At 44.6% G+C, this 70,374-nt stretch overlaps 3 protein-coding genes, 1 long non-coding RNA gene and 1 pseudogene across 13 annotated transcripts in view; 3 read left to right on the top strand and 2 right to left on the bottom strand.

Moving 5' to 3' along the window:
* Nucleotides 1-2,097: 2,097 nt before the first annotated feature.
* LOC148125374 (uncharacterized) lies at nucleotides 2,098-10,429 on the bottom strand (annotated as a pseudogene).
* LOC113454708 (uncharacterized) lies at nucleotides 8,192-37,976 on the top strand. 3 transcript variants are annotated; one of them, XM_087935696.1, is made up of 9 exons: nucleotides 8,210-8,660; nucleotides 8,698-8,885; nucleotides 19,734-19,880; nucleotides 25,820-25,899; nucleotides 27,854-28,089; nucleotides 29,384-29,555; nucleotides 31,784-32,024; nucleotides 35,352-36,338; nucleotides 36,917-37,976. In XM_087935696.1, the coding sequence occupies exons 3-9, from the start codon at nucleotides 19,778-19,780 to the stop codon at nucleotides 37,048-37,050; spliced, it is 1,953 nt and encodes a 650-aa protein (XP_087791822.1). In that variant the 5' UTR covers nucleotides 8,210-8,660; nucleotides 8,698-8,885; nucleotides 19,734-19,777; the 3' UTR covers nucleotides 37,051-37,976. The 3 variants fall into 3 exon arrangements, 2 of the variants coding, with proteins under 2 accessions (XP_087791822.1, XP_087791821.1); XR_015744023.1 differs by having other exon boundaries at nucleotides 8,192-8,885; nucleotides 31,784-31,993; XM_087935695.1 differs by having other exon boundaries at nucleotides 8,210-8,885.
* A 15,980-nt stretch (nucleotides 37,977-53,956) lies between these two features.
* On the top strand, nucleotides 53,957-61,738 carry LOC113454744 (PC-esterase domain-containing protein 1A-like). The gene is made up of 6 exons (XM_087936729.1): nucleotides 53,957-54,044; nucleotides 55,493-55,572; nucleotides 56,334-56,566; nucleotides 58,276-58,426; nucleotides 59,359-59,605; nucleotides 61,545-61,738. Exons 1-6 carry the CDS (start codon nucleotides 53,972-53,974, stop codon nucleotides 61,736-61,738), a joined length of 978 nt encoding a protein of 325 aa, XP_087792855.1. The 5' UTR covers nucleotides 53,957-53,971.
* A 553-nt stretch (nucleotides 61,739-62,291) lies between these two features.
* Nucleotides 62,292-64,287, top strand: LOC113453796 (uncharacterized). Its single transcript, XR_003376319.2, has 2 exons — nucleotides 62,292-62,462; nucleotides 64,047-64,287. It is a non-coding gene; the product is annotated as an uncharacterized LOC113453796 (long non-coding RNA).
* Nucleotides 64,288-67,580: 3,293 nt separating this feature from the next.
* NAT8 (N-acetyltransferase 8 (putative)) overlaps nucleotides 67,581-70,374 on the bottom strand; it is a 5,924-nt gene continuing 3,130 nt past the window's right edge. For all 8 annotated transcript variants that reach the window (XM_087935700.1, XM_087935703.1, XM_087935706.1 and 5 more), the window contains exon 3: nucleotides 67,581-68,714. In XM_087935700.1, coding sequence (XP_087791826.1) covers nucleotides 68,020-68,714 — 695 coding nt within the window. In that variant the 3' untranslated portion in view covers nucleotides 67,581-68,019. The remainder of the gene's footprint in view (nucleotides 68,715-70,374) is intronic.

Raw genomic sequence — 70,374 nt, forward strand, 5'->3', positions numbered from 1 at the left:
CTGCCTTTTTTCTTTTTCACATTTCCTAAAAGATTTCATTCTTTTAAGAGGGGCGGGTGCTACCTTTCTGCAGACTGGACAGCCATTGGTCTAGGATGGTATATATAAAAGGTTTCTTGCTTGAGCAGGGGGTTGGACTAGATGGCCTTCCAAGTTCCCTTCCGGCTCTGTAATTCTGTACCGGTGTAGAGTTGTAATTGCAGGAATGTTCCAATCTCGGATGGCAAACCTCAGATAAAGAATGTTTCCAAGCAAATACAACTCAGGCAAACAAAGTCACTAATCTATGGATAAAGGAGGATTAGAGAGAGGAAGTAAACATATATTAGACTTTAACTAGAGATCATTAATTGTGTGGATTACTGTACTAAAGAGTAATGGAAGTTAAGCAGTAACCAAAGTTAACCAATGATGGAGGATAACTAAAAATGTATATAAATGCAAGACTAGGCTCCAATAATTCAGTTGTTCATGATCAAACAACTCGACTGCCTCCACATTACAACATACGGGGACTAAGGGTGACAGGATAGCGGGGAGCAAACCCTTCTGCCCCGTGGCAGAGTTTCTTCCTGGGAGGGCCGGGTTTGCAATCTGCTGCTGCTGCTGCTGCTGTGTGGGTGGACGGTGTTGTCTTGAAAACTTCCTTCCAATGTTAGCCAGTCAAGGCTACACATGCGTGGGACTTTCTCCAAGTTAACTGGAGGCGGGGAAGGGAATTGGAGGCTGAAGAAGAAGAAGAAGAGGGGGGGTGGGGAAGAGAAGGAAGAAATGGACAGGAGAGAAAGAGGGGGGGGATTTAGGAATGAATCAGTAAACTTGGTGGAAGGACCTTTAAAGGGAGGTCAGAGGAGTGGAAAAGAGCGGCGTAGAGCAGAAATGCTGCAGTATTATTATTATTGTTGTTGTTGTTATTTATCTCTGTTATTTTTCACTTCTCCCTCTTATTTATTTTATTTATTTATTTGATTTGATTTGTCAATTGTTTACAAGATAATAAGTATAAGTGTATACATAGTTATGAATACATGAAATGGGTACATATAAGAAAAGTAAAAGAAAAATAAAAGAAACAATAGGACAGGGACGGTAGGCACGTTGGTGCGCTTATGCACGCCCCTTATCCTCCCCTCCTCCTTCTCCTCCTTCCTCTTCCTCCTCTCCTTCCTCCCTATCCTCTTCCTCCCCCTCCTCTTCTTTCTTTCCCCCTTTCTCCTTCTCCCCTCTTCTTCCTCCCCTTCCTCCCCCTCATCCTCCCTCCCTCCTCTTCCTTCACTGCTCCTCCTCCTTCACCCTCTCCTTTCTCCTCCACCTTTTCCTCCCCTTCCTCCTCTTCCTCCCCTCCTCCTTCTCCCTCTCCTCCTTCTCCCTCTCCTCTCCCCTCCTCCTTTTCCTCATCCACTTTTTCCTCCTCTTCCTCCTCCCTCTCCCCTCCCCTCCGCTCCTCCTCCCCTTTTTCCTCCCCTTCCTCCTCTTCCTCCCTCTCCCTCTCCTCCTTCTCCCCCTCCTCCTTTTCCTCCTCCCCTTTTTCTTCCTCTTCCTCCCCCTCCTCCTTCTCCCTCTCCTCCTTCTCCCTCTCCTCTCCCCTCCTCCTTTTCCTCATCCACTTTTTCCTTCTCTTCCTCCTCCCTCTCCCTTCCCCCTCCTCTGCTTCTCCCCTTTTTCCTCCCCTTCCTCCTCCCCCCTCCTCCCCTCCTCTTCTGTTGCTTTGCAAGGACACCGGTTGCTTCTGTACAGGAGAGGAATTCCACACATGGCCAAATAAATAAAGTACAGAATATTACAACAGAAAAAAAAAAAAAAAGAGCCAGCCGCAGATAAAAAAAAAAAAGAATCAAAGATAAAGGGATTGGATTAAAACAAGTATGAATCTTGGCCATTTTGCCCCCACGCTTAATATTATTATTTCCATGGTCAGAGACAGAAACAGAGACAGAAAAGGTTTCGGCTCTGTCTTTAGAAGTGACACCAACATTCAGGAAACAAGAACTAAGAAGAAGAAGAAGAAAGAATTGGTTTTTTTAAAAGGAGCTAAACAAAAGAGCTGGCTCAGCAGAAAACTGAAAACAGAGCGGGGGTTCTTCTGTTTCCAAGGTGTCAAAAATTCATATGGCTGCAAGGTGGGGTGGGGGCTGGCTTGCAAGGATTATCTTCATCATCATCATCATCAAAAACAACAGCGTACATAGCAGACAAGATAACCATGCTGGGTTTCGTATCACAAATCACTAGTCGAACCCTTCCCAAGCATTGGCAGATTATGGGAGCAGATCCCAGTAAGGTGGCCTTCTGCAGCTGACCAGTGGTGATCTTGTCAGTGCCAATTGTTTTCAAGTGCTTGCATAGGTCTTTAGGCCCAGCACCCAGTGTGCCCAGTACCACTGGAACCACCTGCACTGGTTTGTGCCAGAGTCTCTGCAGTTCGATTCTCAAGTCCTGATATCTGGTGATTTTTTTTTCAAGTTGTTTCTCGTCGCTTCTGCTGTCGCCAGGTATGGCAATGTCGACGATCCACACTTTTTTCTTCTCCACAATCGTGATATCTGGGGTATTGTGTTCCAAAACTTTGTCAGTCTGTATTCAGAAGTCCCACAGTAGTTTTGCATGCTCATTTTTGAGCGCTTTCTTAGGCTTATGATCTCACCAGCTCTTTGCTACAGGAAGATGGTAGTTGTGACACAAGTTCCGGCGGACCATCTGAGCGACTGTGTTGTGCCGTTGTTTGTAGTCAGTCTGAGCTATTGTCTTGCAACAGCTCAGTATGTGATCAGTGGTTTCATCCGCTTCTTTGCAGAGTCTGCATTTGGGGTCATCAGCAGATTTTTCTATTCTGGCTTTGATTGCATTTATTCTGATGGGCTTTTGGGCTGCAAGAATCAGGCCTTCTGTCTTTCTATATTATTATTAATTTTATTATTGTTGTTGTTGTTATTATTATTATTATACACAAAAATGACAGTATACACAGCAAACAAGATAACTATGCTGGGATTATTATTATTATTGTTGTTATTATTATTATTATTATCAATGCCTCCTCCTCCTCTTCCTCCTCCTCCTCTTCCTCCTCCTCCTCCTCCTTTCCACAAACCCTACTCTCTTCTAGCACTGATGATGTTAAATAGTGGGGCCATAAAATGTGTGCAAGAAAATAACCAAGCACAGAGAGCACCAAGGACCCCCATAGTCTTCCTCCTCTTCCTCCTGCTCCTCCCCCTCTCTGCAAGCCCCCCTCCCCTCTAGCACTGGGGATGTTATCTAATGGCGTAACGAACCTTCAGCCACAAAACCACGAAGCTCAGAGAGCACCAAGGGGCCCTCAGAGAGACACTCTGTGTGGGAAGCGTCTTGCCCTCTGCACCTGTCAAATAAGAGAACCACAGCTTTCCACTGACTTGCTCTGGGTCTGACCGACTTCCTCTTGAAGCCGAGCCACCCTAACCAGGAATCGAAACTAGACGGAGTGTCTTATTTCTTAAGGAGGCAAATATTGCAATGCTGTTCACCTAGCAGACTCCAGCTATGCTGAGATGCCAAAATTATAGCGCCTTCATCTCTTCCACTCTTGCCAAAAAAAAAAAAAAAACCCTCCTGGTTCCTCTTCGCGGTGCTTCATTTCCCCTTACAGATCTCCCTCGGGGGTCTGGGTTCAAATCCGGCCTGTTGCTCCGCCGACTCTTCTCCTGGCCCCCAGTCCTCTCTCTCTCTCCAGCTCACCTGCGGAATGGGACTGGCTTAGCAAGCCAACCTCCTTTTATTTTATTTTATTTTATTTTATTTTATTTTGTATTTTTCATTTTGTCACCGTGTGGTGAGATGGACGGGCAACAAATTTAAGACATCATAATAAAATCAAGCAATAAAATAAAATTAAAGTAATAAAATAAATAATAAAATAATTTGTAATTACTAATCAAGCTTTGGGTAACTTAATAGGGAGATGGACAGCATAAACGTTTAAAAAATAATTAAGAAAAGTAAATGCATCTATCTATCTATCATCTATCTATATCTATCCATCATCCAACCATCTATCTATCTATCCATCATCCATCATCCATCATCTATCTATCTGTCTGTCTGTCTGTCTGTCTGTTGTCTGTCTGTCTGTCTATTTATCTATCATCTATCTATCATCTATCTATATCTACCCATCATCCACCCATCCATCCATTTGTGTTGCAAAGCATTTTTTTAAAATAAAAACAATAACTGGGAATTTCATTGCACACCTGGACATTTCGGGGGAGGGGTGCTTGGTGTTCACATCCCATTGCAGAATTAGGCAAATGAGCTTCGTAAGAACAGTCTTGATTTTTTTTGAGGAACCGAGAGACTTCATAAAAGTCTGAGTTAGTGGGAAAATATTTCCCTATTTGGGCCAAAGGCCACTGTTGAGTATGCTTGCAAAGTGGCTTTTGTTAGGGCTAAAATTATCTTGGTTCACATTTTACCAATCTCTGCACACATTGTTCCAGTAAAGTAAGAGTGTGTGTGTGTGTGTGTGTGTGTGTGTGTGTGTGTGTGTGTATAGCTGTGTATTCAGCTTTGTTCGGGTATTTTCCCATGTCATTATAGTTGTGCTTTTAAAGTTGTAGCAACATTTCGGCAGAATCTCATCTGCCATCATCAGGCTTCTGTATTGGGTTCGGCTGTGAGTCACAATACACAATACAGAAGCCTGATGGCAGATGAGATATATATATATATACATACATACATACATACATACATACATATTTTCTTAAGTTTTCGCGGGTACTTACATGTATGGTATTACATGTATGGGATAGATAGATAGATAGATAGATAGATAGATAGATAGATAGATAGATAGATAGATCGATCGCGCAATTGGTGTCAATGGAGGGTCAGGACAGAAAGCATGAATAAAGGAATAAAACCTTTAAACCTGTGGCCTTCAAACTTGACAGCTTTCAGACTTGTGGGTTTCAACTCCCAGAATTCCCCCTCCAGTCTTGTCCACTCCAGGAATTCTGGGAGTTGAAGTCCACAAGTCTTAAACTTGCCAAGTTGGAAGACCCTTGCCCGAATCAATTCTGTTTGGGTGTATACTTTGAACACTTTCTGCATTCCTCTTTTATCTATCTGTCAGAGTCTCTCCCAACTTAGAAGAGTTTTTCAAACCTGGCCACTTTAAGAAGTCTGGATTTCAACTCCCAGAATCCCCCAGCCAGCTAAGCAAAAAGGGAGGGGAATTCAAGGGAAGAGGAGCAAGAAGGAAGATAAAAAGAGAATATTTGCAGTTGAGGATTGAACTGTGGGGGTCCTTGGTGCTCTCTGAGCTGGGTGGTTTTCTTGCAGACGTTTCATGACCCAACTAGATAATATCATCAGTGCTAGAAGGGAGTGGGGTTTGCAGGGAGAAGGAGGAGGAGGACTGTGGGGTTCTTGGTACTCTATGAGATTAGTTTTTTCTTGCAGACTTTTCATTACCCAACTAGGTAACATCATCAATGCTAGAAAGGAGGAGGGTTTATGGAGAGGAGGAGGAGGAGGGCTGTGAGGTCCTAGGTGTTCTCTGGGTTTAGTTGCTGTGACATGTAAAATTATATATTGAGGATTTTACCCGTGAAAATAATAATACATAAGTAATGCCCTATTTATCCTACCAATGACCTATGGCAATATTACTTGAATATTATTGGAATATGAAGTAACGATTATATAAATGTATTAATCATGAAAACAAGGTTGTTTTGTACTCTGGGACATGCCAAATTTATGGCGGGTCACAGACCTGGCAGTACACCCTGTTTAATGTGTTACTGTATGCTAAAATTAAGCAATGCTGATGTTGATACCACTATCCTAGAGTAGACAATCTGCCAAACAGGATAGGGGATACGCTAAAAGGCATGGAAATGAGATAAGTGAATGAGTGGTGGTTAATGGAAAAGTACCCAGTAGATCTAGGGAGTTACCCAGGAAAACAGGAAAAGGTGATATTTAACAGAATCTTGTGGGCAGAAGTGTTTAAAAATCTCCAACGTGTCTGTGGCGGGGATCTCCTCTCTCTCTCATTTGAGGGAGAAGGGGGTCTGGCCTTTGCAAAGGCTACATAAACAAGCTCTTTATTGTTCCTGGTCTCCGTTTGCTTTTTATCATAGTCGCTTTCTTGCAGACGCTTCAATTACCCAACTAGGGAATATTATCAGCGCTACACGGGAGTGGGATTTTCAGTGAGGAGGAAAAGGAGGGTGGAGAGGAGGAGGAGGAGGAGCAGGAGGAGGAGCAGGAGGACTGTGGGGTCCTTGGCGCAGTCTGAGTTTGGCTGTTTCCTTGCAGACATCTCACTATCTTACTAAGTAACATCACCAATGCTAGAAGTGAATGGGGTTTTGCGGAGAGGAGGAGGGGAAGGAGGAGAGGAAGGAGGAGGAGGAGGAGGAGGGGGAAAGAAGGAGGAGGACTGTGGGGTCCTTGATGCTCTCTGAGCTTGGTCGTTTCCTTGCAGACATCTCACTATCTTACTAAGTAACATCATCAGTGCTACAAGTGAATGGGGTTTTGTGGAGAAGAGGAGGAAGAGGAGGAGCAGGAGGAGAGGGAGGAGGAGGGGAGAAAGAGGGGAAAGAAGGAGGAGGACTGTGGGGTCCTTGATTCTCTGTGAGCTTGGTTATTTTCTTGCAGGCTTTTCATGACCCAACTAGGTAACACCATCAGTGCTAGAAGGGAATGCATTTTGCTCTCTGTTTATGCACAGGCAGCTTTCTCCATCCGTGTTGGTGGGCGTGTAAACAAGCAGTAAACAACAGCCTACTCCAGGAAACCCACCCTAAGTACCCTCCCTCAACACTGACACACACAATCTATATCAGGGGTTCCCAACCTGGGGTGTTCGCACCCCCTGGGGGTGCAAGACGATATCCCAGGGGGTGCGAGAAAAGTCCAGGTAAATAATAGGATATTGGCTATACGTTGGCCTTTTTATTTATTATGCAGTGGATTAACTTCGTTTTCATTTTAGAGTTAAGTATCGTTATTTAGTGGCCGTCACGTACATAGCTGAAAAGATTCAATCCTACCATATATTTAACGCGTTCAGTCGTTCCTAAAGTCTAAATTTCAGGGGGTGCGAGGTTTGAGTGAAATTTCTTTAGGGGTGCGGGACGAAAAAAAGGGTTGGGAACCACTGATCTAGAGTGTGCAGAAATGGATAGATTAACGTTAAAGATGAAGGATAAAGAAGATACGCAATCTTTTCTAACATGAAACTTGTTATTATCAATGGCTTGTAATAGAGGCAGAGATTAGGAATCGTATAAATTTATTTATTATTATTATTATTATTATTATTATTATTATTATAGCAAATTGACCCAGACGATACACTGTTCACAAAGCACTTAGGTATGTAAAAGAAAAATGTATACATAAACTATTAAAAAACCCCACTGAAATGTGTTTAATCAGAATAGAGGTGGAAGGGGCCTTAGAGGTCTTCTAGTCCAACCCCTGCTCAATCAGGAGAGTCTGTCCCATTCCAGACAGGTGGCTGTCCAGTCTCTTCTTAAAAATCCTCCAGTGATGGGGCACCCACAGCTTCTGGTGGCAAGCTGTTCCACTGGTTAATTGTCCTCCCTGTCAGGAAATTCCTCCTTAATTCCAAGTTGCTTCTCTCCTGGGTTAGTTTCCATCCCTTGCTTCTTGTCCTGCCTTCGGGTGCTTTGCAAAATAAGTGGACCCCCCCCCCTCTCCTTTGGGGGCAGCCCCTCAAATATAGGTTGCCCGAGCAAAAACACCGATGCCTGACCTCTGGCTACAAACCATGGTTTAATCTAATCGAGAAAGCGGTTAAGCCAACTTCCAGCCTCCCCAGACCGCTGTGCAGAAAAATACCAACCATTTCAAGAAGGAAAGGATTTTGGGCACACGTCCCCCTGGGTCGTCCTAGGCTGCGTCATCCGGAAGGTACAATATAAACAGAGGTCACAGAATAGGAGAGTTGGAAGGGACCTTTGGAGGTCTTCTAGCCCAACCCCCAAAGAGCAAACCTCCTTTGTGGGGGGGGAAGTGGAGAGTGGGAGGAAAACAGAGATTACCGCCCCTTCCTCACCGCCTTTTTAGCCCCAGAGACACCCCGCCCCACCTACACACCCGCACCCCGCCTCTTCCTAAAACAACTCATTGTTTTCACCCTTTCCCAGGCAAAAAAGAAAGCAAAACTTCCACTCGACCCCCCGGGACACGTCAAGGCAGATCTCCCGGCAGCCGCTTCCTGACTTACAGATGAAAGAGTTGGAAGGGACCTTGTAGGTCATCTAGTCCAACCCCCCCCCCTCCAAGCTGGCTTTTGGAACCGGAGCGCCTTGTTTTCACTTTCGCTTTCTACTCGGGTGGGTGGGGGATTTCCTGGTGGCCTCTTTTTTTTTTTCCCCGAACCCTTTTCATCATCAGCCCGGCGGTCCCTTCGACCTCGTCCGGATAAAAGGGGGCGCGGGGGAGGGGTGGGGGTTGGGAACACGGCTCGGTAGGACAAAACCCACTTCGCCCCCCCTTTCCAAAATCCCGCCCCTCCCTCCCCCTCCAACCTCCTGGCTCCACCTGGTCCTGCCCAGCCCTGTCCGGCTCTTTCTCCGCCTCCGGCCGGGCTCAATTGGTCCTTCTGCACCTTCGGCCGTTTCGGAGCTCCGGGAGTTTCTTCTGCACTTCGGCCGTTTCGGAGCTCGGGAGGTTTCTTCTGCCTTGGCCGTTTCGGAGCTCCGGGGTTTTCTTTTAACACCGGCCAATTTCAGAGCTCCGGGAGTTTCTTCTGCACTTCGGCCGTTTCGGAGCTCCGGGAGTTTCTTCTGCACTTCGGCCGTTTCGGAGCTCCCCACCGAATCCTCCCGACAGAGACGCGCCGGCCGGGCTCCTGCAAGGTATGTTTCGACCCCTTTCCGCGTTCGTTGGAGGACGGGACGGGACGGGACGGGACGGGACAGGAGGGCTTCTACCGGTTGAATTTCTGCCTAGCCCCTTGTGTCAAAGGAGAGAGATCCGGATCGCGCCTTCTCAGCTTGCTGGGAAGGCTGCTGCGGAGCTACAGAATTGCTAGGGCTGTGGAAAGGGACTTTAGAGGTCTTCTAGTCCACCCCCTACCCCAGGCAGGAGTCTTCGGACCATTATCCCGGGTAACTGGACAAAAAAAAACCCTCCACCCCCGCAACTGTGCTACTGACCTGGGTATAGGACACATGTGAAGACAACCCAGGAAGTTTTGGGCAAGACTTGGGAGTTGAAACAGGCAAAAAGAGCAGGTAACTTTAAGACTTGGGGACTTCAACTCCCAGAATTCTCCAGCCAGCATAAGGAGAACTAATGGCTGGAGAATTCTGGGACTTGGAAGTCCACAAGTCTTAAAGTTGCCGAGTTTGGAGACCGCTGGGTAAGAGACTAGACGAGACTAGGAGTAGAGTAGAGGCAGAGGCAGAGTTTAGAAGTTTAGATCAGGGGGTCTTCCAACTCGGCACCTTGAAGACTTGTGGGCTTCAACTCCCAGAATTCCTCCTCCTCCAGGCTTGTCCACTCCAGGAATTCCGGGAGTTGAAGTCCACAAGTCTTAAACTGGCCAAGTTGGAAGACCCTTGGTTTAGCTTAACAGAGTCGGAAGGGACCTTGTAGGTCATCTAGCCCAAACTCCCGCACAAAAGCAGGAGACCCTACACCATTTCTGACAAATGGCAGTCTAATCTCTAGCAGAGTACAGTAGAATAGAATAGAACAGAACAGAATAGAACATAAAATATATGGAAATAGAATAGAATAGAATTCAGGAATAGAATAGAACAGAGGGATAGGATAGGATAAAATAGGATAGGATAGAATAGAATAGAATTCAGGAATAGAATAGAATAGAATTCAGTAATAGAATAGAATAGAATAGAATAGAATAGAACAGTAAATAGAATAGAACAGAATTCAGGAATAGAATAGAATTCAAGAATAGAATAGAATAGAAATACAGAATAGAATAGAATTCAGGAATAGAATAGAACAGAGGAATAGAATAAGAATAGAATAGAATAGAACAGAAAATAGAATAGAATAGAATTCAGGAATAGAATAGAATTCAGAAAATAGAATAGAATAGAAATAGAAAATAGAATAGAATAGAAAGAATAGAATAGAATAGAATAGAATAGAAAATAGAATAGAATAGAATAGAAATACAGAATAGAATAGAAATTAGGATAGGATAGGATATGATATAGAGCTGGAAGGGATTTTGGAGGTCTTATACCGCTTTGGTTTTATTGTCCAATTGGTCAATAAACCCCTTTTTGTCCATTCACACATACCTTCCTGAAAATATAAATCACCAAGTAATTCAGGCAAAGCAAAAAAAATTAAAAGGGTTGGGAAGGTTGAAGTCTTTTTTTAGGGCACAGATATAAATCATGCACACTTTTAATGTCTGTGACATATCAGGAAGGAAGTGGTCAAGCCACAAAAAGGCATTCGTTGCAGGTAGTCCTCGACTTACGACCACAATGGAGCCCCCCCCAAATGCCTGCCACTAAGCAAGATGCTTTTTAAGCGACTTTTATCCTGTTTTACAACCTTTTTCGCCACAGTTGCTTAAGCTAATCCTTGCTCACACGGTTGTTAAATTAATCTGGCGTCACTCGTTGTCTTGACTTGGGATACTACGACTGTCATAAATATGAGTCAGTTGTCGACACTCACTTAGCAAGTGACCATGGGGCTGTTTGCAATGGTCGTAAGTGTGAAAAAAACAGTCGTAACTCCCCTTTTTTTCCCCTGTGCTTTTGTAACTTTGGTCACTAAATGAACCATCATAACTCAAGGACACGTGAGATTTGAACAGTAGCAAACCTGACTCCCAGATCGCATGCCACAAGTGGCAAATTTGTGTTATTTCTTTCCAAGAATAATCTCTTTCTTTCTTAAAACATTCCCAAATATCTCAGCGCTTTCAGAAAAATGCTCTCTATTGTTTAGTGCTGAAATCCTCGCCTATCAAGAAAAATGGCCTTGGCTAAAAAAAATATTTTAAAAACCCGCCCCATATTTTACCATATGTGGTGGCTATGCCCCGAGACCAGGACATTCTGGATCCAAATTAAAAACTGGGTACAGGAGATCACCGCTTACCAGATTGAGCTCAGACCAGAAACCTAGGAATGAATAAAGATTGAATCCCAAACGAAGTAAAATATCTAATGTTACATATCTCAATACCCGCCAGAATAGGTTTTGCACAAGTATGGAAAACTCCTAATATCCCCAATGAAGAATTAATATTACAAAAAATAATAGAAAATGCTGAAATGAGTATGCTAACTCTGAAACTGAAAGAAAGAGACTCTGAATATTTTTTGTAATTTGGAATAAATGGTACGATTGGGTAACAAACAGAAATAAGAAATAAGACAAGAAATCTAACTGTAAGAGACCTCAATAAAGTCAAAGGTAAATATGTAAAATATATAAGAATATAAAAACAATAATTATGGTTAAAGCTATCAATTACTGCTAGATGAAAGTAAATATAATGTATTAAGATATTTAAGATAAGAACCTGTATAGATGTCAAAAAGACTGTTGAAATAACGATGTTTTATGTTGTAATAACAGAAATTTAATAAAACTTATTAAAACAAAAACAAAAACCAACCAACCCAACATGTTTTTCGGAAGTTAGAAAAGAGGCCTTCAATCAATCAATCAATCAGAACAGAGCTGGAAGGGACCTTGGAGGTCATCTAGTCCAACCCCTTACTCGACCAGGAGATCCTATACCATTTCAGACAAGTGGCTCTTCAGTCTCTTCTTAAAGAAACTGGCCCCATTATTTCTGGTGGCAAGCAGTTCCACTGGTTAAACATCCTCCCCGTTAGGGAGTTTCTCCTCAATTCCAGGTTGCTTCTCTCCTGGATGACTTTCCATCCAACATTTCTTTTCTTGTCTTCTGGTGCTTTGGAAAATAAATGGCTAAAAAAAAAACCTTTTTCCGTTTTCTAAGGAAGAAATCCCTTCAGCGAGTGTTTTTGCCCCGTTGTTACGACTTTCGATCACTGTCGTGGTAAAATTAGTCACCCCGTCGTTAAGTGAATCTGGCTCCCCCTCCTTAACTTGGCTTATCGGAAGGACGCAAAAGCGAATCTGATCAGATTCGCTTCACAATTGTGTTTCTCACTTTGCGATGGCGGCTATTCCCTTAACCCACCATGGCCTTGACCGCTGTCTCTCTTAGCGACTGAAATTTGGGGCTTGAAAGTCGAGGACCACCCCGGACTAAGAAAAAATCTGGCCGTTCTAGAGCCAGCCTGTTTGTTTTTCGCTCTCTCGCTTGATAAAAACATGAGAAGGGGAGATATTTTCAACCCAACTTCAAGGGTTTTGAATATCTCAGATATTCAAGTTTCCTTCCCAGAGCGATGTGCCAGCCAGCCAGTCAAGGTAGGTCTAGCACAGCAAGGCTGCCAGGTGGTGATAAAAACTGGTTTGTGTGTGTGTGTGTTGTTGTTGTTGTGGTTGTGCTTGTGACAGGTAGTCCTTCACTTACGACCGCAACCAAGCCCCCAAATCTCCGTTGTTCAGTGGTTAAGTGACATTCACCTGATTTTATGCGCTTGCTTCCCACAGTTGCTAAGGGCATTCATTGAAGTTGTTCGCTTAGTGACACCATTGTTAAGTGAATCTGGCTGGTCAGGAGGTTGCCACAGGGGATCTCGTGACCTCCGGGACACACGCTGACCGTCGTAAATGCAAATTAGGACTTCCGGTACCGTTTCCATCAACGACGGCTCAGAGATCGTGATTGTGCGCGGCTTTGATCTGTGTTTCCCTTGTTGGAAGGGTCCACATGGGTCCGGAGTCATCTGACCCACCTAGGACGGGTGGGACTGGAGGGAGAGACCACCAGCTGGGTCGAGGGGAGCCGCATCTCACCTCTCTAGCTAGGTATTACTCCGCTGGAAGACAGGGAGAAACGACAGTCTAAAATGGCTGCCCTGAAGATGGAAAGCTGCCGGCACCATAAGTTTTGTGCTGGAGCGGTGAAGTGGTGAGCGCCATGTAACCAGATAAAAGAACTGAATTTTTCGTGCAAGAGTATCACAGTGGCGAACAGAAAATAAGAGGAAAATACAAGGTAAACAAAATTGGAGTATAAAATGTTACAGTGAAATTAGAGACTAAATTTGGAATAATATAAATTGGCATTAGTTAGGTATTGGATAAATGCTGGACTTGCCTGGAATTGGTTATTATTAAGAAAATTAATTGTGGAAATGGTTGGAAATTAATGTTTAACATAATTAAAAGAGAAAAGAAAAGAACTTTGAAAAGTGGAAAGTGATACAGAGCGCCATTCTAATGGTCAAAGACTTTTTTCCCCTATAAAATCTTATGGAAATTTATTGGATTCAGAACTATTATGAAACAAAAGATAAATTAAATCATAAGAACCCCAGAAATTAAAAAAAAAAAAGAGGGAGAAACTCTACTAAGAGGATATGCAAAAGTAATTTCCTGGGACTGTTGGTCGTTGATTGTGAAAGAGAAAGAAGAATTAAAAAGAGAAACAAAGAGAGACTTTTGGCAAGGATTGCAATAAAAGACATCACATCAGAAAACTCAGGAAATTACACCACAAGAACTCAAGAAGTTGCAACACAGCAAATGACCCAGGATATCACAGCGCAAGACCAAGGATATCACAGCAATAAATCTCACAAGGTCATCACCTAACCCATTACCGAAGCTGTTACTACACAGGAGGCCAATGGAAAAGAGATCAAAACACAAATGACCCAGGAGATTACAACGCAGGACCCAGGATACCACAACAAAAGAACTCGCAAGCCCATCACACAACCCATTACCCAAGCCGTTAAAAACACTAGAGGCTAATGGAAAAAAGATCACTACAAAACAAATGACCCAGGAGATTACAGCACAAGATCCAGGATATCTCCACAACAAAACTCACAAGGCCATCACACAGCCCATTATACCAACATCAACTCCATCAACCAATCAAGAGGCAGCAGCGCAGCCAACCAGTCCAGCACACCAGCCCCCACCACCAGTATTTATAGAGAGACGGCAGCTCCGATCACACACTGCTTGCACTGGCAGGAAGCTGAAAGCACCAGCCTGAGGATGGCGAGTGGGACCTCGCCGAAACGTCGCCAAGATACTCTTAATCTTACACGGGAAAAGACCCGAACACACCTAGACCTGCATATAGATATACATACATACATGTATGTATGGTATTTAGGTTTCTTCGGGTATTTTCCCACGTCTTAATATTTGTGCTTTTATTATAGCGACATTTCGGCAGAATCTCATCTGCCATCCTCAGGCTTGTGTATTGGGTTCTTTTTAATCTCGTGTGTCAGGCTTGGCAACCCTAACAAAAAAATGGCTGCCAAGCCTGACACACGAGATTAAAAAGAACCCAATACACAAGCCTGAGGATGGCAGATGAGATTCTGCTGAAATGTCGATATAATATGGAAATTGTCGGAAGAAATATCCTTCTGGGTTCAGTTCCAAGTGGGGAAAAAGACGCTGGAAACATGGAGGCTGTTTGGAAGGTTTAATGGTGGACAGGACCACGTGGCCTGGAGCTCCAAATTGAAAAGGAAGGATGATCACATGCTTCAAGGTGAAGGAAGAGATCAAGAAAAGGGGCTGAGAGTGCCTGGGTTTTATACCCTCCGTTGGGATTTGAATTGGAGCTTGTATTCTGATTGGTTGTCAGACTCCCATGGGGCCGTGCACATGGGGCAGCTCTGTAGGCTGTCCTGAGTCCCAGGCTTGGTTGAGCCTTGCTGGATGATGATGATGCACTGAAAAGGGCTTTTGGCAATTGCTATAGCTTTACCTGGAGATCTTTGTTATGTAAAGTATTCTGGCCCAGGCCTTAATGGCCCACCCATTAACAAAGGTGCGGGTGAGCTTCTGCTTCTGAGGTGAGTTTCTACTTCTGAGTTTCTACTCCTTTTAGAGGAAATATTCTGCCTTTTTAATATTTCCTAGGATACTTCATTTTTCTAGGAGAGGGAAGGGTGCTAACTTCCTACAAAATGAATTAAAAATATGATTATTAATGATTATAAGTAAAGTGAAGATAAAATGAGAGATATTAAGAAGTTATTGTAGTGATTTACTGGAGAGGATATATGCAGTTGACTATATATACAGTTGATTATTTAATGGATATTAGAATTGTACAACGAGAATATTTTATTATGATTATAGTAGGGGAATGGAAAATACCATGTGGATCCTAAATATATTGGTTTTATTATATTTTTACTCTTTTTAGATTGTTTATTATATATCGGCTTAGAGAAAATTAAGGACAATAATGATGTGTAATGTAAAATAAAATAGGTGGTAAGCTGAAAATGGAAATAATAGGGGAGAAAGAATTGAAAACTTATGTATGGATGAAATGACATTGATATTAAATTAATGAATTGAAATATGAATTGCAAATTTATTTAAAGATGAGTGAAATGGGTAATAATATGAATTAATATTATATAAGATTGATGGAAATGAAAATATGACTATGTGTTATAATCTGGAAACATTTTGCTCACGTAAAAAGATGTATAAAATTTAAAAAATAAAAAACTTTTTACAAAAAAGAAGTAAATGCGAATCAGCTTCCAAGCTTGTCTGAATTGGATCCCGTGACTGTGGAGATCTTGTAATGGTTTGTAAGTGTGAAACATGGTCGTAAGTGCTGGAGGTAGATGCCACCTGTAAAACATCTTATACAAATTCTCTTTATATGCTGTTGACATTGTTATTTTATAGTTTTGAGTCCATAATTTCTGCCATTGTTCTAAATCTATCCTATATCCAAAATTTTTCCCAAATCAGATTAGAAAGGTCACTTCCAATTTCTGTTATTCTGTTATTATATGTTCTATGTGTTTTCAACCTCAGCAACATTAAACTGGCTGGACCAACTCCCAGAATGCCCTAGCCAGACATGGTAGCTAGGGAATTCTGGGAGTTGAAGTCCACCCAGCTTAAAGTTTCTGTGAATGGATGGAAGGAGGGGGAATTCTGGGAGTTGAAGTCCATCTTTCTTAACTGTAGAGTTGTAATTGCAGGAATGTTCCAATCTCGGATGGCAAACCTCAGATAAAGAATGTTTCCAAGCAAATACAACTCAGGTAAACAAAGTCACTCATCTAAAGGAGGATTAGAGAGAGGAAGTAAACATATGTTAGACTTTAATTAGAGATAATTAATTGTATGGATTACTGTACTAAACAGTAACCAAAGTTAAGCAGTAACCAAAGTTAACCAGTGATGGAGGATAACTAAAAATGTGTATAAATGCAAGACTAGACTCCAATAAAGATCATCATGATTCAGTTGTTCATGATCAAACAACTCGACTGCCTCGTCATTACAACACTTAACACTGCTGAGGGTGGCTGGCTGGGGAATTCTGGGAGTTGAAGTCCATCCAGCTTAACATTGCTGAATATGGCTGGCTGGGGAATTCTGGGAGTTGAAGCCCACTTATCTTAACATTGCTATGGTTGACAAACTCTGGTTTGTTTTGCGATTGTGCAATGCTGGAGGAACAAGGTTGCCCTTTTCAGTCGTTACAACAAGCCATTTGGTGCTTTGTATGAGGCTGTTTTCTTTAGCCATAAGATAGCCATCATGGGTGCCCATCTAGACTCGTGGGACAGCTCTATGGTTAAGAAACTGTTCCAAATGACTGAGTTGGCCACTTCAACACAACCCCAACCATAGCCACAACCCAATCAACGGAGCATCCACACAGGTGAGTTAGGTTAACCCCAGGAAGGAGCAATCATTTATTGATCTGGGCAGAATAGAGAAATTGAATTGAATTGAGCAGCCTGGCTTTCTTCGTGAGAGAAATTCTGCCATTGTGCGTGTCCGTCACAGCTGAGCACAATTTTACCAAACCTGGTTTGTAGCCATTCATTCACGACTGAAACCACGATACACAGGTAGCCCTCGACTTCCAATGGTTCATTTAGTGACCGCTCAAAGTTACAACAGCCCTGAAGAAAAGGGACTTATGACCATGTTTCACACTTACAAACCACTGCAGTATTGTTGTGGTTCGCTGGCAGCCTGTGGTATAAATAGGCATAACTGTTCATGTATTTATGTATAAATATGTAAATAACTATGTAAATATAGGAAAATATGACAAACGTAAAATAATTGTAATAATATTTAGTAATATTCTATATACTTAAGAATATGTCAAAGTGAGTGAACACTACTACAAATATGCTCCAATGAATGGAGATATGTTTTTAATTGGTTTTTTTAATTGTCGAATTTGTTTAATAAAGTTTTTTTTTTAAAATTAAAATAAATGAAATGGACTATGTGGTTGATCTGGAATCTATTCCCATGTTTTCTTTAGTTTTGGGTTGGGATAAAGCGTTGCCAACATCTCTACAGCCAGCGTAGTAACTCAGTTGTGTAACTCACTCACACACCAGGCTAACAACCCCACACACCTTCCCCCCTCCACCATTCCTGGACAACAAGACCCCAACCCTTAAAGAAGCATCCGAGCCATAAAAAAAAAATGCTGGCCTTAGATCTTTTATGGCCTTTGAGTTCCTGCTTCTCCCCCCACCACGCATAATAGGAGTTAACAGGAATCTACAATTATAGCTTGTTTTCTGTTTATCTCCATTGGAGGGAAATTGGGCTTTTGTTCTGACAATTTGCATTTCAGCTCCTGTTGCTTTAAGCAGTGGTGTTTTTTTTTCCCATGCATTTTTTAAAAAACTATCTGTCACCTTCTGGTAACTTCAATCTATTATTTGCAGCTATTTGCTCGAGATTGTTGTCTCTCTGTCTCTCTCTCTCTCTCTACCTCTCTCTCTGTCTCTGGGTCTCTTACTACCTATCTCTCTACCTCTCTCTCTTCTCTCTCTCTCTTTCTCTCTTCTATCTCTCTCTCTCTCTCCCTTCTCTGTCTGTCTCTTCTCTGTCTATCTTTCCCTTTCTCTATCTCTCTTTCTGTCTTTCTTTCTCTTTTCTTTCTCTTTCTCTCTCTTCTCTCTGCCTCTCTCTCTCTCTCTCCTCCCTCCCTCCCTCTCTCTCTCTCATAAGCTAGTTGCATGCAGGGCTGAGAAACACATCATGTCTTAAATATTTAGCTTATCAGTCCCTCTGTGGTAGGTAAAGTCAAGGGTGTTGACCAGCTGCATGGGAAAAATGTGAAAGCGCTAAAGAAACGAGGAATTAGCTCTAGGTTTTAGCCCACGATTTCCTGACAATTAAGAATACCTTGTCTCTCCAGAAGTTGTGGGTGCTTCAACACTGGAGGTTTTCAAGAAGACACCGGACAACCATTTGTCTGGAATGGGAGGGAGGTTTCTTGCCTAAGCAGGGGGTTGGACTAGAAGACCTCCGAGGTCCCTTCCAAACCTGTCAGTCTGTATTCTGTAAAAATTCAAAAGAGAAGGACTAGGGTCTTGAGGGGCTGCCCCAAAGAAGAGTGGGCTCCACCTATTCTCCAAAGCCCCTGAAGGCAGGACAAGAAGCAACAGGTGGAAACTAATCAAGGAGAGAAGCAACCTGGGATTAAGGAGAAACTTCCTAGCAGTGGAGACAATTAACCAGTGGAACTACTTGCCACCAGAAGTTGTGGGTAGTTCATCACTGGAGATTTTTAAGAAGAGATTGGACAGAGATTGTCTGGAGATGGTATAGGGCAGGGTCTCCTGCCTCAGCAGGGGGCTGGACTAGAAGACCTCTAAGGCCCCTTCCAACTCTGTCATTCTGTTATCTCTTGGGGGGTTTTTTTGGTTTTTGTTTTACTCTCTTGTAGGTAACCGCCAACAATACGCAATGCTGACGTTGGCTGGAGATTCTGACCTTTCTCTGTTCTATTAAAAGGTTTTTCCACTCAGATTCTGATCTGTGCTATTTTAGAGTAAAGATTTTTCCTCAGGAAACTAAGAACGCATTCAATTGTATGCTTGACCTATAACCCACCTGCATGCTTTAGAAGCTTAGTTGTACTAGTCAATTACCGCATTGTTACTAGGCTGCTATCCATTTTTTTTAAACAACCGGTTCTGTGGGCGTGGCTTAGTTGGTGGGCGTGGCTTGTGTGGTCATGTGACTGGCTGGGCGTGGGCAACTCAACATCACTCACATCGAGGCACACATCTCCTCGCCTGGCCTCTCGTGACTGTGGGGATGCTGTAACAGTCGTAAGTGTGAAAAATGGTCATAGGTCACTTTGTTCAGTGCCATTGTAACTTTGAGTGGTCACTCCACACAAGCAAAGTGCCAGCAAAGGAGGGGAAAATACCTCCAGAGAAGTTCCTGAGACAGGAAGTCCAGTCCTGCCAAGAATGTAACAAGGGTAAATGGAGAGGCAGTTTCTGTAAGCAACACCAGAATGTTTCCTTCCTGCCTTCCTTACAGGATTAGACCAGTAATTTCTTCTAACAACCGGTTCTCCGAACTGCTTAGAAGGTTAACAACCGGTTCTAGTGAATAGGTGTGAACTGGTAGAATCCCACCCCTGCTGCTAACCCTGGGATAAACCAATCATTGGACTTGTATGTATAAGTAAACTCCTACATTTAGAGTATAAGAATAAACACAGTTGACTGGGAATAGAAGAACTTCTTGACTTGGGAGATGCTTGACTCAGGAATCATGTGTACGTGTCCTTGATTGCAACACTCTTCTGTGTTTTCCTGCAGGACGGAATCCCGGAGACAGGAAGGAACCTGAGTCCGGTTTCACCATGAAAAAAATCAGCTTCCTCTTGGCAGAGATCCATGATTTTACTTCCGAGGAGGCTCAGCAGCTGCTGCACAACAAATTTGTGGTTGTGATAGGAGACTCTAGTAAGTGTTGCTAGGGAATTTGTGGGGCGAAAGAGAGATCGCCAACTCTGGAGTACCCAGGTAATCCTCAACTTACAACCATTTGTTTAGTGACGGCGTTTGAAATTACAGGGTCCCTGAGAAAAGGGCCTTACGACCGTTTTTCACACTTACGACCATTGCCCCATTCCCTGTGGTCGTGCAATCACTGAACCAGCTGTTACACCGGCAGCATCCCACCCACCGGTCGTAAGTCACTTTTTTTTTGAGTGCCTGTCATGCCCCTGTTGTAGTCTGAATCTGAGGAGGAAGACAAACAGCTGACAGGGAACGGGAGTATGGCTCTGTTGGCTGGGGAGGAAACTGAGGAAGGGCAAAGTCCAGCTGGGCAGAGCAGGGGATAGGTAGAACAAGGGAGAGGGAGTTCAGAGGAAGACCCAGGCCCACCCCCTCTTCATCCTAGGGCACACAGGGAGGAACGGAGAAGGGAGCAATGTGGGTGGTGTGGCTTACAGGGGAGGAAAGAGCCCTGATTCCCTTCATTAGCCACAGCTGGGAATGAGAGTTTTAAAGGGATGCAGCAGCTTTTGGGAGCAAACGTGAATTTATCTTGTGTTGCCTTATTTTATCTGTGTTCCTGGCATCTTCCCAACTGGGTTGAGTTACTGCCGGTCCTTCATGTCTGGAATTCTTGCTCCTGCCCTGCCGGACTAATGACCTCATTTTGCCTTGATTGGACTTATAGTTACAGTTTCTGTTGACCATCTTTTGGACTTGACTCCCTGCAGCCAAAGGCTGTTCCTGGGAGAGTTTTTCTCCAGCCCAGAAGGTAACCAGGACATTGAGGGCAAAGTTGGAGCTAATAAAGGGACACCTATTGATTGTGACTCTGACTGTGTTACCTTTGTGCCACACCCCTTTGGGTCATCACAGTGCTGTTGTAACTTCGGACATTAAACAAACTGTTGTAAGTTGAGGACTACGCAAATCTACTTCAGGGAAAGCTTCCTCCCCCTCTTTTACTCCTAGGAGCAGATATCTCCATAAATTGATTTGGAACGATCCAAGAAACATTTTTTTTTCCCGGTTCCTCGGTTGTTGCTTTTTGTGTGTGCATTGAAATGGGGCCAGGTGCAGAGATGGGTCATGTTGACCTGGCCTTCGATACGCCGACGTTAGGTCTCATGTTAGCAAGGCCAGACCAGGCAGTGAAGAATTTGGGCAAAAATATAGCAGAATTGCCGCCCCCTCTTTACTAAGTTAGCCGCTGTTTTGCTTGGCACAAAAAACCCCCCAAACATTGACAGCTGGAAGCTAAGAACAGGAGGCTGAGTAACCTTGAATCCTTCCCAAATTCAGCGCAGCCCTAAAAATAGAATAAAATAAGATAAAATGAAAATAAAATAAAAAGGTACTGTCTCTAATCAAGTAAAGTGAAGCCAAGTGAAGACATAAAATCACAGTACTATCTCGTCAAGTAAACTGAAGTACAGTGAAGAAAGGAAAGGAAAGGAAAAGTACTGTCTCTAAACAAGTAAAATGAAATGAAGAAATGAAATGTAATAATAAAATAAAATGAAACGGTACTGCCTCTAAACAGGTGAAGTGAAGAAATAAAATGAAATAATAAATAAAATGAAATGGTACTGCCTCTAAACAGGTGAAGTGAAGAAATAAAATGAAATGAAATAATAAAATAAAATGAAACGGTACTGCCTTCTAAACAGGTGAAGAAATGAAATGAAATAATAAAATAAAATGAAAAATGAAATAAAAAATGAAATGAAATAATAAAATAAAATGAAACAGTACTGCCTCTAAACAGGTGAAGTGAAGAAATGAATTGAAATAATAAAATAAAATGAAAAATGAAATAAAAATTGAAATGAAATAAAATAAAACAAAATAGTACTGCCTCTAAACAGGTGAAGCGAAGAAATAAAATGAAATGAAATAATAAAATTTATTATTTATTATTTCAATTCATTTCTTCACTTCACCTGTTAAGAGGCAGTACCGTTTCATTTTATTTTATTATTTCATTTCATTTTTTATTTCATTTTATTTTATTATTTCATTTCATTTTTTATTTTATTTTATTTTATTTTATTATTTCATTTCATTTTATTTCTTCACTTCACCTGTATAGAGGCAGTACTATATTCCAGTAAACAAGGGTGGATATGGAAAATAACAGATGGTGTAAGATAAAATGAGTAATTAAATGTACCTCTTCTTTTTGGTATATATGTTAATTTCCTTTTTTGGTATAGTTTAATAAAAGTAACGCCCCCGGCTAAGCTGAGGTCATAAAATGTATAAAAGTGACGCTTCAGGAAGAGCCAGGGGGTTCAGAATTTGCCATGCTAATGCTCTGAACCTTGTGCACAAATAAAAAACCTGTATTCTCCAACCTTTCGTGGTCTTGTGTCCTGATTTGGAACCAAGATTTGCTGCTACAAAATAAAATGAAAAATAAAATGCTAAAATAAAATAAAACAGTACTGCCTCTAAACAGGTGAAGTGAAGAAATGAAATGAAATAATAAAATAAAACGAAAAGGTTCTGTCTCTAATCAAGCAAAGTGAAGTGAAGAAATAAAACAAAATAAAAGGGTACTCTCTAAACAAGGTGAAGTGAAGTTGAGAAATGAAATGAAATAAAATAAAATATGACATCATTTTCTAAGCATCTGAATTTTGATCAAATGGCCCTGGGGACGAGGCAACAGCTGTAAGCATGAAAAACAGTCATCAGCCGCTTTTTTCAGTGTTGTCATCATTTCAGGTGGTTACTAAATGAACGGGTTGTAAGTTGAGGGATACCTGTACAGAATGCCTTCTCTGAGCACCCTGCAATTACTTTCTTTTTAAAAAAAGATCAACCACCTTAAGCAGAATAATTGGTGTGTGTGTGTGTGTGTGTGTTAATTTTTTGGTATTGTTGGAAGGAGAAATGGCCAGATGGGGATATTCTCCAGATTAGGTTAGATTAACAGAGTTGGAAGGGACCTCGTAGGTCATCTAGTCCAGGGGTCGCCAACCTTTTGGACCTCAGGGACCACCAAACTCATAGTTTTAAATCCCAGGGACCACTAACCGGTTCTGTGGGCGTGGCCTGATTTGTGGGTGTGGCTTGGTGGTCATGTGACTGGCTGGGCGTGGCTTGTATGTAAATATTCTAAATATTTACATAAATATTGGACTTTTTATTAAAAAAAGAACAACTTTTACCCCAAATCAGGCAAAGCAGGCAGGCAGATTGAGTTGCTCACAGAATCACAGATTCATTCAGAGATCTATCTATCTGCCATCGGCTAGCTCAGTCTGTCACATAAAATCGCTTGCCGTGAGTCTGCACTGAACAACTGAACCTTCAGTCCTAAGGGAGGTTCGGCTGTGCTTAAAAGCAGAGCCAAAGATCGAAAGACTACCTAGAAAGCATGAAATCCAACCATTTCCTGCTTCCTAGCTAATCTAAATCTCCTGGCAAGCAGAACAGCTGATGGTTGGAAAAATAGCAATTTAGCAGGCAAGTTTGCCGGGTAAGGAGCGAGTGGGCGGGGAGGGTTCCCGCGGACCATGTGGGCAGCGCAGCCTCGTGCTTCTGCGCAGCCTGGATTAATTGCTTTGGGGGGGGCGTGTTCTGGGGGTGAGATTTCTCTGCGGCCCACCAAAATTTTCTTGCGGCCCACCGGTTGGCAACCACTGATCTAGTCCAACCCCACCCCCCACCCCTCCCCAAGCAGGAGACCCTACATCACTTCTGACAGGTGGCTGTCCAGTCACTTCTTGAAAGCCTCCAGTGATGAAGCTCTCACAACTTCCGAGGGCAACTTCTGTTCCATGGGTTGATTCTCACTGTCAGAAAGTTTTCTCCTTAGTTCCAGGTTGAATCTCTCCTTGTTCAGTTTCCATCCATTATTCCTTGTCTGGCCTTCTGGTGCTGTAGAAAACAGCTTGACCCCCTTCCTTCTCTCTGTGGCAGCTCCTCAAATATTGGAAGATGCTCTCCTGTCTCCCCTGGTCCTTCTCTTCCCTAGACTAGCCAAGCCCAGTTCCTGCAACCATTCGTTGTATATTTTAGCCTCCAGTCCCCTAATCATCCTGGTTGCTCTTCTCTGCACTTTTTCTAGTGTCTCAACATCATTTTTATAATGTGGTGACCAAAACTGGATGCAGTACTCTAGGTGTGGCCTTACTAAGGCTTTATAGAGTAGTATTAGTCTTTATAGAGTAGGTCTTTTATAGAGAAAAGTAAAGTTCTACACTTAGGCAAGAAAAACCAAAAGGACCCATGTAGACTGGGTGAAACCAGGCTCAATAGCAGGAACTGGGAGGGGGATCTTGGAGTCTGAGTGGACAACCAGCTAAATAGGAGCCAGCCGTGTGCAGCAGCAGCCCAAAAAGCCAATGCAATCCTAAATTGCATCAACAGAGGGATACAATCGAGATCAAAGGAGGTACTAATACCATTCTATAAAGCCTAAGTAAGACCACACCTAGAGTCCTGCATCCAGTTTTGGTCACCATACTGTAAAAAAGATGTTGAGACTCTAGAAAAAGTGCAGAGAAGAGCAACCAGGATGATTAGGGGACTGGAGGCTAAAACATATGATAAACAGTTGCAGGAACTGGGCCTGGCTAGTCTAGGGTAGAGAAGGACCAGGGGAGACAGGAGAGCAGTCTTCCAATATTTGAGGGGCTGCCACAGAGAGGAGGAGGGGGTCAAGCTATTTTCTAAAGCATCTGAAGGCCAGACAAGGAATAATGGATGGAAACTGAACAAGGAGAGATTCAACCTGGAAATAAGGAGAAACTTTCTGACCGTGAAAACAATCAACCAATGGAACAGAAGTTGCCCTCGGAAGTTGTGGGAGCGCCATCACTTGAGACTTTCAAGAAGAGACTTTCAAGAAGAGTCTGTCAGAAATGGTGTAGGGTCTCCTGCTTGGGTGGGGGGGTTAGACTAGATGACCTACAAGGTCCCTTCCAACTCTGATTATCTGTTAAATCTATTAGATGATGACCACTTGACTCGATGATCAACGGAAGGGGAAGAAAAGTGGAGGCTTGCTAGAATGGTTCCCTATAGCTGGTGTTGAGCCAAAAAACAGTTCCAGAATTTGCACTCGGGGCCTGAATCCAGCTTGCCTTCAAGCAATGTTTTTTTTCAAACTTGGCTCCTTTAAGAGCGGTGGACTTCAACGCCCAGAATTCCCCAGCCAGCCTTCTGGGCGTTGAAGTCCATGCCTCTTAAAGCAGTCGAGTTTGGAGGGGGGATAATGTCTTCAGGAATATCCAGATCTGGTGGCTGGCTCGAATCAATAATCAGAGAGGACAATTTCGAATTAATAAACTAAGAATTGAGAAAATTGCAAACATGACAGAAAAAGGTAAAATGGGAAATGAATGTAGAAATGAGATGAAAGCTTCAAATAACATTGTAAATTAAGATATGAGAATATTCTAAGGAAAATGAAATAAGTTATCATATGAATTAGAATTGGATAACTTTAATATTTAATATTAATAACAAAATGAATAAGTAAACATGGTCATGTTTGTATTGAGATGTGAAACCTGGAACCATAGTGCTTGCCAAATAAGAATTTTTTATTTTTTAAAAAAAATTGAGGAGGAAATTGAATAATGAAATTACTCTGTATGTCTAACTGATATGGTGGTTGGCAACTAGGAGAGAGTATTGAAATGTTGAAAATAAGCAAGGAAGGATTTTGATTTAATGTTGAATATGGGTAATAAATGATTGTATTATTAAGCTTTTCTGTACTAAAATGTATGATATATTGATGCTACGCAGTTAGTGTATTGTTGTGTATGCGTAGACTGAAATAAAAAAGAATTGTAAGAATATCCAGATCTACACACACACACACACACACACATATTGCATCTTGGTTTACTTTTGTTTGTTTATTTCTTTTCCCCACATTGCAGACTACCGTGCAATATATAAAGATTTGGTCTATTTTCTGCAGACAGATGAATTTGTCCCTACTGCAAAACTGAAGGACAAGGTACTGCCTCTAATCAAGGAGAACATTTGTGGGTTGAAAGGAAGGGTCCCTGATGGTCCCTCAGCTTGTGGGGGTGGGGGAGCGGTTTTCCTTCTAGATGTTTCATGACCCAACTAGGTAACATCATCAGCGCTAGAAGGGAGTGGGGTTTGCAAGAGGAGGAGGAGGAGTTGGACTGTGGGGTCCTTGATTCTGAGTTCCCGTGTTTTCTTGCATACATTTCATTACCCGGGTCTCATGACATGACGCCTCATCATCAGTGCTATAAGGAGGTTGGATAATAGTGATGATGTGACCTAGTTGGGTCATGAAACGTCTGCAAGAAAACCACCAAGCTCAGAGAACACCAAGAACCCCACAGTCGTTGTCCTCCGCCTCCTCCTCCTCCTCCTCTCTATAAATTTCCCTCTCTTCTACAACTGATGATATTGCCTAGATGTATCGTGCAATATCTCCAAAAATAACCACCAAGCATCAAGGACCACATAGTCATAGTCATTGTCTTCTTCTCCTTCTTCTATTTCCTCCTCCTCCTCCTCCTTCCTTCTTCCTGTTTCTTGTTGTTGTTTCTTCTTCTTCTTCTTCTTCTTCTTCTTCTTCTTCTTCTTCTTCTTCTTCTTCTTCTTCTTCTTCTTCTTCTTCTTCTTCTTCTTCTTCTTCTCCTCCTCCTCCTCCTCCTCCTCCTCCTCCTCCTCCTCCTCCTCCTCCTCCTCCTTCCTTCTTTCTTGTTTCTTCTTCTTCTTCTTCTTCTTCTTCTTCTTCTTCTTCTTCTTCTTCTTCTTCTTCTTCTTCTTCTTCTTCTTCTTCTTCTTCTTCTTCTTCTTCTTCTTCTTCTTCTCCTTCTCCTTCTCCTTCTCCTTCTCCTTCTCCTTCCCCTCCTCCTCCTCCTTCCTTCTTTCTCATTGCTTCTTCTTCTTCTCCTTCTTCTCCCCCCTCCTCCTCCTCCTCCCTCCTCCTCCCTCCTCTTACTTCTCCTCTCTGCTAACCCCACTCCCTTCTAACCCTGTTGATATTACCTAGTTGGGTAGCGAAACGTCTGCCAAAAAAAAAAAAAAAAAACCACCTCACCAAGCTCAGAGAACTGCAAGGACCCCATAGTTCAACCCCGAGCAACAAATATTATCTTCTCTCGGTACACTGGGTGTTGGTTAAATGATCCTAAAGGTTGGCTTTGTGGCTCCTCTTTTTGGCCAGTTGGATGGATCTCGTGGCCCTTCGGACTTTCATGGTCCCCTATTTGCATTTACTGAGACTTTCTCTGCTATCAGTGTTGTGGTCCGCTGGCATCCTGCGGAGACGGCAGCAGATTCGGACAGCAGGGAGGAACACGGGCCAGTTCGGGAGTCTGGGGAGGACTCAGACGAGGGTCCTGCGTCCGACGCAGAAATGGGGCCAGGGCCATCTGGGAGTTATGTGCTGACTCCAGAGCCTCCAGAATCTGGCAGCAGCGAGGTAGACGAATAGCGGGAGCCTGTTCCCAGTGCGCACATGCACAGAGCTGCCAGAAGGCAAGAACAGTTAAGACAAAAGGAGCGACTCGAGAGTCAGGCTTGGAGGTGATTGGTTCTCCCATAAAACATAAAGGCGGAGCAAAGGGACAGGAGCCTTTGCAGGAAGCAACTTTGTTCGTTCTGGTCGTTGGAAACCTGAAGCTCCGTGTTGAATTTGTGCTCCGTTTGGCCTCGTATAACTAATTGGACATTTAGTCATTGGCAGCATTTCAAGGGAGATAAAGGTGGGTGCTTATCAGACTTATCCCAAAGGACTGTGGGAGGTTTCCGTTGGACTATTCACAAACTCTTTGGGGCTCATTACGGGGCTGCGAATGACTAAAATTCACAGCCGTTGAAATAAAGAAAAACGGGGTTTGGGGACTAACCTGTGTTTGTTCGTGTCTCCATAAGCCTCGGTCAGGACCATCCGGGTTTTTGAACGGTGCCGTCTTGCCTTGCAGCATGAGGACAATTTCTCCAACGATTGCCTGGTGGAATTGAACGAGTCTCAATCCAGAAACGATTACCATTTGGTGCGCCAGTACCGCACCCCACACCACCTTGTGCGCTTCTACTTCATCACCCGTGCTTATTCGTCCTACGTGGAGAGCATCTTGAATGACTTCCGGGCGGCTCTGGAGGCGGACCTGGTCCCCGATGTTGTCATCCTGCATTCTTGCCTCTGGGACCTCAACAGGTAAATCGGACCGGCCGGTCCAGCCCGACTGCATGGTCCTCGACGTACAACTGAGGCAAAATTATACTGTCTCTAATCGAGGAGGATATGTGTGGCTCGGGGAGGGGGTGGAAAGGAAGGGCCTTTGGGGGTCCCCAAGTTTGTTTGTTTTTTCCCCTTTTGGACATTTTATGACCCAACTAGGCAACGTCATCAAAGCTCAAAGAGAAGGGGTGTTTGCAGAGAGGAGGGGAGGACCGTGGGGTCCTCGGTGCTCTCTGAGCTTGGTTGTTTTCTGCAGACATTTCATGACCCAACTAGCTAGTATCATCAGTGCTAGAAGGCAGTGGAGTTGGAAGAGGAAGAAGAAGATGGGAGGAAGATAAAATGAGAAGCAGGAGGAGGAAGAAGGATAGAAGAGGAAAAAAGAGAAGGAGGAGGAGGACTGTAGGGTCCTCGGTGCTCTCTGAGCTTGGTTGTTTTCTGCAGACGTTGCATGACCCGACTAGGTAATATCATCAGTGCTAGAAGGCAGTGGAGTTGAAGGAGGAGGAAGAAGATGGGAGGAAAATAAAAGGAGGAGGAGGAGAAGGATGGAAGAAAAAAAAGAGAAGGAGGAGGACTGTCTGGGTCCTCGGTGCTCTCTGAACTTGGTTGTTTTCTGCAGACGTTACATAACACAACTAGGTAACATCATCAAGGCTAGAATGGAAGGGAATTTGCAGACAGGAGGAGGAGGAGGAGGATTTGGAGGAGGAAGAGGAAGAGCGGTGGAGAACTGTGGGGTCCTTGGTTCTGAGTTCCATTGTTTTCTTGCAGACGTTTCATGACCCAACTAGGCCTCGTCATCAGTGTTTCAGGGAGGTGGGATAACCCTGACGATGTGACCTATTTGGATAATGAAACGTCTAAACATCCTACCAGTTGAGCCCAACCCCACGGTGCTCAACGTACGACCGCAACGGAGCCCGGCATTTTACTACAACGCTAAGCAAGAAATGTGCGCTTTGTCCCATTTGACGGCCTGTCTCGCCTTGTTCGCTGAGTGAATCGTGGCCGCTGTTAAATGAGTCATGCCGTCCTTAAGCGAATCTGGCTTCCCCGTGGACTTAAAAGGTCACCAAAAAGGATCGTCATGAACCCCGGGACGCAGCCAACCATCATAAGGACCGGCCGATTGCATTAAAATTTGATCCCGGGAATGGTCATTAAGTGTGAAAAATAGTCGCAAGTCCCTTTTCAACGTGCCGTCCTAACCTGGAACGGTCCCTCAGTGACCTGTTGTGAAGCCCACTCACTTCCCCATTCCGCGTAGATACCACGAGGCTTTTCCCACGGAGCCGCCGATCCCCAAAGCGATCCGAGAATACCGCCAGAACGTGGAGAAGCTCTTCCAAGCGTTGGACGACGTCCTTCCTTCAAGCACTCTCATCATTTGGAACACGGCCATGGCCATCACCAAAGATGCCCGCGGATACGTCATCGAGGTGAGAAGATCGATGTGTTGGGATTCCGACATTTACCCCGATTTAAATCATGAGTCATGCGCCAAACTTCTAAAACAACAAGCATCGTCACAAAATCTCCAGAATTGTAAAGCCTACAAACTTGAAATTTGGGCATCTATGTTCCTCTTGGCTTCTAGGGGCTCACTAAGAAAGGATTTTTGGAAATGACCATCAGAGCATTTAGAGTATTTCCTATCTTATTATTATTATTAACATGCTCTGATGCTAAGGAGTCCTACTCCCCCTCCCCACCTGGAAAGAAATCTATTCCAAATACAAAACACAAGCAGAGGAGAGGAGTTTAGTTTCGCTTTCACAGCACCAAGCAGCTTTAATACAGAATAGTTGAGCTCAGCCACACCCAGGCTCCTTGCTGTCTCCTTCTTGCTCACACAGCAATACTCTTTCAGTTTCCAAACAGCCCTCCACACTCTCACACACTGACAGGACGCTAGCCAGATGAATACCGATGTGGATGCTGGTCGGCAGAGGCAGAATTTCTCCCCCCTTATTTTCCTCCCCAAAAACGAAGCCCGACCACATAGTTTCGTAGCGAAGCACGGGGATCCAGCTAGTTATTCCCATTTCCCTTATTTAACTGTTCACATCTGTTTATATTCAAGTTTCATCCTTCATTCCTACATTGTCCAGTGTTTCAATATACACTTCTTATACCAATTACAATATTGTTTAAACATATGTAGTAGATCTATTCATATTCCTCCCACTCATCCATTGCATTTAATTCCACGATTAATACACCTGTGTCAGGATTCCAGCGGTTACCGCAATGAAATCATGAGTCTCGTGCCAAACTTCCAAAACTTCCAAAGGATTTATTGGGAATGAACATGTCTGGCACTGCCTGGGTGTAGCTGACTCTGAGACACGTAATTCATTGTCACTCTTGACCCTGATTTTCCCTCCAGGCCCTGGTGGAGAATTCATATTCTCCAATGGGACACATCCATAGCCCAGAGTCATCAATCATGCTCTCCAGCTAGAATTTTGCGCAGCAGAAACTTCAGTCCCCTAGTGACTATCTTTGAAAAAATATTTCTGGAATGTGCTTTTGATGTCCAAGCAAACCCCTTTCCCCTCTCCCTTTCTTTTGGCAACTCTAAAAAAACCACAGAAATATTTTGTGTTGACATTCGGCTCCCCTCACTTCTTGAAGGTGATCTGTGCAACACAAAAAAAGAAAACAAATTGATTGCAGGTATAGGATTCAGGGTTGCGAACTCCTGCAAGGCTTGGCTGGATTTTCTGCATGGAACCTCATCACAAGGTGATTGGTTTGGAGGTTCCTAGTCTTTACTCAAGATTACCTTACATTAATATATATATGTGTATATATATGTGTGTGTGTGTGTATGTGTGTGTGTGTGTGTATGTTTTCTTAAGTTATCGCGGGTACTTACATGTATGGCATTCGGAAGTTTGGGTATTTTCCCAGGTCATTATAGTTGTGCTTTTAAAGTTGTAACGCGTTTCGGCAGAATCTCATCTGCCATCATCAGGCTTCTGTATGAGATTCTGCCAAACATTGCTACAACTTTAAAAGCACAACTACAATGACATGGGAAAATACCCGAACAAAGCTGAATACCATACATGTAAGTACCCGTGAAACTTAAGAAAAAAATAAACAAACAAACAATACATACATACATACATATATATAATAGATATATATATTATGATTTAATGATCTAATTACTCATGGTTGAATTTTGTTGTTATTCACATTTATATTGTTATGAATTTTATTATCTGACTGCTCGTCGTGATATGATTTTGGTATGTTAACGTGCTTGACTTAGAATAATAGAGTTGGAAGGGACCTTGGAGGTCATCTAGTCCAACCCCCCGCCCGCTTTCATGATCTAATTACTCATGGTTGAATTTTGGTTATTCACATTTATATTGTTATGAATTTTATTATTTGACCGCTCCTCGTGATACGATTTTGGTATGTGAACATTGCTTGACATAGAATAACAGAGTTGGAAGGGACCTTGGAGGTCATCTAGTCCAACCCCCTGCTCGAGCAGGAGTGTCTTAATTCCAAATATTAGCCTCTACCTAGGATCGAACTCGCAGCCTCCTGGATTGTGAGGCGAGAGCTCCACCTCTAGGCCACCTGAGCTGACTTGAGGATGGTGGGTGTTTTTTTGTTGGGGTGTGTGTGTGTGTGTCTCTCGCAGCAACCCTGCAAGGTGTCAGCCCAGGATATGATAGAAGCCAACTTCTACAGCGCCAACCTGGCCCGAGGGTTCTGGTTCGACGTCCTGGACCTCCACTACTACTTCCGGTTCCTGCAGGACTTCCACAGCCCCGACGGCATCCACTGGAACTTCCGGGCTCACCGCTACCTGACCAAACTCCTACTCACTCACCTGGCCGAAGCCTGGCAGGTCCAGCTAGAGAAACAGAGGCCGCTGATGGGCAAGTGGGGAAGGGGGGGAGAAAGTGTGGGGGGGGGGAGGGGAGGGGGGCTTGGAAAGCAGGAGGCCCCCTCCCCCTGCAAGGCTGGGTGGGTGGGGGCTGCTGGGAATTCCCACCTCCTGTTCCCCCTCCCGCCCCCCACCAACTAGGCTCTTAAGGATGGTGGAAAATAATTGGATTTAGGGGTCCCCTTCAAAAGGGGTAACTATGGTAAGAAGGAAACGAGTGGGTGAAAAAAATGAATGCACCCATACCGGCTGTTCAAAAGTATCAGAAATGGCTTCTTTACAACTTTTCCTTTCCTTCCCTTCCCTTCCCGCCTTCCTTCCTTCCCCACTTCCATTTATCTTTCTTTCCTTCTTCCTTCCTTCTTTCTCTTCCCTCCTTCTTTCCTTTGTTCCCCCTTCCATTTATCCTTCCCTTCCTTCTTTTCCTCCTCCTTCCATCTATCCTTCTCATTCCTTCTTCCCTTCCTTCTTCCCTTCCTTCCTTCTTCCTTCCTTCCTTCCCCCTTCCATTTATCTTTTTCCTTCCTTCTTCCATTTACCCCCTTCCTTCCTTCCTTCCTTCCTTCCTTCCTTCCTTCCTTCCTTCCTTCCTTCCTTCCTTCCTTCCTTCCTTCTATTTATCTTTCTCCTCCTTCCTTCCTTCTTTCCTTCCATTTATCCTTCTCCTTCCTTCCTTCCTTCTTCAATTTATCCTTCTCCTTCCGTCTTTCACTTCCTTCTTCCTTCCTTTGTCCCCCCTTCCATTTATCCTTCTCTTCCTTCCTTCCATTTATCCTCCTTCTTTTCCTTCCTTCCTTCCTTCCTTCCTTCCTTCCTTCCTTCCTTCCTTCCTTCCTTCCTTCCTTCCTTCCTTTCTTCTATTTATCTTTCTCTTCCTTCCTTCCTTTTTTCCTTCCATTTATCCTTCTCCTTCCTTCTTTCCCTTCCTCCTTCCTCCTTCCTTCCTTTGTCCCCCTTCCATTTATCCTTCTCTTCCTTCCTTCCATTTATCCTCCTTCTTTTCCTTCCTTCCTTCCTTCCTTCCTTCCTTCCTTCCTTCCTTCCTTCCTTCCTTCCTTCCTTCCTTTCTTCTATTTATCTTTCTCTTCCTTCCTTCCTTTTTTCCTTCCATTTATACTTCCCCTTCCTTCTTTCCCTTCCCTCCTTCCTTCTTCCCACCTTCCCCCTTCCATTTATCTTCCTTCCTTCCTTCCTTCCTTCCTTCCTTCCTTCCTTTCCTTCCTTCCTTCCTTCCTTCCTTCCTTCCTTCCTTCCTTCCTTCTATTTATCCTTCTCCTTCTTTCTTGCCCTTCCTCCTTCCTTCTTCCTTCCTTTGTCCCCCCTTCCATTTATCCTTCTCTTCCTTCCTTCCATTTATCCTCCTTCTTTTCCTTCCTTCCTTCCTTCCTTCCTTCCTTCCTTCCTTCCTTCCTTCCTTCCTTCCTTCCTTCCTTCCTTCCTTCCTTCCTTTCTTCCATCCTTCTTTCCTTCCTTCCCCCAATGGATGACAGGAGTTTCAAACCAGCCTATCCTTCTGCTGCACAAGGGGCATGATGGCTCAGTGGTTAAAGACACTGGACTTGTCAGATGGAAAGCCGACAGCCCGGGTTCGAGTCCTGAGCTTCACAAGACGGGGTGAGCTCCCGTTCCCTGGCTCAGCACCTGCCCACCTAGCAGTTCAAAAACCAGCAAATGCGAGTAGATAAATAGGTACCACTTCAGAGGGAACAACGTTCCATGCGCTTTGGCGTATACAGGAAGTCCTCAACTTATGACCACTGTGGAGCCCCAAATTTTACGTGGCTCAGTGAGAAATTTGTTGAGTGGCTTTTGTCCCATGTTACAACATTTCTTGCCCCATTTATTAAATCAATCATGGCAGCTGTCAGTCACACGATTGTTAAGTGAATCTGGTTTCCCCCTGGACTTTTGCTTGTCACTGAAGCAGATCACCTGACTCTGGGACACGGCGCCCATCATAAATATGAGTCAGTTGTCGATCATCTGGATATAAATCACGTGACCCCCCCACGGGATGCTGCTGCAGTCGTTAAGTGTGAAAAACGCTTTTTCGGTGCCGTTAAGGTAAAGGTTCCCCTCGTACATCCCTGCTAGTTATTTCCGGCTCTAGGGGGCGGTGCTGATCTCTGTTACAAAGCCAAAGAAGAGCCAGCGCTGTCCAAAGACGTCTCCGTGGTCACGTGGTCAGCATGACTGAACGCCGAAGGCGCACGGAACACCGTTCCCTTCCACCAAAGGGGTCCCTATTTGTCTACTTGCATTTTTTTTTTTCAAATGTGCTTTCGAACTGCTAGGTTGGCAGAAGCCGGGACAAAGGAACGGGAGCTCACTCCGTAACGCGGCGCTAGGGATTCGAACTGCCAAACTGCCAACCTTTCTGATCGACAAGCTCAGAGTCTTAGCCACTGAGCCACCGTGTCCCATAGTTTGTAACTTGGAAGGGTCCCTAAATGAATGGTTGTGAGTCGAGGACTACCAGCGTCTTCGGACAACGCTGGGTCCCTCCGGGTAAGAAATGGAGATGAGCAGAGGTCCACCCTAGAGGTGAACACGACTGGACAGAGGAAACCTTTTGTGATGACCCAAGGGGGCGTGGCACAAAGGCAACACAGTCAGATAATCAATAAGACTCCTTTTATTAGCTCCAACTTTGACCCCAATGTCCTGGTTGCCTTCTGGGCTGGAGAATAACTCTCCCAGGAACAGCCTTTGGCTGCAGGGAATCAAGTCCAAAACATGGTCAACAAAAACTGTAACTATAAGTCCAATCAAGCCAAACAGAGGTAATTAGTTTGGCAGGGCAGGAGCAAGAATTCCAGATGTGAAGGCACGGCAAAATTCACACGGTTGGGAAGACGTCAGGAACACAGATAACCACAGTCGACACAAGATAAACTCACGTTTGTTCCCAGAAGACGCCGCTCTCAGCTTGCATCTCCTTTAAACTCTCATTTGCAGCTGTGGCTAATGAAGGGAATCAGGACCCTTGCTTCCCCCGTAAGCCATGCAACCCACGTTACTCCTTTCTCCGTTCCTCCTTGCGTGCCCTAGGATGAAGGTGGGCCTGGGTCTTCCTCTGAACTCGCTCTCCCTTGTTCTACCTCTCCCCTGCTCTGCCCAGCCGGACTTTGCCCTTCCCCAGTTTCCTCCACAGCCAATAGAGCCACACTCCCGCTCCCTGTCGGCTGTTCGTCTTCTTCCTCGGATTCAGACTCCGACAGGGGCATGACATCTTTTTAACTTCGCTTTTCCTTCTATCCTTCCTTCAGGATAGGAATAGGAAACTTTTCCGCATTCCTCCCATCTTCTTCCTTTCCAGGCATTCGGAAGTATCCAAAAGCAGAGAGTCGGAGGAACGTGAACCCTTCCGCTCCTCAGCTGATCCGCACCCTGTGGACCAACGGCTCAGCCAGGGACTTCTCTTCCAGGAGACCTTCTCACCTCCGTCGTAATGCCCACAAAAAGAGGCTAAGAGCAAGGTTGGGTCCCTGTTACTATTCGCCTGTCCAGGTTGGAGGACCCGAGGATGACCTTCACCAGGAACGCAACCCCTCATCCTGGCCTGCATTCTCTGACCCCACTGGCTTGGAGAGGAGGCCCATAAGTACCTCTGAAGGCCCTCAATCCCTTCTAGGTTATTACCCTCCCGGCCCAGAACACGGGGGCTACGACTGGTGGCCCGTAGGTTCTACTGAACAAGGGCATGGTCTGCAACCTGGTCCATATTTTAATTCTCACGCCCCACATCACATGGGCTGGGATAGTTGGCCCATATCTTCTTCATTGGAAGGAGGATGGTGCCTTTCACGCTACTACGGCGGTCGTTCTCACGACCCATTTCACGCTGCCTATGATGCTACACCCCTAAACGGACAAGAATATTGCCCTCAACCCAATGCAAGTTATTCTTCGGTCCCAGATAGCAGAGCCCTACATCGTGTAGAGCCAGGGGTCCAATTCTATTCAGATCCTTACGTTTCTCCCTTCCAAGATGACAGGCTCACCAGCTTTGCTCCCCAGGGGTCCAGAGCCCACCCCGACAGTCCCCCTTCTTTCCCGCAAGATGTGGGTGAGGCCAGCAGACCCCTAAGTACTGTGGAACAGGGGCAGGGTCTCCAACCCCATCATTATTGCCAGGCTGCCCAGGGACCTGACGATGACAGCTGGGTCATGGGTTTGCCCGAGCGAGCCCCCTGGCTCCCTTTCCACCCTAGGAGAGACCTGCCTGCCCATCACAATGTTAGGAGTGGCCCTTGGTCCACAGGTGGAGGTGAAGGAGACTCGGGCTTTCCATCCCACGCAGAAGGTACGTTCCTGGTTTTCCTGCCACTTATTTCAGGGGTGGGAAGAGAGCCAACCCAAGGTTTGAGGTGGAAGTGGGTGAGAAGGAAGGTCCTAGAGAAGTATGAATTGGAGGAGGAGGAGGAGGAGGAGGAGGAGGAGGAGGAGGAGGAGGAGGAGGAGGAGGAGGAGGAGGAGGAGGAGGACTGTGGGGTCCTTGGTGCTCTCTGAGCCTGGATATTTTCTTGCAGATGTTTCACTACCCAATCAGGTAACATAATCAGAGCTAGAAGGGGGAAGGATTTGCAGAGAGGAGGAGGAGAACTTTGGAGGAACACTGGGAGGACTGTGGGGTCCTTGGTGCTCTCTGAGCCCTATTGTTTTCTTGTAGACGTTTCATGACCCAAGGAGGTAACATCATCCATGCTAGAAGGGAGTGGGGTTTGCAGGGAGGAGGAGGAGGAGGACTATGGGCACCTCGGTGCTCTCTGCACCTGGTTGTTTTCTTGCAGACCTCTCATTACCAAACTGAGTAACACCCTCGGGGCTTTAGTACCTTCCACTCTGCACTTCTTCCTAATCTCCTTTCTTGCTTTCTAACAGAAATTCATCCCCGTGGCTTCTCTGGGCCGGAATGCTTTACTCACGAGGAAGACTGGGCTTCTTACAGCTTGCCATGCAGAATAGCCCTTGACACCTGGATCAGGTCTCAGAAGATGCATTCAAAGCACCCTTGACGTACCAACCGTTGGCGCCAAGACTGTGCCCCTTATGCTGCCAGCCGGAAGAGTCCCAGGGACTTTTATTAAAATCTAATGCCCATCGCGCCCCCAGGGCCATTCTGTTCGGGGGGGGTTTACTGGTCCCCAAAGACAATTGTGGCAGGACCGATTTTTTTTTTGCCTCCTGGGCTGCGGTTCCATCTTTGCCCACTCCGGACAATGTCTGGGCGTCTCAGTTATGGAGCAATTGGGAATGACTCATTTGCGAATTCGGGACCCGCAATTTGGTATTTCAGATATTGATGCAATGTTCGGAAAGAAACAAAATCTGTGGTCATGCCCCAGTCGGAATCGGATTCGGAGGGGGAGGTCGAGCAGCCGACAGGGAGCGGGAATGTGGCTCCATTGGCTGTGGAGGAAACTGGGGAAGGGCAAAGTCTGGCTGGGCAGAGCAGGGGAGAGGTACAGCAAGGGAGAGGGAGTTCAGAGGAAGACCTAGGCCCACCCCCTCTTCATCCTAGGACACGCAGAGAGGAACGGAGAAGGGAGCAACTGAGTTGCATGGCTTACGGGGGAGGAAAGGGCCCTGATTCCCTTCATTAGCTGCAGCTGGGAACACAGAGTTTAAAAAGGGAAGCTGCGCACAGCAAGTTGTTGGGAGCAAATCGTGAATTATCTGGTATTGTTGAGGCTTATCTGGGTTCCTGGCATCTTCCCAACTGTGTGTGTTTTGCTGGCCTTTCAAGTCTGCAATTCCTTCTCCCGCCCTGTCCAGTTAATTACTGCAGCCTGGTTTGTGTGCATGTTTACTTACAGTTTGTATTGTACTTTGTTTTCGGACTGAATTCCTTCCACCTGGGGTAGTTTTTTTTCTCCAGCTGAAGGTAACCTGGACATTGGGGGCAAAGTTGGGAGATAATAAAGGGGACTTTTCTTGCTTATTTGACTGTGTTTTTCTTTGTGCCACGCCCCTTTGGGTCATAACCCTCTGGTTTGGGAGATGGCGAACGATGTCACATCATTTGAGACCACAGAAAGGGACCATGGGGTCTGGGTGGGTGGCTAGTTTTCAAACATGGCCCCTTTAAGATCTCCAGACTTCAATTCCCAGCATGGGCAGTTCTGGGAGTGGAAGGCCACACTGTTAAAAAGAGTTTCCAGTAGAAATTCAAGTCCAGAAAACACACAGATGACTGATTCAGCAGGATCATTACCTTCTTCATAAACATAATGATATGAGTAAAATTTACAATTCCACTTATAGATTCTTTCAATGCCACCTAAGCAAAACCTCAGAGCAGAACTCAGCTTCGGCAAGCCAGCAAGTTAGTTTTACTTTCAATTCTCAACTAAACCTACAGAGCCAAACCACACCAGGCTGTCAGCTCCCATTGGCTGCTCTGTTGCCCTGCTTACTCACTGTTAACTATGTCTCTGCCTGTGAAACCTGTGAAAGGGGATTTTGGAGTCTCGGTGGACAATCACTTAAACAGGAGCCAGCCGTGTACAACAGCTGCCCCCAAAGCCCATGCAATCCTAGGCTGCATATAAACAAGAGGGTGAGAATCAAGATCACGTGGAGCGTTCACGCTGCTTTATAAAGCTTCACTAAGGCCACAGTTGGAATAATTGCATCCAATTTACAATGTGAAAAAAAAAAAAGGTTGAGACTTTAAAAAGAGCGCAGAGAAGAGCAACCAAGATGGTTAGGGGAAGAATGAAGAACAGTTGCAGGAACTGGGTAGCTCTAGTCTAATGAAGAGAAGGACCAAGGGAGATAGGAGAGCAGTCTTCCAATATCTCAGGGGCTGCCCCAAAGAAGAGGGAGTCAAGCTATTCTCCAAAGCCCATGAAGGCAGGACAAGAAGCAATGGATGGAAACTAATCAAGGAGAGAAGCAACTTGGAATTAAGGAGAAACTTCCTGGTAGAACAATCAGTGGAACGACTTGGCACCAGAAATTGTGGATGCCCCATCACTGGAGGTTTGCAAGAAGAGATTGGACAACCATTTGTCTGGCATGGCATAGGGCAGGGGTCTTCAAACTTGACAGCTTGAAGACTTGTGGGCTTCAACTCCCAGAATTCCTCCTCCGGTCATGTTAGATCAGGGATTCTGGGAGCTGGAAGTCCATAAGTCTTAAATTGGCCAAGTTTGAAGACCCTTGTGATAGATGATGGATGGATGGATGGATAGATAGAGATGGGTGGATGGGGAAAAGACAGACAGGCGGACAGACAGATGATAGATCAGGGGTCTTCAAACTTGACAGCTTTAAGACTTGTGGGCTTCAACTCCCAGAATTCCTCCTCCAGTCCATGTTAGCTCAGGAATTCTGGGAGTTGGAAATCCATAAGTCTTAAATTTGCCAAGTTGGAAGACCCTTGTGATAGATGATGGATGGATGGATGGATGGATGGATGGATGGATAGATAGATAGAAAGATAGATAGAGATGGGTGGATGGATGGATGGGGAGACGATAGACAGACAGACAGACAGATGATAGAATTCAGAGGTCTTCAAACTTGATAGCTTTAAGACCTGTGGACTTCAGCTCCCAGAATTCCTCCTCCAGTCCATGTTAGCTCAGGAATTCTGGGAGTTGAAGTCCACAGGTCTTAAACTTGCCAAGTTGGAAGACCCTTGTGATAGATGATGGATGGATAAATAGATAGGGATGGATGGATGGATGGATGGGGAAAAGACGGACAGGCGGACAGACAGATGATAGAATTCAGAGGTTTTCAAACTTGATAGCTTTAAGACTTGTGGACTTCAACTCCCAGAATTCCTCCTCCAGTCCATGTTAGCTCAGGAATTCTGGGAGTTGAAGTCCACAAGCCTTAAACTGGCCAAGGTTGAAGTCCCTTGGCATAGGATCTCCTACTTAAGGAGTGGGTCGGAGTAAATGACCTCCAAGGTCCCTTCCAAACCGGTTATTCTCTTACCTAAAATAGTACAGAGGGCCTCTGGCTTGAGCTTGGACTAGAAGACCTTCCGAGGCCCCTTCTAACTCTGTTATTCTGTTAAAAGATCGAGGGGCTCCTGTCCCTTTTGTCCCTGTGGGAAATCCAGAAAGGGAGATTGCCCCTGTAGATTCCCCACCCCCCACACACACACACCCCCTGGGTGGATTTATTGAGGGACCTGACATCTTCCTTCCCCTGAGGGGATTCCTGTTCTTTGATGAAATCTGTGAGATGCAGAAGGGGGGAAGGGGAAGGTGAGCAGATCAAAGGCCTTTTAACTTCCAACAAGGGAGGGGACCTTAGATCCCGCATCAAAAGACTTTTAAATCCCTTTTTTTGCTGGAACAATCTGCAAATTCTGTGAGATTTCTACTGTTCCCGCATCTCTGCTGCTCGGCAGCCCTTTTCTCCCAGGAGCCGAGTCGATTCAAGGACATTCAGTACGTCAGCGTGAGAGGAAAACTAGATTGCAAAAATTACAACAAACAAACGGTTAACTTCAACACATCCATAACTGGGCTCCTTATCAAATGTACTTTCTGTTTAGACTTGCCTTTTCGAAGCGGAGGTTTTTTTTCTCCCAACCATCTGCTATCTTAGACTTACAAGAATGGTCTCCACCTGGGTGAAGTTGAAGCGAGCTGGAATTGAAAATGGAGAGAGAGAGAGAGAGAGACAAAAAAAGGATGAATGCACGAAAAGTGCCTGTCTTTTCATTAAACACATTAGATTAAAGTTCGTGAGACGGCAAGGAATAGGTCCGATTTTTGCCGTTCGGCTTCTGACATTGGTAAGAAAGTTTATCGCTCTTTCTCCAAGAGAGAGAAACAGTTTTGGAAATTAGGATTTTCACTCCCTTAACAATTAAAGAGAGTCGGTCTATCTATCTCCATCATCTATCTCCATCCACCATCTATCTCTCCATCATATCTATCTGTCTGTCTGTCTATCTAATCTCTCATCTATCTATATCCTCCATCTCTCTCTCATCTTATATCTATCTATCTATCTATCTATCTATCTATCTATCTATCTATCTATCTATCTATCTATCTACCGATCTATCTATCTATCATCTATATCCATCCATGCATCTCTCTCTCTCATCTATCTCCATCCATCCATCCATCCATCCATCCATCCATCCATCCATCCATCCATCTAATCTCTCATTTATCTATATCCTCATTTCTCTCTCTCTTCTATCTATCTATCTATCTATCTATCTATCTATCTATCTATCTATCTATCCATCTATCCATCTATCATCTATCTCTCCATCATCTATATCTATCTATCCTCTCCCATCCATCCATCCATCCATCCATCCATCCATCCATCCATCTAATCTCTCATTTATCTATATCCTCATTTCTCTCTCTCTTCTATCTATCTATCTATCTATCTATCTATCTATCTATCTATCTATCTATCTATCTATATATCTATCTCTCCATCATATCTATCTGTCTGTCTGTCTATCTAATCTCTCATCTATCTATATCCTCCATCTCTCTCTCATCTTATATCTATCATCTATCTATCTATCTATCTATCTATCTATCTATCTATCTATCTATCTACCGATCTATCTATCTATCATCTATATCCATCCATGCATCTCTCTCTCTCATCTATCTCCATCCATCCATCCATCCATCCATCCATCCATCCATCCATCCATCTAATCTCTCATTTATCTATATCCTCATTTCTCTCTCTCTTCTATCTATCTATCTATCCATCTATCATCTATCTCTCCATCATCTATATCTATCTATCCTCTCCCATCCATCCATCCATCCATCCATCCATCCATCCATCCATCCATCCATCTAATCTCTCATTTATCTATATCCTCATTTCTCTCTCTCTTCTATCTATCTATCTATCCATCTATCATCTATCTCTCCATCATCTATATCTATCTATCCTCTCCCATCCATCCATCCATCCATCCATCTATCCATACATCCATCTCTTCATCCCTTCCTATCTATCTATCTATCTATCTATCTATCTATCTATCTATCTATCTATCTATCTATCTATCTATCTATCTCTCCATCATATCTATCTATCTGTCTGTCTGTCTATCTAATCTCTCATCTATCTATATCCTCCATCTCTCTCTCATCTTATATCTATCTATCTATCTATCTATCTATCTATCTATCTATCTATCTATCTATCTATCTATCTACCGATCTATCTATTTATCATCTATATCCATCCATGCATCTCTCTCTCTCTCATCTATCTACATCCATCCATCCATCCATCCATCCATCCATCCATCCATCCATCTAATCTCTCATTTATCTATATCCCCATCTCTCTCTCTCTTCTATCTATCTATCTATCTATCTATCTATCTATCTATCTATCTATCTATCATCTATCTCTCCATCATCTATATCTATCTATCTATCCTCTCCCATCCATCCATCCATCCATCCATCCATCCATCCATCCATCTATCTAACAACCATTGTGTGCCAGAGACAAATTTCTTGTGTGTTCAATCACCATTGGCCAATAAAATATTTATTTATTTAGTGACCATTGGAAGTTTACAACGGCACTGTAAAAAGCGATTTATGCCGTTTTTCACATGGCTGTGACAGCATTTCCCATGGTCACGTGATCAAACGCTTAGCAACTGACTCGTCTTTATGACGGTTGAAGTGTCCTGGGGTCACGTGATCCCCTTTTGCGACCCTCTGATGAGCAAAACCAAGTGGGAAGCGGCATTGCCTTAACAGCCGTGTGACTAACTTAACAACTGCAATGATTCACTTTACAACCAGGGCAAGAAAAGTCATAAGAAAAGTCATAAAATGGGGGCAAAACTCAAACTGTCTCGCTTCATTTTGTGAATGATGTAAGTCAAGGACTACCTGTATTTCAATCATGCTGCCACGCCCATTTTATTAGTAAAATGTATTATATTACATAATAATGTACTCTATTATTATACCAGCTGAATCCCCGTGCTTTGCCAAGAAACTATGTGGTCGGGCTTAGTTTTTTGGGAGGAAAATAAGGGGGGAGAAATTCCTGCCTCTGCCGACCAGCATCCACATCGGTATTCATCTGGCTAGCGTCCTGTCAGTGTGTGAGAGAGTGGAGGGCTGTTTGGAAACTGAAAGAGTATTTGCTGTGTGAGCAAGAAGGGAGACAGCAAGGAGCCTGGGCGTGGCTTAGCTCAACTGTTCTGTCCTAAAGTTGCTTGGTGCTGTGAAAGCGAAACTAAACTCTCCTCTCCTCTGCTTGTGTTTTGCCTTTGGAAGGGATTTCTTTTCAGGTGGGGAGGGGGAGTAGGACTCCTTAGCATCAGAGCGTGTTAATAATCATAATATAGGAAATGCTCTAAATGCTCTGAGGGTCATTTCGAAGAATCCTTTCTTAGTGAGCCCCTAGGAGCCAAGAGGAACATAGGTGCCAAATTTCAAGTTTGTAAGCTTTACGGTTCTGGAGATTTTGTGATGATGCCTGAGGGGCATTTTGCTTTTATGTAGAGAGATTAGAGCCTGGAGGTTTATTTTCCACTTACAAGTAGTCCTTGACTTATGACCATAACTTGAGCCCCCAGTTTTTGTTGCTAAGTGAGACATTTGTCAAGTGAATTTTGCTTCATTTTTTTCCCCCATCTTTCTTGCCATCGTTGCTAAGCGAATCACTGCAGTTGTTAAATTAGGAACACGGTTGTTAAGCAAATCCGGCTTCCCCGTTGTCAGGAGGTCTCAAAGGGGAAAATCACGTGACCCTCTGGGACACTGCGACTGCCATAACTGTGAGTCAACTGGCAACTGTCTGAATTTTGATCATGCTGCCACGGTCGTTAGTGTGAAAAACGGCCCTTTTTTTTCCAGTGCTGTTGTAACCTTGGTCACTAAATGAACTGTCATAAGTTGAGGACAATCTGTATTTTGCATACCTCCAAGCGCCCGTGATGTGACTATCACCACATTTTTTCCCCCCCACAACAGGGAAGGCAGGTGATTCCGGGAGGGAATGACCCACCAGAAGTCACCCTAAAGCTGGACTAGAACTCGTCACCCAGTCTTGGGTCCAGCCCTTCACCACAGCAGCAAACCAGTGGCTCTGTGTGTGTGTGTGTGTGTGTGTGTGTGTGTGTGTGTGTACTGGACAGGGGGATTTTGCAGGGCTCATCCTTCTCTGGGAAGACACAATCTGTTGTGGATTCCACCCTAGCAGAGCATGATTTCAGTGTTGTACGATAGGGGGCGCCGCAAAAGATGACAGGAGTGCGCCTTTTACATCTATCGGCCAGCAGGGGGTGCAGTGGGCTCCGGCAAGGGAAATTAGGTGCATGTTTGCACAGACACTTTAACGAATGCCGCAAAAGTCACCACACTAACAAAAAAAGACTGTTGAGATTCTGGAAAGAGTGCAGAAAGAAGAGCAACGGGGAAGACGAGAGGACTGGAGGCTCAAACATACAGAGAACGGTTGTAGGAACCGGGTAGGTCTACTCTAAGGAAGAGAAGGACCAGGGGAGACAGGATGGGCAGTCTTCCCATATTTGAGGGGCTGCCCCAAAGAAGAGGGAGTCAAGCCATTCTCCAAAGCCCCTGAAGGCAGGACGAGAAGCAAAAGGATGGAAACTGATCAAGGAGAGATTCAACCTAGAAATAAGGAGAAATTTTCTGACAATTATAATGATTAACCAGTGGAACAGCTTGCCACCAGAAGACTCTAGGAAGAGTGCAGAGAAGAGCAACCAGGAGGATGAGGGGACTGGAGGCTAAAATATACGATGAACGGTTGCAGGACCTGGGCATGGCTAGTCTGGTGAAGAGAAGGACCAGGGGAGACAGGAGAGCATCTTCCAATATTTGAGGGGCTACCCCAGAGAGGAGGAGGAAGGGGGTCAAGCTATTCTCCAAGGCACCCAAAGGCCAGACAAGGAACAATGGATGGAAACTGAACAAGGAGAATTTCAACCTGGAAAGACGGAGAAACTTTCTGACCGTGAAAACAATCCACCCATGGAACAAAAGTGGCCCTCAGGAAGTTGTGGGAGCTTCATCACTTGAGACTTTCAAGAAGAGACTGGACTGCCGTCTGTCAGAAATGGTGTAGGGTCTCCCGCTCGGGTAGGGGGGGTTAGACTAGATGACCTACAAGGTCCCTTCCAACTCTGATTATCTGATTCATCGCTGCCATCTGTCAGCAGTGGTGCTTAAGCAGGGGGTTGGACTAGATGACCTAGGCGTTCCCTTCCTTCTATTCCTATTCTACTCTGCCTTCCTCTCCACTCAGAGCTTAAAAGGCCACCCGTTCCTCTTTGAGGTGAGCAGGAGGTCCCCGTGACCTCCCTGTCTGTTCTTTCCCAGAATGACAAGAGTTGGAAGGGACCCCACAGAGGTCTTCTAGTCCAACCCCCCCTGCTTCAGGCAGGAGGCCTCCATTTTTTTTTCCCCCGACCTCTGTCCTCAGGCCTTCCATTCCTCCCAAGGCTGTTGATGGGGCGATAAGGTCGGACCTTTCCAAGCTGTTTTGAGATGCTGCAAAAAATAAAAATAAAAATAAAAACAAAACTGGGCCGGAAGGGGTTAAGACCCAACCTGCTGTGGTTTAATTGACAGCTGGAACCACAGCTGCAGCCTTTTGGCACCTAGCATGATGGGAGGGGGTGAGGGATGGGGGTGGAAGTCTATAAAGGTCATCAGCTGTGCCTCCTGAGTGGGTGGATCTCGTTTCTCCAACTGGTTGCAGGTACTTACAGGAAGTCTGCTTCGATCATAGTTTTTAGATTTTGAGGTGTTCAAATAGATATATTTGTAGAATCTCTCTCTCTTTCTATTCATTGTCCTTCTTTCCTACTTTGGGACTTCCGTTATGGAACACTGGGGGGGGAGGCGGTGGGGTTAGAGTAGATGATCTCTTGAGGTTTCTTTCCTCTGTATCTTGTGTCCTGCTGGCAGTACCTTGGCTTACGGCGGCCACAACGCAGTTGAAACTTTTTCTCGCTCAGGACATGGGGTGGTTTGGGTTTTGCCTCGGGTTTAGGACCTTTCTTGCCACCGTCGTTAAGTGGAATCCCTGCCGTTGTTAAGGCAGTTATTAAGCAAATCTGGCTTCCCGTTGTTTTGGCTTGTCAGACGGTCGCTAAAGCAGGCCTGCCCACCGTCATAAATATGAGTCAGCTGTGATTGTCGGACTGTTGGGGATACCGCATTGGTCATAGGGATGAAACCTGGTCATAAGCCACTGTTTTTGGGTGCCATTATAAGCTTTGAACGGTCACTAAACAAAACGTTTGTGAATTGAGAACTACCTGTGTGTATTTTTTTTCGTTTTGGAGGCTGCTTGGTCTGGTTTGGTCCTCATTTAATTTGGGGTGCGGGGGCCTCCCCCAAAACTCCTGTCCCGGCATCTTAAAAGTAACAAATGTGTCCTTGACTTACAACGCTCCATTTAGTGACCGTTCAAAGTTACGACACCACTGGAAAAAAAGCAATTTATGGCACTTTTTCACACTTACGACCTTTGCAGCATCGCGTGATTTTGGGTATCTTGACAACTGGTCCGTATTTATGACGGTCGCATCGTCCTGGGTGTGTGTGTGTGTGTGTGTCACACGATCCGCTTTTGCGACCTTCCGACAAGCTAAGTCAACGGAGGGGGGTATGGATTCACTTAATGACCCTATGACTAGCTGAACTGCAATGACTCACTTAATGGCTTTGGCCAGAAAGGTAAAATGGGGCAAAAACAAACTTCTCACTTACGACCACAGTTGAGCCCAGAATTTATATCACTTAAGTCGAGGACTGCCTGTAATAGAAAAAAAATAACGAGCTGGAAAGGGACCTCGGAGGCCATCTAGCCCAACACCCTTCTCAAGCAGGAAACACTCTACCATTTCAGATCACAGATAACAGATTAAGAGAGTTGGAAGGGACCTCGGAGGTCATCTAGTCCAACCCACTATCATTTCAGACAAATGGTTGTCCAATCTCTGCTTAAAATCCTCCAGCGATGGAGCAGCCACAACTTCTGGTGGCAAGCAGTTTTTAAGAAGAGATTGGACAGGCATTTGTCTGGAATGGGAGAGGGTTTCCTGCCTGAGCAGGGGGTTGGACTAGATGACCTCCAAGGTCCCTTCCAGCCCTGTTTTTCTCCATTCACACGTTTTAGCCTCCTAATCTGCCCTTCTCTGCACTCTTGGAGATTCTCAGAATCTTTTTTTTCTTTTCATTTTTAAAATTTTTGCGATCTGTGCCCATATTCTCTCTCTCTCTCTGTCTCTCTCTCTCTCTCTCTCTCCCCCTTTCTCTCACTCTCTCTCTCTCCCTCTCTCTTTCCCTCTCCCCCTTTCTCTCACTCTCTCCCTTTTTCTCTCTCTCTTTCTCCCCCCTTTCTGTCTCTCTCCCTTTTTCCCCCTTTCTCTCTCCCTCCCTTTCTTTCTCTCTCTTTCTCTCTGTCTCTCTCTTTCTCTCTCCCTCTCTCTCTCTCTCTTCCTTTTTCTCTTTCTCTCTCTCCCTCTCTCCCTCTCTCTCCCTCTTTCTCCCTTTCTCTCTCCCCCTTTCTCTCTCTCTCTCTTTCTCTCTTTCTCCCTCTCTCCCTTTCTCTCTTTCTCTCTCTTTCCCTCTCCCCCCTTTCTCTCTATCTCTTTCTCCCTCTCTTTCTCTCTCTCCCCCTTTCTCTGTCTCTCCCCCTTTCTCTTTCTCTCCCTCTCTCCCTTTCTCTCTCTTTCCCTATAGTGGGGATGCAGTACTCCAAGTGTCAGCCTTCCCATTTGTCGGATGCCACCTGACAATACTTTTTTAGGACGGTGCCAACCTGCCAGGAAATTTGGGAGCCAGGTGGGAGGTGGGGGGGCGGGCGCGGGGGGGGGAAATTGCTTGCAGGGAACGAAAGTTCAACAGTCCCTTCCTTCCATCCCAGCACTCCGTCTCAAGGCCAGCCGCCTGGGAAACGGAGCACGGGGGCTGCATTCCCCCAGAAGACGGTTCCAAAAACAATTATTTTAAATTTGATTGGGCTTGTGAAGGACCAGCGATGGGTGGGAGGCACTTTCGGGGCGGGCTAAATTATCCTTTGGAGCGCGGGCATTTCAGTTCTTTTGGCTTTTTCCCCCTGGACGGTATATCCCTTGACCTGTAGTGAAACCCTACAGGATAATAAACCAAGCTGGAAGGGACCCTTAGAGGCCTTCTACTCCAACCCGCTTCCCCCATCCCCGCTTGAGACCAAAAGGTAGGGAAAAGATTGTTCTTCCTTTCGAAGCCCAAGCTGAGGCAGGACCGACAATGCGGTCCTTCCTTCAGCAGATCGTGGCTTAAACACCCCCCCCCACTAACTCTCATCCTACAAGCCAGGTTGGACCATTTGGGATGGTTTTCGGCAGCGGGACCGGAAGCCCGTGTTCCTGGCTCGGATCTCAGGTTAAGTCTTTTTGTTGTTGTTGTTGTTTGTCTTCTGGTTTTGGAGTTTTAAGCCAGGAGGCTCAAGGCCCAAAGGATTAGAAGCGAGGGTGTGTGTGTGTGTGTGTGTGTGTGTGTGTGTGTGAAGCTAGATTATCATTTCCACTCGGTCTCCAAGGTCAAGAGAAAGGCCAAGAGAGGGAGGGTGCAAGGGAAACGTGAAGAGTGGTGTGTGTGTGTGTGTGTGTGTGTGTGTGTGTACATACGTGGGTGGACAAGTGGAGCCTAACCGGTCCTTGGGGAAGGAGTATCAGCCAAGTTATCTAAGTAGGGTAGACTACGTGGGGGAGCAGTTGTGGTTTGCAAACGCTGGATGGACCGTCAGGAAACGAATGACTGGGTTTCCGTAAAAGAAGCCGAGGGGGATTGAAAAACCTTGTGGAATCTCTCGGTCTCCATCTCTCTCTTTATTTTTTCAGCTTAATTTTCAGCGAATTTATTATGTATTTATTTCATTTGTTGTTTTGTTTATTGCATGTGTTTATGTATTTTGTTTATTTCTTCTGTATTTATTTTATTCGTTTATTTCTTACGTTTTTTTATTTATTCTATACATTGTTCATTCGTTGATCTATTTTATATATGGTGTATTTTATTTATTTCTTATGCATTTATTTTATTCATTTTGTTTATTTCTTAGGTGTTTTATTTATTCTATACATTGGTCATTACTGTATATTTTATGTATGTGCATTTTATTTATTTCTTATGCATTTATTTTATTTGTTTTATTTATGTGTTTTATTCATTCTATACATTGGTCATTATTGTATATTTCATGTATTTTATTTATTTCTTATGCATTTATTTTGTTTTATTTATGTGTTTATTTATTCTATACATTGGTCATTATTGTATATTTCATGTATTGTGCATTTTATTTATTTCTTATGCATTTATTTTATTTGTATTATTTATTTCTTATGTATTTTATTTATTCTATACACTGTTCCTTATTCTATTTATTTTATGTATTACGCATTTTATTTATTTCTTATTGAAGCAGGACCAGAAAAGGGATCCATTTTATATAAGTTAGCTAGATCCTTGGCATACTATAACTATCTATACTATAACTATCTGATATATAAGTCATAAGGACAGAAAGCAGCTCTGTCTGTATTACGTTGAATAATTAAGAAATCTATTTAGAGGAAGTAACGATGTACCTAAAGTTGAGAACAAGAAAGCTGAGAACAAGGAAAGGTCATGGAAGAACATCTGTAGGTGTAAGATAACGGTAAAAGACAACATATACTTACATACATCCTGTCTTCTTTACCACATCCTCTTTGTTATGTTCTGTTCCCAGGAAAATATGTTTTTGTGTGTTTTGTAAGCATAAAATCCATATTTGGTAAATAGGTCATAGATGAACGCCCAGGCTTGGGCTGGAATCATCATAAGGTATAAAAGAACTAACCCCAGTATGTAGGGGGGGTTCAGAATTTGTCATGTTAATGCTCTGAACACTTTGCGCAAATAAACCTGTACTCTTCCATCTCTCGTGGTCTCTTGTTCTGCGTTGAAAACGTGAATTGCTGCTACATTATGCATTTATTTTATTTGTTTGATATGTTTTATTCGTTTTATGTGTTTTATTCTATGCACTGTTCATTACTGTATTTATTTTATGTATTATCCATTTATTTATTTTTATGCATTTTATTCATTTTATTTGTGTTTTATTTATTCTATATACTGTTCATTATTGTATTTATTTTATGTATGATGCATTTTATTTTTATGCATTTATTTTATTTGTTTTATTTATTTCTTATATGTTTTATTGATTCTCTACACTGTTCATTATTTATTTTATGCAGTATGCATTTTATTTATTTATTGTATATTTGTTTTACTCACTTTATATCTTTTGTTTCTTATGTATTTTATTCCTTGGGCATTTATTTTATGTAATATTTATTTAATTATTTTAAGCATTATGTCTTTATTTTATGTATTACTGTTTTTATTATTTATTGTTTTATTTATTTGTTATGTATATATCTGATGTATTTTATTTTATTGATCTTCTAATCTAATATGTATAAAAGTGAAATACCCCTCATGCATCATCACAAAATCTCCAGAACCGTAAAGTCTACGAACTTGAAATTTGGCACCTATGTTCCTCTTGGTTTCTAGGGGCTCACTAAGAAAGGATTTTTCCAAATGACCATCAGAGCATTAGTATTATTTCCTATATTATTATTATTAACACGCTCTGATGCTAAGGAGTTGTACTCCCCCTCCCCACCTGAAAAAAAGAAATCTCTTCCAAATGCAAAACACAAGCGGAGGAGTTTCAGTTTTAGTTTCACAGCAGCACCAGGCAGCTTTAGTATAGAACAGTTGAGCTAAGCCACGACCAGGCTCCTTGCCGTCTCCTTCTTGCTCACACAGCCAATAATCTTTCAGTTTTCAAACAGTCCTCAATTCTGACGATCGCCAGATGAAGACCGGTGGATGCTGGTAGGCAGAGACACATTTTTTTCCCTTACTTTCCTCTCCACAAACTATGCCCGACCGCATAGTTTCATAGCGAAGCACGGGTATCGAGCTAGTAAAATCAATAAATACATATTTATTTGTTTATGATTTATTTCTTTTTCAACTTCTTTGATTTATTCAACTGATCTTGCAAAGCCACCAGAAGGCAAAACACAGGGATGGAAACTTATCAAGGAGAGAAACAACCTAGAAGAAAATCTAGCAGAAACTTCCTGATAGCGAGGACAGTTCACCAGTAGAACTACTTGCCACCAGAAGTTGTGGGTGCTCTATCACTGGAGGTTTTTAAAGAAGAGTTTGGACATCCACTTCTCTAAAATGGTAGAGGGTCTCCTGCTTGAGCCAGGGGTTGGGCTAGATGACCTCCAGGGTCCGTTTTTGCAACTCTGTCATTGTGTCATTTCTCTTTCTTCATTTTTTCTCTCTCTCTCTCTCTTTCTTCTCCGACTTCATCCATTTCTCTTGCTGTCTCCATCTATTTCTGCCTCCCTCTCTCTTCTCTCTCTCCCTCTCAGGACTCTCCAACTTACAACGGTTCATTGAGTGACCATTCAAAGTTACAATGGTACTGAAAATGGGGCCCCGCGACCATTTTTCACACTTAATGACCGTCGCCGCGTTCCCATGGTCCCGCTGCAGGAAGTTAGCACCCACCCCTCTCCTAGAAAATTGAAATATCCTAGGAAATATTAAAAAGGCAGAGTATTTCCTCTAAAAAGAGTAGAAACTGACAAGCAGAAACTCACCCCCACCTTTGTTAATGGGTGGGCCATTAAGGCCTGGGCCAGAATACTTTGCATAACAAAGATCTCCAGGTAAAGTTATAGCAATTGCCAAAAGCTCTTTTCAGTGCATTTATTTGTTTGTTTGTTTGTTTATTTATTTATTTGATTTGTCAATTGCTTACAAGATAGTAGGTATAAGTATATACATAGCTATGAATGGATACCTATAAGAAAAATAAAAGAAACAATAGGACAGGGACGGTAGGCACATTGGTGCGCTTATGCACGCCCCCCTATTACAGACCTCTTAGGAAAGGAGTGAGGTCAATAAGGTTAAAGTTTTTGGGGTTTGGGGAAGAAACCACAGAGTCAGGTAGAGGATTCCAGACATTGACCACTCTGTTGCTGAAGTCGTATTTCCTGCAATCAAGTTTGGTGCGATCTACCTTGAGTTTGTATCTATTGTGTGCTCTTGTGTTATTATGGTTGAAGCTGAAGTATTCATTGACAGGTAGGACATTGCAATGTATGATTTTATATACTGTACGTAGATCGGACCGAAGGTGGTGTAGTTCTAGGTTTTCTCGGTCTAGAATTTCAAGTCTGGTGGCATAAGGTCTTCTGCAACGAGTAGAGGAGTGGAGAACTCTTCCTGTGAAATATTTCTGGACTTTCTCAACTGTGTTAATATCAGGTACGTAATGTGGGTTCCAGACTGATCATCATCCAGCAAAAGCTCAACCAAGCCTGGGACTCAGGACAGCCTACAGAGTTGCCCCATGTGCACGGCCCCATGGGAGTCTGACAACCAATCAGAATACAAGCTCCAATTCAAATCCCAGCCAAGGTTATAAAACCCAGGTACTCTCAGCATCTCGGCCCTTCTTGACCTTCTCTTCTCATCCATCCTTTTCCCTTTGGAGCTTCAAGCCATGTGGTCCTGCGATTATCCACCATTAAACCATCTTTCCTAACAGCCTCCATGTTTCCAGTGTCTTTTTCCCCCACTTGGACGTGAACCCAGAAGGATTTTGCTTTCAAACAACGCGATCAACATTCAGACAAGCTTGGCAACCGTCTCATATTTATGACGGTCGTGTCCTGGGGGGGGCGGGGGGGGAGTCACACGATCCCCTTTTGCAGCCTTCTGACGAGCCAACTCAATGGGGGAAGCCAGATCCGCTTAACGACCGGGTTACTTTTAACAACGGCGGCAATTCACTTAGCGACGGTGGCGAGCAAGGTCGTGAAATGCAGCCCAACTCATTTATCACCCCACCCGCCCCCGTCTCTGAAAAAATTGGGCTCTGAAAAAAAAAGGTCATCGCTCACTTTTTTTTCGCAGGGCCGTCGTAAGTTCGAGTGGTCCCTAAATGGGCTGTCGTAAGTCAAGGGCTACCTGGATGGGCTGGAGCAATCATTCTAAACTGCAGCTGAACCTTAATGGTCCTTAATTCTAATCCCCTTGACCTTCCTCTTTGCAATCTGGGGGGGGACATTGGTCAGAATAGAGCTGGAAGGGACCCCCAGAGATCTTCTAGTCCAACACCCCTGCTCCAACAGGAGACTCTAGGGCAAAGGGGTCTCATCTGTTGAGATCTTTCTGGTTCTTCTACAACTTCCCATGATGAGAGCTGGCGTGGTGGTTGAGGGAGAAAAAACAGCTTTGGGACTTTGGGACAAGGCCTCAGTGGTGGTATTCAATTTTTTTTTATGACTGCTTGTGTGGGTGTGGCTTGGTGGGCGTGGCAGAGGAAGGATACTGTAAAATCATTCTCTCCCCCCTCCTGGCAGAAGGATACTGCAAAATCCCCCTCCCTTCCGCACCACTAACCTGCTTTCCAGCTCCGTTCTCCTGCGCAGGGCAACCAAAGGAGACCTGATCAGCTGGGACTCAATGGGAGGTGGAGAAGAGATGGGGTTGGTGGAGCCAGTCAGAGGTGGGATTGGCCGGTTCTCCCAACTACTCCAAATTTCCACTCCCAGTTTTCCAGAACTGGTCAGAACTGGTTGAATATTTGATTTGATTTATTTGATTTGTCAATCGCTTACAAGATAGTAGGTATAAGTATAGACATGAAATGGGTACATATAAGAAAAGTAAAAGAAACAATAGGACAGGGAGGGTAGGAATGTTAGTGCGCTTATGCATGGCCCCTGCAGACCTTTGTATATACCACCTCTGGGACAAGCCCTTGAGGGTGCAACCGTCTTCTTTTGCAGACCCTGAATTCCTCGGCTGCCCAAAACCACGTCGTTCCTCCGAGATGCTCCGCTTGAATTCCCAGGATGCCCGTCAGCTGCTACACAACAAATTTGTGGTCATCTTGGGAGATTCAAGTGAGTGTAGATGGTGAGGGGAGAAGAGCTCCCCTCTCTCTGTCTCTCTCTCGCTCTCTTTCTCTCCCTCCCTCCCCTCCCCCTCTCTCTCAATCCCCGCTCTCTCAATCTCTCTCTCTTTCTCTCCCTCTCTCCCTCCCTCTCTCCCTCTTCTCTCTCAATCCCCGCTCTCTCAATCTCTCTCTCTTTCTCTCCCTCCCTCCCTCTCTCCCTCTCTTCCCCCTCTCTCTCAATCCCGGCTCTCAATCTCCCTCTCTCTTTCTCTTCCTCCCTCCCTCCTTCCCCTCTCCCTCTCTCTTTCAATCCCCCTCTCCCAATCTCCCCTCTCTCTCTTTCTCTTCCTCCCTCCCTCCTTCCCCCTCTCCCCCTCTCTCAATCCCCGCTCTCTCAATCTCCCTCTCTTTCTCCCTCTCTCCCCCTCTCCTCCCCCCTCTCAATCCCCCTCTCAATCTCCCTCTCTCTCTCTCCCTCCCTCTCTCCCCTGCTCCCTCTCTCTTTCTCTCTCAATCCCCTCTCTCGATCTCCCTCTCTCTCTCTTTCTCTCTCTCTCTCTCTCAATCCCCCCTCTCAATCTCTCTCTCTCTCTTCTCTCTCTCTCTTTCTCTCCCCTCTCTATCTCTCTCCCTCCCTCTCTCCCCTCTCCCTCTCTCTCTTTCTCTCTCAATCCCCTCTCTCGATCTCCCTCTCTCTCTCTTCTCTCTCTCTCTCTCTCTCAATCCCCCTCTCAATCTCTCTCTCTCTTTCTGTCTCTCTCTTTCTCTCCCTCTCTATCTCTCTCCCTGCCTCTCTCTCTCTCTCTCAAATATATTTTTATTGTTTACAACTGTAAATATCATACCCAGAGTGACCGTTCTGGCATCATTCTGCCCTACTTAAAAAAATAAATAAATTATTAAACCTTTAACGTTCATATTATTAGTACACTATTCCCAATCTAGGATCTATTTGTCTTAACTATTTTGTTTCTGACCTTCCCCTCTGAGCTGCCAGCTCTCTTGAAGGCATCGGAGCTAGTTTTCCCCAGCCTTTTGGGGCCTATCTCGAGACTGCAGCTCCCATCATAGTTTAGTTTACTTTACTTTATTGTCATTGCACCTCATACAACGAAATCAAACACCATCTTCAGTGCACATCATGACCATGAAAATAAACACAAACACACATCCTTCACCCTTCACACATTAAACCGGAAACCCCCCGATACCACACCAACACTGCACTATACAGCAGAATTCAAGAGAGCTCCTGCCCTGGGATAGAAGCTGTTTTTCAGCCTATTTGTCCTTGTTTTTATTATCCTGAACCATCTGCCAGATGGTAATAGTTCAAAAAAGGGGGTGCCGAGGATGAGACGGGTTTCCTGCTTGGGTGGGGGTTGGACTAGATGACCTGCAAGACCCCTTCCAACTCTGTTAATCTGTAAATTCTCTCTCTTCCTCTTCCTGCAGTCCAGCGATCGGTCTACAAGGATCTCATTCAGTTGCTCCAGAGTGACTCCTTACTCACTTCGTCCCAAATGAAGTCTAAGGTATCGTAATGGGCCTCTTTCATTCTCTCTCTCTCCTTTCATTTTCTCTCTTCCATTCTCTCGTTTTCATTCTCTCTCATTCTCTCTTTCATTTTCTTTTTCATTCTCTTTCATTCTCTCTCTCTCTCTTTCATTCTCTCTTTCATTCTCTCTTTCATTTTCTCTCTTTCATTCTCTCTCATTCTCTCTTTCATTCTCTCTTTCATTCTCTCTCATTCTCTCTTTCATTCATTCTTTCTCTTTCTCTTTCATTCTTTTTCATTCTCTCATTCTCTCTTTTTCATTCTCTCTCATTCTCTCTTTCATTCTCTCTCTTTCATTCTCTCTCTTTCTCTTTCATTCTCTCTCTTTCATTCTCTCCCTCTTTCATTTTCTCTCATTCTCTCTTTCATTCATTCTCTTTCATTTTCTCTCTTTCATTCTTTCATTCTCTCTCTCTTTCATTCTCTCTCTTTCATTCTCTTTCTCATTCTCTCTCATTCTCTTTCATTCTCTCTCTCTTTCATTCTCTCTCTCTTTCATTCTCTCATTCTCTCTCTTTCATTCTCTCCCTCTTTCATTATCTCTCTCTTTCATTCTCTCTCTCATTTTCTCTCTTTCATTTATTCTCTCTCTCATTCATTCTCTCTTTCATTCTCTCTCTTTCTCTTTCATTCTCTCTCTTTCATTCTCTCTCTCATTCTCTCTCTCTTTCATTCTCTCTCTCTCATTCTCTCTCATTCTCTCTCTTTCATTCTCTCTCTCTCTCTCTCTCTTTCCAGGGGGAATTCAGTTTTGAAAACGACCAATTAATTGAAGGTGGTGTGCTGGATGGCCTACACAACGGAATCCGTTATCGGGAAGTGCGCCAATATCGCACCCGTTATCACCTCGTCCGCTTCTACTTCCTGACGCGGATCTACTCGGAATATTTTGAAAGCATCCTGAAAGATTTCCGGGTTGGCCCACAGCCAGATGTTTTGATCCTCAATTCTTGCGTTTGGGATGTTTCCAGGTAGTGTATTGTCTGTTGTGTTAGGTGTCAAGGTCGTTTAATAATCTTCAGAGGGCTCCTGGGGATGCAAAGGCCTTAAATCCCAGGAATCTCCAACCTTGGCAGCTTTATGACTCATGGGCTTCCGCTCCCAGAATTCCTCAGCCGGCCTTGTAGACTTCCGCTCCCAGAATTCCTCAGCCGGCCTTGGGTACTTCTGCCACCAGAATTCCTCAGCCGGCCTTGTGGATTTCTGCTCCCAGAATTCCTCAGCCAGCCTTGTGGACTTCCGCTCCCAGAATTCCTCAGCCAGCCTTGTGGACTTCCACTCCCAGAATTCCTCAGCCGGCCTTGGGTACTTCTGCCACCAGAATTCCTTAGCCGGCCTTGTGGACTTCAGCTCCCAGAATTCCTCAATCAGCCTTGTGGATTTCTGCTCCCAGAATTCCTTAGCCAGCCTTGGAGACTTCCGCTCCCAGAATTCCTCAGCCAGCCTTGTGGACTTCCGCTCCCAGAATTCCTCAGCCAGCCTTGTGGACTTCCACTCCCAGAATTCCTCAGCCAGCCTTGGGTACTTCTGCCACCAGAATTCCTTAGCCGCCTTGTGGACTTCAGCTCCCAGAATTCCTCAATCAGCCTTGTGGATTTCTGCTCCCAGAATTCCTTAGCCAGCCTTGGAGACTTCCGCTCCCAGAATTCCTCAGCCAGCCTTGTGGACTTCCGCTCCCAGAATTCCTCAGCCAGCCTTGTGGACTTCCGCTCCCAGAATTCCTCAGCCAGCCTTGTGGACTTCCGCTCCCAGAATTCCTCAGCCAGCCTTGGGTACTTCCTCAATCAGCTCCCAGAATTCCTCAGCCAGTCTTGTGGACTTCCACTCCCAGAATTCCTTAGCCAGCCTTGGAGACTTCCGCTCCCAGAATTCCTTAGCCAGCCTTGTGGATTTCTGCTCCCAGAATTCCTTAGCCAGCCTTGTGGACTTCCACTCCCAGAATTCCTCAGCCAGCCTTGTGGACTTCCGCTCCCAGAATTCCTCATCTTGGTTAAGGAGGAGGCATTCTGGGAACTGAAGTCCACAGCTTGTAAAGTTGCCAAGATTGGAAACTCCTGCTGTAGGGATCAATACAAGAGTTGGAAGGGACCTTGGAGGTCATCTAATCTAACCTGCTGCTAAGACAGAAGACCCTCTACCACTTCAGAGAAGTGACTTGTCTAGGGCCTTCTTGAAATCCTCCAGTGATGGAACATCCACACCTCCTGGTGGCAAGCAGTTCCACTGGTCAATTGTCCTCCCTGTTAGGAAATTCCTCCTTAGTTCCAGACTGGTTCTCTCCTGGATTCGTTTCCATCCGTTGCTTCTTCTCCTGCTTTCTGGTACTTCGGAGAATAGCTTGACTCCTTCTTTGGGGCAGCCCCTCAAATATTGGAAGATGCTACCATGTCACCCCTGGTCCTTCTTGTCATTAAACTAGACATACCCAATTCCTGCCACTGTTCTTCATACGTTTTATCCTCCTTTGTTGTTCTTTTCTTCACTCTTTCCAGAATCTCAACATCTTTTTTTTAATATCGTAGCCATCAAAACTGGATGCCAGTATTCCAAGTTTGGCCTTACTAAGTCTTTATAGAGCTGTACCTTATAGAGCAAAGCTTATTTATAAAGGTTTGAGTCCCTTGGTGCTCAGCAGATCCTGGTTTGTTCGTTTGTTCATTTGTTTTCTCTCCCTGAGCAGATATGGCCCGTCTTCCATGATGGAATACCGCAGAAATTTGGAGATAGCCTTCAACAAGTTGGATGCTGACCTCCCACCTTCCTGTTTGGTCATCTGGAACATGACGATGCCTCTAGGCCCCAGGATCAAAGGTGGCTTCCTTATACCAGAGGTAGGAGTAGAAACCGCCCCCAGTCTGGGCCTTGTCTTCGAGGTGTTGTCTGAATGGTGGATGTCAGCATTCGTGTGTGTTCTGAGATTATGGTTTGTTCCAGTTCAGGGTTGGGATTCAAATTTCTTAACAACCAGTTCTGTGGGTGTGGCCTAATTTGTGGGTGTGGCTTGGTGGTCATGTGACTGGCTGGGCATGGTTTGTATGTAAATATTATAAATATTTATGTAAATATTGAATTTTTTATTTTAAAAAAGAGCAACTTTTACCCCAAAATCAGGCAAAGCAGGCAGGCAGATTGAGTTGCTCGCAGAGTCACTCAGAGATCTATCTTTCGGCAATCTGCTACCTGAGTCTGTCACATAAAATTTGCTTGCAAGCAAACTCACAAAATTAACTCACAACACACCGTGCATGTAAATATTGAATTTTTTATTTTAAAAAAGAGCAACTTTTACCCCCAAAATCAGGCAAAGCAGGCAGGCAGATTGAGTTGCTCACAGGATCACAGAGTCACTCAGAGATCTATCTTTCTGCAATCTGCTACCTGAGTCTGTCACATAAAATTTGCTTGCAAGCAAACTCACAAAATTAACTCACAACACACCGTGCATGTAAATATTGAATTTTTTATTTAAAAAAAGAGCAACTTTTACCCCAAAATCAGGCAAAGCAGTTTGAGTTGCTCGCAGGATCACAGGATCACTCAGAGATCTGTGTTGCTACGGGTGATGTGGGCAGCACAGCCTTGTGTTCCCTCGCAGCCTGGATTAATTGCTTTGTGGGGTGACATTTCTCTGCGGACCACCAACATTTTTCTCATGGCGCACCAGTGGTTCCCGGCCCACCGGTTGGCGACCACCGTTCTAGTCCAAACCCGCTCTGCTTGCCAGCCGAGGACGCGGGCCCATGATTTTCTTGCTGTCTCTCAGCTGCAGCACCTGAGCCAGACTCTCCGGCAGGACATCATCGAAGGCAACTTCTACGGGGCCACCCTGGCCGACCTCCATCTCTTTGACGTGGTGGACCTCCACTTCCACTTCCGCTTCGACCTGGGGAACCGCGTCAAGGATGGCATCCACTGGAACAACGTGGTGCATCGCCGGATCACCAACCTTCTCCTGACCCATCTGGCCGAAGCCTGGGGGGTGGCAATCCCAGAGAAGAATCGCTGGGGGGGTGAGTAGAAGGAGGCCCGTCGACCTGTTCCGTTTGGTTTGCGGAGATCCGGACGGTGGTGGGATTCGAAATTTCTTTTGACTGCCGTTTCTGTGGGCGTGGCTTGGTGGGCGTGGCTTGGTGGGCGGGACAAGGGAAGGATATACTGCAAAATCCCCCTTCTGTCCCCCTCCCCACTAACCTGCTTTCCAGGTCCGTTCTCCTCTGCAGGGCAACCAAAGGAGACCCAGCCGATCAGCTGCAGGCGTGGCTTTGGTGGGCATGGTGTTCTGTGGGTGTGGCTGGATGGGCATGGCCTAGTTTGGTGGGTGTGGCTTGGCAGGCATGGCAGAGGAAGGATATACTGCAAAATCCCCCTTCCCTCCCCCCGTTACTAACCTGCTTTCCAGCTCCGTTCTCCTGTGCAGGGCAACCAAAGGAGACCCAGCCGATCAGCTGGGACTCGATGGGAGGCAGAGAAGAGATGGGGGTTGGCGGGGCCAGTCAAGAGGCGGGATTGGCCGGTTCTCCAGAACTACTCAAAATTTCCGCTACCGGTTCTCCAGAACTGATCCGAACCGGCTGAATATACCACTTCTGACTCCTTTGGAGTAAGCAGCTGAGGGTTCTAGTGACATCAAAGACCGCAATGGATAGAGAGGCCTCTTTTTACCTCAGCGTCTACTAGTCTGTCGTTTGTACTACAGTAGCACGGATGATGTTACCTAGCATGGTAAAATAATGTCTGCAAGAAAACTACCAAGCTCAGAGAGCTCCAAGGACCCCACCGTCCTCCTCCTCCTCTTCCTCCTCTGTAGTTTCATGGAATGGAATGGGATGGGATGGAAGGGACCTTGGAGGTCTTCTAGTCCAGCCCCCTGCTCAAGGAGGAGAACCTCACAATTCTTGTTAGAGCGGCATTTAGCATCCATCTCTCGAACCTCTTCTGAACTCTTGCGATAGTTTATTTTTAAACCCCTCACATCCTGGACATAAACTCCTTCAACTCCCACCCTCAAATGGCTGCTATAGAGCCCTGCACAGCAGAACAACTAGACACAAGGGGAGTTTTTTCCTGAAAGCCATCACCCTGCTAAACAAATAATTCCATCAACACTGTTCAATTATTTACAAAGTCTGCACTACTATTACTGTTAATCTTCTCATCACTCCTTATCATCCCTCCCCTGACTGCATGACTGTAACTTTGTCGCTTGCATCCTTACAATTTATATTGACTGTTTATTTGTACCCTATGACTATCATTAAGTGTTGTACCTGATGATTCTTGACTCTTGATGAATGTATCTTTTCTTTTGTGTCTACTGAGAGCATTTGCACCAAAGACAAATTCCTTGTGTGTTCAATCACACTTGGCCAATAAAGAATTCATTCATTCATTTTCTCCCTCTATACCTATATCTATATATCTATATGTCTCTCTCTCTCTCTCTCTCTCCATCCATATCTATCTATCTATCTATCTATCTATCTATCTATCTATCTATCTATCTATCTATCTATCTACCTACCTACCTACCTATGTCTATATTTCTATCTCCTCTATCTATCTATCTATCTATCTATCTATCTATCTATCTATCTATCTATCTATCTATCTATCTATCTATCCCCCATCTATCCTACCTATGTCTATATCTCATCTCCATCTATCTATCTATCTATCTATCTCTATCTACCTCCTCCTATCTATCTTATCTATCTGTCTATATCTCTATCTCCTCTATCTCTATCTATCTATCTATCTATCTATCTATCTATCTATCTATCTATCTATCTATCTATCTATCTATCTATCTATCTATCTATCTATCATCTGTCTGTCTATCTATCCTGTATATATATATATATATATTCACTTATTCTGAAGTTAAATATGAGAGAAGTGAATCTGTGTTCAGATAAGGCAAAGTCAGTGAACAGGCCTCCTTTCCTTCAGAACAAAGGCAGGCCATCAGGTTCCTAGCTGCCCCCGAGGACATTATAGGATACGGCAAAGGCTGCAGGTGGGATGATGAAGACACCAAGGGCTTCCTGGAGCATCCCATGCCCACAACTGGATGGCTCTACAAAGAACGCAAGTATCTGAGGCTGGAGAGGTCATGGGAGGAGACCAAGCAGTGGGGTTCTTAGCAGGCTGGAGCAGGGGTGGGATTCGACCAGTTCGGGCGAACTGGATGTTAAATTTATATCTCTAGAGGGCCTCTAGAGCCTGGGAGAGGCTGTTTTCGCCCTCCCAGAGGCCTGAGGGAAGCCTCCGGACTCTGGGGAAGGTGAAGAATGGCCCCTCCCAGAAGTTCTGGTAGGCCACGCCCACCAGGGCCACACCCACCCAGCAACCGGGCTGCGAATCAGTCGCTGGGATTTTTTGAATCCCTCCTCTGGGCTGGAGATCACCATCTAGCTACGGGGACGCTTGTGGAGCACCTGACCTGGCTTGCAAGCCCGGAAAGGTCCACGCTGAGCAGACATGTGGGCCGGGCGTGGTCAAAAAAGTCAAGATGGCAGCCCCAGTGTAGCCATCGGAGCTCCCTCCGTTTCTGATGGACGTCACTGGCGCAGCCATGGCCGCCATCTTGATCTTTTTTTTAGGGGAGGGGTTTTTTTACACTTTGCGGACGTCCCTGATACAGAGGGGGGTGGGTTGAGGTGCCCAGAATGGTCTTGTTTGATCCTACAGGTCAAGTGACCCCTGCTGACCGTTTCGAAGCCGACTGGCATTACCCACGGCGCCCCAGTTTCTATGACAACTTTTTACTCGTTCCCAACGATGCGGGGTCACCAACGCCTTTCTCAGGATTTGACCGCTTTGAGGAGCCCCGAGGCCTCTCCTTTCACCCAGAAAACGTCTTCAGAGGTCAGTGGTTATGTGCCCAAGTGTGCGCTCTCTTTCTCTCTCTCCTTCTCCCTCTTTCCCTCTCCTTGCCTCTTTTCCTATCTCCCCGTCTTTCTCCCCTTCTCCCTCCCTCTCTCCTTCTTCCCTCTTTCTGTCCCCCTCTTTCTCTCTCTCCCCCTTGTCTCACCTCTTTTCCTCTTTGTCCTTCCCTTTCTCCCTCTCTTCCCCCTCTTTCTCACTCCCTCTCTCTTTTCCCTCTTCCTTTCTTCCTCTCCATCACTCTCCCTTCCTCTCTCTCTCTCCCCCATCTCTCCCTCCCTCCCTTTCTCTTTGTACCTATCTCCCCTTCTCTTTCTCCCTCCCTCTCTCCTCCTTTCTCTCTCTGTGCTTCCCTCTCTACCTGTCTTTCTCTCCCCCTTTTTCTCCCTCTTCCTCCTTCTCTCTCCTCCCCTTTCTCCCTTCCTCTCTTTCTGTCCCTTTCCCTGTCTCTCCCCTTTTCTCTCTTTCTCCCTCTCCCTCCCTCCCTCTCTGTCCCTCTCTCTTCCTTTCTTTCTCCCTCCCTTCTTCTCTCCCCTCTTTCCCTCTCTTTCTCTCTCTCTTTCTCTCAATGCTGATCTCAAGTTAGCAGTTGCTTCTAGCTTAACCAGAAACAGGCATGGCACACAAAGGAATCCAGAGGCATTTCTGGGGGAAGTGAGACTGAGGAAGAACCCACTTAATGACGATAATTGGAATAGGAATTTCCATCACTGAGCAATGCGGTTGTAAAGAACGCAGACCCATTACCGTCGTTCAGCGAAACGCCTTGAGTGATTAAATGAGGAACCCCCGTGATTGCGACATGTGACATTCCGTAGATCAGAAACCATGTGGATGTAACTACAGGACACTGTGATAGTTGGAAATGGGAGCTGGTTGTCCAGTGCCCAGATCCCCAGTTTGCAACCATGTGATCACATGGACACTTTTTTTTAATTTTAATTTTATTAGACAAACACAAAAACAAAACAGAAAAGCACATTAAAAACAATGAACGTGGTACAATCCTAACCCACATAGTTGTCTTACATTGCTAAGTTACATATCAAAATAGTACATATTTACATTGAATACGTAGTATATAATATATACAGTTAATCATTTCTTATTATCTTGATCCTTCCTCTTTTCTAACCAACCATAAACTTATCCCATACGTTGTAATAATCCAATTCATCCTTATTTTTTAATTCTTTTGTCCATTTGTCCATTTCTGCACACATCCAGATCTTCCTAATTATTTCTGTTTCACTTGGAGTCTCTTTACATTTCCATTGTTGTGCACTAGCCAATCTCGCAGCTGTGATTATATTATTATTAAATATATAATATCCTTGTCGTATTCCCCACATTGCCAAATATCAAGTTTGTAGGCTTTACGGTTCTGGAGATTTTGTGAGGATGTGTGAGTGGTCTTTCACTTTTATATATAAACCAAGAGTTAATTAGGTTATAGGTGGGTTGTGTGAAGATCTCTCTTTTGATGGCGAAAACTGACTGCGTGTTAGAGGCGCATAGCGGGGAAAGCCTCTCTACCGCTTCTTCCCCGTTTTACTTTCTCCGCAGATGTGGCCCTCGACAACTTTCATTGCCACCTGTGGGGCCACCCGCATCCCTTCCCGCCTTACCCCTCCCACAATGAAGAAAACATCTTCCCAAGGTCCGGGTGGCATCGAAGAACACATGCGGGCGCTCCCTTCGTCATGCGCCAAGGGCCCTCGTACTGGAGAGACGTTTCGCCGTATCGGAAACGCAAAGTCCCCTTTAATCGCCACTGAGGAGCATCTCCTGCCAAGACGAGGGGAAATTTGTAGGGGAAAAACTGGCCACGGAACGTTTTCTCTCTCCGTTCCGTTTTGTGTGCACCGCAAATTGACGCGCGTCCTTGTGTCTGTGACAAAAAGGACGCCACTTCCTCTCCGGCTTTGATTGTTATTGTCCTGGCTATGGAATGGGACAATTGGCCGCGGCTGCCTGGCCCCGCCCCCTTCACCCTGGCTTCTCCTCCCCACCCCGCTCCATGCCAGGTGACCCACCAGAGCCGTCAATCGTCCATCCCGTTCCGTGTCGCTCCCCGCTGCCACTTCGTCCTGGGCAATTCACTGCGGGACAAATTATCGATTTGCCACGCGGGGACAATTTAGCTCCGTGAGATCATTCCCGGGAAACACCCTACACCGAGACCCCCGGGGCCTGCAACTTCCGCCAGTACGGAGGGACACTGGTGGGCTTGGTTCACAAAGTAGCAAGAGGCCAGGAATTGGGTGGATTGGGTATCTATGTAGTGTCAGGAAGGAACCCTCTGAAATTCAGGGTTTGGGCCTGGTGCCCACTACCCTGATCATTTAGAAGCTGTCTTATTTCTGAGATGTTTGCTCCAGAATTGACTTCCTGGAGTTGTGTTCAGTATTGTTTTCTCTGCCCTACTTCGAGGTTGGAGTCTAAGCCCACTCCCACGAGGGAAAGCTTGGCCTTCGTGGTACTCCGAGTTAGAAAAGGATTCCAACGGACAGTGTAAGTTTGACTGGTGTGTATCTGCTTAGGCGTAATTCTAAAGAGACCGACACCCCCAAAATATTTATAGTGGGAAAAGTTATAAGTTCCTTTGTTGATTGCAGACTCGAAAGTCCATTCAGAATTTTATGGCACAGTCCTTTATACTTTTTTTGCCTGCATTTCTTCTGTGTCGTTTTTTAAAAGAAAATTAAACCTAACTTATTCTTTACATCTGGAGGGTTATCGTAGTCTGTGCCCTTGTTTTCTCTACAGGGGTATTTCTTAACCTTGGACACTTTAAGATGGGTGGACTTCATCTCCCAGAATTCCCCAGCCAGCTATCTATCTATCTGTCTGTCTGTCTGTCTGTCTGTCTGTCCGTCCATCCATCCATCCATCCATCCATCCATCCATCCATCCATCCATCCATCATATATCACAAGGGACTTCCAACTTGGCCAGTTTAAGACGTGGACTTCAACTTCCAGAATTCCTGACCTAGCATGACCAGAGGAGGAATTCTGGGAGTTGGAAGTCCACAAGTCTTAAAGCTGGAAGACTCCTGAATTAGGCAGTTCTTCCAGATCTAAAAAGCCACAAGATTATATTATCGGGGGCGGGGTGTGTGTGGAATAACACAACTTTATGCACAAATAAAATGAAAGGAACATTGTACACCCAACAAAAATGTATAAGAGGCACTGGGCAGGAGAGAGATCGCTGAAATAAGAGTGAGTTGTGAGTCAAAGTTGTTTAGATAAGTTTTTTTTTTTTCCAAAGTTGGCCACTGTAAAGATGTGTGGATTTCAACTCCCCAAATTCTTCAGTTTGGAATAAAGAAAAACTAGTGTAGTTGAAAAGGACAGAATAACATGTTCATTTTTTTAAAGTAAAATTTGACTTGAATATGGAAAAAATGATTTTAAAAAAGCAAAACGTTTTGCCAAAGAAAAGGAGTCGTTTTTAAAAAAAAATTTCCTGGTTTTCCCCATCAAATCTTTTTGTTCTTTGGCAGAGTGCGGGAAGGGTGGCAACTCTGGTGCGGTTAGCATAGAGATAAGGGGAGAAATTTATTATTGGGGGTGGGGAGGATTCGGGCGTAGCTGAAGGATAAAGAGGACAATTCCTTAAAATTTGAAAATATCGAGTTTTATAAGGAAATAAAGTGAATAATAAAACAAACTAAGACCTAAAAGGCCAAAATCTGAAGGTGGGTTTGAGCTGTTTTAAAATTCCAGATCAAAAATATGCTGGTTTCTAGTTCCCATCAGCCCAGCCTGTTTGACTGTGGATCATGGAAATTGTAGTCCGAAAGGCACCAAGGAGATGAAGCTTCTCCCAGTTTGAGAACAATCCCTGGGACGATCCCTCTCGCTTTCTCTTTCTCTCTTTGTCTCTCTATTTCTGTTTTTCTATTTCTCTCTCTCTTTGTCTCTCTTCACTTTTTTCTCTTTTCTCTCTGTCCCTCTTTCTCCCTTTGTCTTTTTCTTTTCCCTCTTTCTTCTCTTTCTCGTTTTTCCTCTCTCTTTCTCGTTCTTTCTCTTTCTCTGTGTCTCTTTTTTTCTTTCTCTTCGTCTCTCTTTTTCTGTGTGTATCTCTTTTTCTTTTTTCTCTTTTCTCTCTGTTTCTTTCTCCCTTTGTCTTTCTTTTTCCTTTCTGTCTCTCTCTCTCCTTTTCTCTTTGTCTCTTTCTCTCTTTTTCCTGTCTGTCTCTCTAGTCTCTTTTTCTTAGTCTCTCTCTCTCTTTCATTTCTTTCTCTGTCTGTTTTTCTCTCTGTGTCTCTCCTTTTCCTTTTTCTCTTTTCTTTCTTTCTCCCTTTGTCTTTCTTTTTCTTTCCTCTCTCTGTCTTTCTCTCTCTCTCTTTTCCCTCTGTCTCTATGTCTCTATCCTCTCTTTTTTCTCTTTCTCTTTGTCTATCTCTGTGTCTCTTTCATTTTTTCTTTCTCTTTGTCTCTCTATTTGTTTTTCTCTCTGTGTCTTTTTCCTTTTTCTCTTTTCTCCCTTTCTTTTTTCTCTTTTCTGTCTGTCTCTTTCTCCCTTTGCCTTTCTTTTTCTTTCCCTTTTCTCTCTCTGTTCTTTTCTCTTCTCTCTTTATCTCTTTTTTCCTCTCTCTCTCTGTGTCTCTATGTCTCTTTCATTTTTTCTCTTTCTCTATTTGTTTTTCTCTTTCTGCCTCTCTTTGCCTCTCTCTCTTTCTTTTTTCTCTTTTCTCTCTGTCTCTCTTTCTCCCTTTGTCTCCCCCCGCCCTTTCTCTACTACAGATTTGGCGAAGGGTCCAGCATGTTTCTTCTCTTAAAAGCTGTTGGCCGATGAAGGAGGATAGAACTTAAACAAGAAGATCTCCGTGAGAAACCTATGGCCGGCAATCCACAGGGTGTAAGCACTTCCAAGGGTAGGCTATATCTGGGACATCCTTTCAGGTATGTTCAGCCAGACGGATAAACAGGAGTTCAAAGACCCTTCCGTTGGGAAACCGTTTTTAGGTGGGTTGAACTCAGGCCACACAGAGCCTCTTCAGAGTGTTGGTTCAACTCCAACCAGGAGAAAGTTTGAGTGTCAGGGTTCCAACGGATGCCCTAATTAATTCATGAGCATCGAGCCAAGTTTCAAAAGAAATCCAATTATTTATTAGGAGCAACGTGTTGGCCTTTTTCCCAAGTGCAGGTGGCTCTGCTCTACGTAATTTATTGCCCACCTATGACCCTGTTCCCCCTCCCCCTCGTCCCAGGGTGTGTCATAAATCACATTCTCCAACTAAGGACTTTCCCGGGCTGTAGAAAACACACTTTTCCGGCTGGCTCTGGCTAACCTGGGACACAAACTGGAGGAAGGTATGCGTGGAATGTGCTTCTGGTCATACCAACCGAACTGTTCCCATCAGATCTCCCACCCCCACTCCCGGCCTCCTTCTTACGGCAACTCGAGAGCAAGCCAGGAATGCTTTGCGAGTTGACATTGAGCCTGCCTGCTGAGCCATCGAGTCTGAATGTTAGAACTCGCTTCTCCCTTTGTGGAAGGTGAATTGTGACCTCAGGCGCAGACCTCAGCGAGCGTCTGGGATTTTGTAGTAATACCAGTAGACCGAAAAGCCTACCAACTTAGCTAAGAAAGAAGGGTTCAACTGTAGGACTTTGTGGAAGCCCATGTTCTCATAGATCCGTTGAGCAATGCGTTGTACCATGGAAGTACCCAACACGACTTCTTGGTAGCCGCGCTCCCGAGAAAACTGGATGGCAGTCTTGATGAGGGCCTTGGAGAGCCCTTGGCCTCGGTGCTCCTTCTTCACGGACAAACGCTTCAGCTCCCGGGCGTTGCCCCACCAAGATGGGTTCTCTGGAGGGATGATGGCCACCATGCCAACCACTTCCTCTCCGGTGTCCACCACCCAGAAACAGGAGTCCTTGGTCTCCAGGTAGGTCCTCCTGATGTCCATCATGTCCGTGGTGAGGGCATGTTGGAGATAGTCGTCCCACAAGTTTTTCATGGAAGGCACGCCAACCACCAGGAAGATGGACGCGGCCGCCAGGGAGATGGTGTAGGAAGCCGAGCTCAGGTAGGTCAGGAGGAAGATGGACAGAAGACCCAGGTGTGTCTGAGGAGAGCTGAGAAAGTGCCACAACGCCCGAGGAATATGTTCCTTGATCCCTTGAATGTAAAAAGTGCGCAGCATCTCATAGTCTCTCTCCTCATACTTCCGGATGTGGTACTTTACTGCCACCGAGCCACGTTTCTCCCGTCCTGGAAAAGAGAAGATGTGGAAGAACAACAGGAGGAGGAGGAGGAGGAGGAGGAGGAGGAGGAGGAGGAGGAGGAGGAGGAGTCTGTTCATGGTTTGGGGAGCCCAAATGTCACTTGCAGAGAAGTGACGGAGGGAGGGGGACAGGTGTCCGTCTTCTGAACATCTCAGCTCCAATTAAGGATGGGATGGGATGGAATAGGATTAGGATTAGACAGAGGGTCAGGATTAGGAATTGGATTAGGAATAGGAATTTGAATAGGATTGGAGTAGGAATAGAATTGGAATAGGATTAGGATTAGACATAGGATCAGGATTAGGAATTGGATTAGGATTAGGAATTGGAATAGGATTAGGAATAGTAATAGGATCAGGATTAGGAATTGGATTAGGAATAGAATTGGAATAGAATTGGAATAGGAATAGGAATATGAGTAGGATTAGGAATAGGAATAGGATTGGAGTAGGAATAGAATTGGAATAGGATTAGGAATAGTAATAGGATCAGGATTAGGAATTGGATTAGGAATAGAATTGGAATAGAATTGGAATAGGAATAGGAATAGGATAGGAATAGGAATATGAGTAGGATTAGGAATAGGAATAGGATTGGAGTAGGAATAGAATTGGAATAGGATTAGTAATAGGATCAGGATTAGGAATTGGATTAGGAATAGAATTGGAATTGGAATAGGAATAGGAATAGGATTAGGAATAGAATTGGAATTGGAATAGGATTGAATTAGGATTAGGAATAGAATAGGAATAGGAATTGAGAATAGAATTGGAATTGGAATAGAATTGGAATAGAAAATAGAATATATGAGAATAGAATAGAATTGAGAATAGAATTGAGAATAGAATTTGGAATAGGAATTGGAATTTAGAATTTAGCATGTGCTGGCTGGGGAATTCTGGGAGTGGAAGTCCACCCATCTTAAAGTGGCTCAACTTGAGAAACACTGGCCTGATCCCCACAGGAAGCATTCTGCTTCCTTCATAATTTACTTTTTAAAAATTGCTAAATAATTTAATCATTGAACCATGGAAAAAGTGAGGCCAAGCAAAACTTTCAAATCTGAAAAACCAAATACCCATTACTGTTTCTGAAAAGTCCACAATCTAGTAGACAATGACCCTATTTTTTTTTGTTTTGGTTTTTTCCAAGCGTCTCTTGGCTCATTCTCATTAAGATATCTCTTATTTCTTATTTGGGGTGATGTGCCATTTGCTCATCTCTGGAAGCCAAAGAAACGGGCAATCTTTGAAGAACCGAAACAAGCAAAAAACAGAAGCAGCAGGATCCCTGGGAGAATCTTGTACCAAATTAGTGTTGGCCAATTTGGGAAATCCTCAGCTTACAACAGTTCATTGAATGACCGTTCAGTTACAACGATATTGAAAAAAGGGACTTATGAACGTTTTTCACACTTAACAACCGTAGCAGCACCCCCGTGTGATTAAAATTCAGACACTCAGCAAATGACTCATATTTACGACTGTTGCAGAGTCCCAGGGGAGATTTGCAACCTTCTGACAAGCCAAATCCATGAGGGGGAAAACTAGATTCGTTTAACAACCGTGTGACTAATTTAACAACGCAGGGGTTCACTTAACGACTGCGGCGAGGGAGATCATAAAATGGGGGGGGGGGTTGGGGAC

Source organism: Pseudonaja textilis, chromosome 6, assembly GCF_049901715.1.
Source record: "Pseudonaja textilis isolate UNSWEBS1 chromosome 6, rPseTex1.2, whole genome shotgun sequence".
Taxonomy (NCBI): domain Eukaryota; kingdom Metazoa; phylum Chordata; class Lepidosauria; order Squamata; family Elapidae; genus Pseudonaja; species Pseudonaja textilis.

Coding starts and splice junctions, on each gene's coding strand:
- LOC113454708 (XM_087935695.1), top strand. CDS start 19,778: ATGAAAAAAATCAGCTTCCTCTTGGCAGAGATCCATGATTTTACTTCC. Junction 32,025..35,351: donor GAAACAGAGGCCGCTGATGG/GCAAGTGGGGAA, acceptor CTTCCTTTCCAG/GCATTCGGAAGTATCCAAAA. Junction 36,339..36,916: donor CTTTCCATCCCACGCAGAAG/GTACGTTCCTGG, acceptor GCTTTCTAACAG/AAATTCATCCCCGTGGCTTC.
- LOC113454744 (XM_087936729.1), top strand. CDS start 53,972: ATGCTCCGCTTGAATTCCCAGGATGCCCGTCAGCTGCTACACAACAAA. Junction 55,573..56,333: donor CGTCCCAAATGAAGTCTAAG/GTATCGTAATGG, acceptor CTCTCTTTCCAG/GGGGAATTCAGTTTTGAAAA. Junction 58,427..59,358: donor GTGGCTTCCTTATACCAGAG/GTAGGAGTAGAA, acceptor GCTGTCTCTCAG/CTGCAGCACCTGAGCCAGAC.